General features: G+C 38.4%; 4 protein-coding genes across 5 annotated transcripts in view; 2 read left to right on the forward strand and 2 right to left on the reverse strand.

Moving 5' to 3' along the window:
• drg1 (developmentally regulated GTP binding protein 1) overlaps positions 1–2,272 on the reverse strand; it is a 7,096-nt gene extending 4,824 nt beyond the window's left edge. The window contains exons 1-4 of the mRNA XM_042509213.1: positions 2,102–2,272; positions 833–956; positions 340–515; positions 173–242 (exon numbers count right to left, since the gene is read on the reverse strand). Coding sequence (XP_042365147.1) covers positions 173–242; positions 340–515; positions 833–956; positions 2,102–2,140 — 409 coding nt within the window. The 5' untranslated portion in view covers positions 2,141–2,272. The remainder of the gene's footprint in view (positions 1–172; positions 243–339; positions 516–832; positions 957–2,101) is intronic.
• A 2,612-nt stretch (positions 2,273–4,884) lies between these two features.
• Positions 4,885–34,340, reverse strand: kcnn2 (potassium calcium-activated channel subfamily N member 2). The gene is made up of 9 exons (XM_042509554.1): positions 33,473–34,340; positions 33,023–33,118; positions 17,757–18,175; positions 17,316–17,457; positions 15,446–15,556; positions 15,224–15,351; positions 13,269–13,277; positions 8,486–8,555; positions 4,885–5,160 (listed from the first exon to the last, which is right to left on the reverse strand). The coding sequence occupies exons 1-9, from the start codon at positions 34,241–34,243 to the stop codon at positions 4,885–4,887; spliced, it is 2,022 nt and encodes a 673-aa protein (XP_042365488.1). The 5' UTR covers positions 34,244–34,340.
• An 18,669-nt stretch (positions 34,341–53,009) lies between these two features.
• slc2a11l (solute carrier family 2 member 11, like) lies at positions 53,010–57,052 on the forward strand. The gene is given in 5 exon segments (XM_042509686.1): positions 53,010–53,025; positions 54,456–54,640; positions 56,268–56,367; positions 56,623–56,738; positions 56,861–57,052. Coding segments are annotated over 5 exon segments (609 nt in total).
• Positions 57,053–59,172: 2,120 nt separating this feature from the next.
• On the forward strand, positions 59,173–70,518 carry nt5c2l1 (5'-nucleotidase, cytosolic II, like 1). 2 transcript variants are annotated; one of them, XM_042509151.1, is made up of 18 exons: positions 59,173–59,333; positions 61,716–61,789; positions 61,960–62,077; positions 63,058–63,153; positions 64,899–64,990; positions 65,128–65,185; positions 65,291–65,384; positions 65,823–65,876; positions 66,911–66,994; positions 67,105–67,140; positions 67,223–67,330; positions 67,419–67,485; positions 68,148–68,318; positions 68,401–68,452; positions 68,941–69,001; positions 69,988–70,164; positions 70,258–70,335; positions 70,427–70,518. In XM_042509151.1, exons 1-18 carry the CDS (start codon positions 59,260–59,262, stop codon positions 70,430–70,432), a joined length of 1,500 nt encoding a protein of 499 aa, XP_042365085.1. In that variant the 5' UTR covers positions 59,173–59,259; the 3' UTR covers positions 70,433–70,518. The 2 variants fall into 2 exon arrangements, with proteins under 2 accessions (XP_042365085.1, XP_042365086.1); XM_042509152.1 differs by lacking the exon at positions 59,173–59,333 and having other exon boundaries at positions 61,734–61,810.
• Positions 70,519–72,089: the final 1,571 nt, after the last annotated feature.

Genomic DNA, 72,089 nt, shown 5'->3' on the forward strand with positions numbered 1-72,089 from the left:
ACATAACAGCACACGGTAATGAAAAAAGTTAAAAGCGTCTCATTGAATGGAACATTAATGCATAATATTGTTAGGGAAGGAACTAAATGTACCAGAAATCATCCTCTGTTTTTTATTTGTAAATCAAAACTTCTCTCAGTCACAGCAGAAACCTCACTGATCATGTAATTACCTGCGATGACCTGTCTGCCTCTGCCCTTGCCATCCTTGGCTCCCTCAATGATTCCTGGGAGATCCAAGAGCTGAGGGAGAAGAAGAAAGTAAAATTAGCACCCCACTGACAACATACCAAACTGAAAACACCTTTGCAGGTACTGTACAAATAACACATTTTTGTACCTGAATTTTGGCTCCTTTGTAGCGAATAACCCCAGGTACTGTTGTAAGAGTGGTGAACTCGTAGGCTGCAACCTCAGAGTACACACCTGCAAGGTTACTTAGCAGCGTTGACTTTCCCACTGAGGGAAAACCAACAAAGCCGATACGAGCATCTCCGGTTTTGGCAACATCAAAACCTACAAGACAAAGAAGAATCAGAAACTTGAATAAAAAAACATCCACTGTGATGCTTTAGATGACGGAGAGTAGTATTGCACACTGGTACTTTTAAGGGAACCAACTGAGTACATATTGACGTTTCATCAGTCTGCATTTTTACAACAAGACCATAGACAAGAGGTTGATGCCCGATAAAAAGGATACATTTGTCAACATTTTGCAACCTAGGAGGAGCAGAGTGTTCCCACAGACTCTCCCTTCACCTCTGCCCAGTGAAAAATACCAACAAAAGGAAAAACAAACTGTGCTAAGTATTTGAAAAACATCCTCTTACCTTCTCCTGTTGCACCACCACTGCCTCCTTTCGGTGTGATGAGTTCCCTCCTCAGTTTGGCAAGACGGGCTTTGAGCAGACCCAAGTGGTGAGCTGTGGCCTTGTTCCTCTGCGTCCTGGCCATCTACAATAATCAGCACCAACACAAAACTTTGTTCAAATGCCTTTAGAAAATCAACTGAAACTTTCAACATCATATACTGCAAGTTCCCAGCAACTTTTTTTTAAATAAGGTCAAGTAAAAATTTAAATAAAAAATGAATAAAAATAGCACGCTGAGGTTTGACAAAGTAAAAGTCGATCCCCACATCATTAATAGTGGCACTTGACTTGGTCTAAAACAAGATTTAAAAAAGAGTAAACCTATCCCATCCTTTAAGCACCTAGCTGGTAGGATATAATTCAAAGATGACTATGAAACATGAGGATCTTAACTGGCTTTTGTTAAAACATTTAATGGGATGTTTTCCTAAACCATTCCTATCTGTATCACCTCCTACTTAATCCAATATTGCACCAGTCTAAAGTTATCTTGTGAGTGGTTATCACTCAACCTACAGAGTTATAGTTAAGTTTACGTTTCTTCTTCTACTTTTTATACACGTCAAACAAGTGAGCTAAACTTCTAGCACTTGTTTACCTGGCCCCATCTCAACCTGAGCCCTGACAGTGCATTTACACTTCCTAAAAGTTTATAGACAGGACTACTTTTATACCGTTTGATTTTTAAATTGCTTAAAGCGGCTTCCTTTGGACACTGTGTTTTTCAGTCAGGCACTGTTACACGCAATTTTAGTTGACCAAGTTATTAAAAGGAAACACACACACTGACACGTCGAAAACAATGTCTGCCAAAAAACGGCTACCAAGATAATTTAGGATGTTTCGTGTGATACGGGAAACACACTTTAATCTGTATGCTAGATGTCTTAATACCAAACCGGTAAAGTTAGCGGTTGGTCACCCGTTAGCCAAACCGCATCTGGAGCCAGCTCTAAGCGGCGTTATGCTAATGTCACTAGCATGTGGGTTATCAACCTCCTCTGATTCTGATTAATGAAGCATTTACGAGGCCAATGAGCACTTAAAGCAACTTTCAATACACGTAACCTGTCAAGAAACTGAGGGCCGAAAATATTTAGAGTAAAACGTAGCCCAGCTGTGGGAGCTAGGCTAACGGTTGCTAGCGTTTACAGCTAGCTAGTGGTTAGCCTGTAGCTATAACGTGACTGATTCATCGGGTTTGACAGCCGGCTACTAATACCTTACCTCATTTTCAATCTCTGCTATTTTGGCGAGTATACTCATGGTGACGGAGATTCCTGAGTACAACCGACGATACCGACAGAAGTTGGGAAGATTTTACATGAAGTTGGCAAAGTTAGGTGTTGTTTAGCATGCACACGGGTCGGGTCCACACCACACAAGTCCCGCTGTCGCTGCTTCGCGGGAAATCTCGCGAGAACAATATGTGAAGCAATATGCCCAGTATGCTGACTAACAGGACATAACACTAAAGAAGAGGAGATGTAGATAACAGAAGTGGATAAAAAATAAAGATAACTAAAGTTAGAGGTAATAGGCAAAAGTCAGACATAATAGTTTCCCACTCTTTTTATATAGATAAGGGACAGAGATGGAAAGTTACAAGGATTCTCTTCTATTCTCTCTACACTACATTTCACTGGCAGGTATTTACTCTGCATGGTTAAGATTTTACATTTAGAAAATAAAACCTGATATACGTTAGGCTGTATAATAATAATAATCAATAATAATCTGATAACGTCATATTTAATGATAATCATAATAATAATGATAATGTGTCATGTGGAACATTTTTTTCTTCAGACTGAGAATTTTTACTAATTTTACTGATTTATTTATTGCTGGTAACACTTATACTAAAGCAGATTTAGATTTTTTTTTACATTGTGTTGTTGGTACTTTATAAGCAAAAGGGTACTTGTAACACTGATGGTCATTCTACTGTTTGCTTTAGAGTGCCAACAAGTTACTGTCTATGGCCAAAACCTACCCTGAATACACATCCACCTCCCTAATTTGTCTTCACTTATTGCTTGCTCAGCAAGAAATCAAGAGAGGCTGTCAAAAAAATCTGATTAAATTCAATGAAAAAGTAATTTTGACCACAACTCACAGTATACAGATATATGCCAATGTAATTATTTTACTTGCAGATGCACACACAAATACACACTTAACATGTTCTATTTAATACAAATTCTCACGCATAATAATAAAAGAACACAGGCCAGTCAAATTGTATATTTTTATTGTTTAATTGTTTATTGTTTAAGTCGCATACAGTATAATCTCTCATTGGTTTCTATGTTGCTGAAGTTTGTGGACTGAACACCGTTCATGTTGTTGACCATCTGATAGACTTATTGGTTAGTGGGAGGGCTGGTTGAACAAGATCAGTGCTGCTGATTTGATGATCTCCTCTGACCCATGCTATGCTCTGTGAACCTCTACAGGTTGCATTAACAACTATGTTCATACAGTGGATATTAATGTCTAGAGGGTATATTGGCCGTATCAGGGCTTTTCACACAGTGGAGATACCCTGTGTGAAAGGCCAAGGAGGATATTTCAATCAAATTCAAAATATCGTAATTAGATTTTTGACAATAAAACTTAATAAATGCCAGCCACTGTTGGTAAATTTACCAGCTCTATTCTTAAATATTGCTCTTCCAGCTCAGCCAACAGCGTCATCTAAAGCCTGTGCTGTAAAACATAAATGCAATCTGAAGAATAATGCAATTTTTAAATAGTCTACAATCAAGTTCAGAAAAGAACCTAATAGACAACTTTGTGTATGTATCTTAGCTCCAGTCCAAGAAATATGAAACCATGTGCTACATATGCTGAATCTGTCGATTCATATGTCCCCGTTGTTGTTTGTTTAGTCATAAGAGGTGTGCTTGTCCTCATCAAAATATATAAAAATAGGCATTTTATTTTTAAAAGGTAGATCTGGTTTCAATGAGTTGCTGTTCAGCATCTGTTTTGCCCAGCTGGGGTGACAGCAAGCATAAATAGCACAGGAAGGAAGGACAAGAGGTGAGACACAGCATGATGAGGCGTAATTACTGAGTTTGTGATCACTCAATGCATTTCTGTAAACCTCTACGAGTCTACATTTATGCTCTTTAGTGAAAAAAAAGGGCTTTGACTTGATTCAACACTAGCCACAACATGAGAATTGACAATAATAAACCCATGCCCAAACATCTCAAATGTTCTTCTTTTAATGAGCAACGCATCTTTATATCATACGTCCGTCAGCATTGAAGTGCATTGATTAAAAAGTAAGTGCAAGTACAGATTTTGATGCATTCATTTTGACTAGAGGAGTAAATTATTTGCAACGTCGCCCCAAAAATAGTCATTCTACAGGGGCACTCTGCAAAAGAAAACCACTATAGTTGATGCTGTTTCTAACCTAAAAGATATATGCTTTTTTCCTCATTTCAAGCTTTTTAAGTTATCTCTGAGTGACAGTGTGCAGGAGCGATTTTCATCTGCCGTCTGCTCTCAGTTCACTCCAGTCCATCAAACACAGCACTTTTTTCCAATATCACTGTCATGCTCCCTGACTGATTTCTCAGTGGTTTCTCAGTTTGCTTTGAGGAACACAGCAACTGAATCAAGCCGGTGGAAGCACAAAGTCTGTGAGAAGCACTATTTTAGTGCAATAGTCTCACACATGGTAACCTTGCCACCTAAAACTGGCTATCTCTGCATAGAGATGGAGTAGAGTTCGTATCATACCCCCATCGATAGGCCTTTTTACTGAGGGAAGCGCCATTATTTGTGTCACCAGAGCAAGGATAACATCATCTTTTGAGGTAATAAAAAACAAATAACAGCATGAAGTTATCCATTAAAATGCATTGTCCCCAGTATCTTGGATTCTGTCATCAGAATTTGGATAATACTTATTGAAACCATAAGGCTTTACGATAAATGCAACTTGGCCATATGATGGCAAAAGTCTTCAGTGGAGGCATTCCCCTTGGACTCTAGCTGCTCTCGGAGGAGGTGGGCGGTGCTGTGGAGGACGACCTCCGTCGGGACACTGACTGTGAGCGCTCAGGGCTGTGTTTGTCATAAGGCTGGAGCTGCACCTCCAGGAAGTCCCTGTGCTGCTGGCTGATGACCTGGCTGATGAGTCCCGGCAGAGCCTGCAAGTTACTCAGTAGAGTCTCCAGCTTTGTCTCCAGCAGGGCAATCCTCTTCTCCATGTCCTCTCCTCTCTCATTCAAGTCCGATATCATGTCATACATGATGTTCTGAGTCTGGAACAGGGGAGAGGAAATACTTTTAACAGGATCATTTTACAAATTGATGTTTATTTTGATGGACATCCTGGAAAAAAATGTATACATTCATTATTAACAAGAAGGATAAAATATAAATAAACACACAGGCATCTTAAAAATACAGCTGAAAGATTCATTCTGAGAAGGAGAGGAAAGGAAATAAAAGTGGCTGTGAGCTTCACATTCACTACATTCTCAACCCACTGTTCAGATTTAAGGTAGGCTTTAAATAAAAAGGGAACAAACATTTGTGGATTCTGACACAAAAACAATTAAAGGACAGGTTCACATTTTTAAAGTCTGTCTAAAAACAATACTTGCATACTTATATGTGCACTGAAACCATTAATTGTCACAGCAATCATTCACTCTTTTAAATGGTGTAAAAGAAGCGATTTAAGTCTAAGCGATGGGGGACAAAATTAACTGTGCTCATATTGTGTAAAAATGCATGTCAAAGTTTGGCTTATACCACAGAGTGCTACAAGAATGAGTCCTAAAGCATAGAAATCAGTTGGCATGTTTGGACTTCTAGTTTCCTTTTCTCAAAGTTAATGTGTTTTGAGGGTGTTTAACAGTTTTTTTGGTTAGATGTCTGAAATAAGGTCTGTGGTTAACACATTTCTTTTCTAGCTATTCTGACAAACAATCCTCTGTGCAGTGATACATAAAATTCACCAAGCCCCAGACACATGACAGTTTGCTGACAGCTGACAGAAGCTGCAATAATGGATGACAGCACATTCAGGTGTAAGTACTACATATTTTTTTGCACATAAATTAATGTATTATTGCTGCATGTGGCTGAGTGGACTTCAAATGATATATGAGCAAGAGTGTCAAAGTTCAAGACACATTACTATGACCAAGTAGTACATCCCAGTTGTGTGCATACTCCATGCAGGTTATACTTTGTGAGGGCAGCTGCATTAAGTACTTAAACATAAAAAAAAGTGCGATTCTGAATGCAACAAGAGCAACTCTGACTGCTGAAGCCTTATATTAAAAAGAAACAATAAAGCAAACATGTATCTATCAGTGTGCATACTGTATGAGAATGTGTGTGTTTTTAGTCAAAGTTGAAAAATGTGAACCAATCCTGTAATCTCAGCATCTAACACAAAATGCCAAATAAGATAGCAGACATGATATCAGTCATCAACAACCAAATAACCAATCAACTTTTACAAGTTAAAGTAAATGCTTTGATTATGGTACAGTCATGGAGTCTAATGCATTTGGTTGGCTACAATTCACCAGCGACTGTCCCATTGATCTGCCGTTTTGGGGGACCAGAGGTCCCACATAAAAAAAATCATCAGGTTATGTTACAACCTTGAAAACCATTTCCTGTTAAGACTGGCTGAGAAGGGCAGATTTAATATGACCAGTTTACAAGACTTCATGTTTCCATGCAGACCAGAGTACATTAGCCTGTGACCTTGGGGAGACAGGAAAGGTGCCTGCTGAGTTTGCATGATGCCTTCTGCTCTTTTGACGCATCACACATCTGTCCACAGACTTTTTAAATAATATATAAACTTAAGCTGCTGCTTTTTAACTCCCAAGGTTCACTCTTCAAAAAACAGTCAACAAAGCACTAAAGAAATCCATGTCACATTCCAGATGAGGTGTGGGGGTGATGCTGCTGGAGGGCGGTTTCTGAGGCATTATTCAGCAGAGGACTAATAATCTCTGGCAGCCTAGAGGCGATGCCATCCATCACTTACCTTGTCCTCTTCTGATTTGAGGCGGGTTTAATGGGATAGGTTGTTTATTTGAATCAGTGAGAGCTAAAGTAGCACTGACACCGCTCAGTGTGGCGACTAGCAGAGACAAGGGTTTCAATGTGTAGTATTACTTACATAAACACTGATCTAATCGTGATTTCTTTGCATGCCTAGATTTCTCAGTGGCTTGCGAATGCAAATAACCGAATACTTAAATGTATGGGTATCTTATCTTATGTAAGCCATCCTTTTAAATAACTGATTGCACGTGGAGCTGAAGTGACTCAAGTCTAGGCCTCATCTGTAAATCATGAAATGTAACAGGAACACATTAAAAAAAGATGCTGGAGACCAAGAAAGGAGGCCCAGTAAACCATGAGGGAACAAATATCACAAATAGAGGATGAAACTGATGGAGCAAGAATATATGCCATTATTATGGATCCACTTCAATTGCATAATAAAACCACAAATTGACACCATCAGCCTATTTCTGAACGAGAGAATGAGAGAGGGAGAGGGAGAAGAGTGGCAGAGATTGTTTTAAAAGCAGCTTGAGTGAGCAATTTTGCAATTTCGAGGACATGTAATTTAGCCTGAATGGCAAAGTTAAGAAAATGCTGCGAAGAGAGACAACAGTGCATCGGTTAAGTGGCATAGAAGGAAGAAACACGCTCTCTATTAGACTGTGGAGGAGATAATGAGTTAAGGGGATACATTGTGATCTGAGGAATTTCACATTGCACTGCAGTGGCGGTGCAGCTGCCAATGATATGTTCAGCTCTATTTAGCTCCATCTTTCTTCTGAGAGCACGAAGAGACTAAGGCGACTCTGCCCTCTTATGGCAACACACTCATATAACAGAGACTACAGCTGAGTGGCGCTGGCTCTAAGCCACCTGATATCCAATGTCATATCCCAGCTCTCACTGCCGTTTTACAGCACGAGGTGATTGGGGAATATGAACTAATACCTTTCATGACACGCTGGCCTGAATCCAGTTTGACTGTGCTGTACGTTTGAATGTCAAAGCTCTTTCTGCCTCTCCCTGCTCTCTTTCTCTGCCTTTACTTCTGGCTGAATCATCAGATCACAGTGTGTCTCCCTTCCCAGGTTACTGTTTCTGCTGTGTCAGGCTGGCGCGCTGCCTGGTCTTTCCCTAAGGTTTGTCAACTTCTGTTTAGTGCATCTGGAGACAAACATCAGAGAGTACATAAGGTGAAGAAAAAACCCAGCACAGACACAAAGGGGGTTTCTCATTACTCTCATTCAGTAATTTTCCGGAGAACAAGTCCTGGGGATTTACACTGTGAAATAAAATGAAGTTATTATTCCAAACCCACAAAATCTCAGGTGAGTGCAGACAACCAGAAGTACACACAGATTTATTTTTAATCACCCTGCGAGCAGCCTGTCTGTTTATTTGACACCTGTAGACTTTGATTACATCAGAAAACAAAACTAATTCAGCGAGTGAACTAGCATGCATTGAAGTCAATCACACACAGGAAATCAGGAGAGTTGTGTGTCCCAATGTGCAATGCAGCAGTAGACTGTTGGTCTAGCTTACCTTAGCAAGGTCCACTAGTGAGTTTGCTTGGTCATTCAGCTTGCGTTGCTCCATTTTAACACTTCTCAATCTGAACACAAGACCATTCAGAACCCAATAAATTAACGCTATCAGAATTTTGTCATTAAATTTGTGCACACACAAGGCATACACACGGAGAGCACTCCTAGGACATGCACAGGATGTGTGTATAGAATGCAGGGGTCAGTCTGTTTTTGGTTGAGCTGCATGCAAGTGGAAAGGAGACCACAGAGGGTGGGAGAGCTGCCACTGAGGAGAATGAGACCAGCTCTACGTCCTACTCAACCAACAAAACCATACTAAGAGAAGGAGGAGGAGGACTCACACCACTCAATAGCTACTTGTCATACAAACTGTTGTATCATTAATGTTCTCCTGGTCAACTTTTTCTGTTTATGTTTATTAATTATTGAGTCACTCAAAAGCCACAGGTATCAAACACTGTTTTATATTAACACAGACTAGAGTTTTATCTTTTGATAGCAGGAATCTGCACACATGTGGACCGTCTTCCATTTGAAACTTTTCAATACAAACATTAAAAAAAAGGCATCAGAATTGAGGAAAATTAAAAAAGTTCTTCACAATTTACTGCTTAAAGGAGCAGTGTGTAGGATTTGGTCACATCTAGTGGCCAGCTGCAACTTTTCCTGTGTGGTAGGCATGCACTCTGGGTTAGAATTCCTTCAGTGTTAATTGTTCAGGAGGCTTTTACTGAGAGACGAATTATCCGCAGAAGTCTCTTTTTCTCAAAAACAAATGGACCATGTGTTAAAAATGGGTAGAGACACTAAAAAAAATTGTTTCACATTAAAAATCAGATTTTTTCTGGTGCTGTTTGGTTTGTCGCAGGCCAGCTGCTAACCCAGCACCTGCTGATGTGTGCTTACATTAGAGATTCAGATGTTCAAGTGTTGTTGTTTTTTTTACAGGAGCCAAATTATCTGCAGAGGTATCTTCCTATCCGAAACAAATGGACCAGGTGATTTAAACTGGTAAAAAAATACTGAATAAAGCAGTTCTACATTAAAAATAAATGTTTTTGGATGCTGTTTGGCTCGTCGCAGACCAGCCACTAAACACTTGCTAATATGTGCTCATGTTATTTCTTTCTTTCTTATTTCTGATAATTTAAGATCCAGATGTTCAGAGGGATTTTAACAGGAGCTAACTTATCTGCAGAGGTCTCAGACCCAGGGATTTAAACTGGTAACAATACCAAAAAAAGCTGTTTCACATTACAAATCAATGCTTCTCCAGTGCTGTTCAGCTAGTTGTTGAGGGGCTGCTAACTACGGTGGCCAATGTGAAACTGTGAATGGCTCTATCTACTAAAGCCAGTGTTTGGTTTGTCTTTTCTAGGCTGCTGTAGAGACATTGTGGTGCAAAATGGTGGATTATGCAGCTGAGGAACTGCTCACTCAGTAAATATAAATGGCTGATTTTAAGGCAACACAAACACGACAATTTTTATTTTCAGGCGACTTTACACAAGAGAAAACATACTAATCTTATTATACTCCGTTTCTGCCAATATTTTCCTAAATCCTTCACACTGCTCCTCTAAAGGAATCCTGTTATTCTTGCATCACAGATTGAAAATGACAATTACATTGCTTTTTCCAGTGACAGTTAACTTGTGGTCCACCTTTTTAATCAACCAAGAAATCCTGCTTGTAAAGTCTGCAAAAACTATCTTTTCTACTTCATACAACATGTTTAAATAATTCACATCTCCTGTTTAATTAGGCTTCTAAAGCCCGTTTTAACTCCTCCTCTCAGGGGGCTCAAAAACAGCAACTGTGCAGTATTGTAGAGTGTCGACCACACGTGGTTTCAAGATATTAAAGAGGGATTTTTTTTTTCCAGAATCACCCACGCATGCTAAATTAAACTGAGCACAATACACACAGAAGCGTCCTGATGCCAGCGTTTCAGATTCTTATAAAAAACCTATAAACTAATGGAGACATGAAGGCTGTTTGAGGTGATTATTAGGTTGTGTGTGAATCGAAGGCAAACAGTAATGAAGATTGAGAGAGGATTAAGGGGGCCCTTAGGGAGGGAGCGGGGTCGGCTAATTAGCTGAGATGCACCCATTCTCATGCAATGCGGGATCATTTCTTTGTTTCCTGAGGACAGGCAGATGTGGAGCGAAGATGACGGGTTAGACCAACAGAGGGTGCCACAGGAGTCACTAAAGGAAACTACAGGCAGGGGAAGGTGTCCTGACAACTAAGGTCCGAAATGCTTCATACAGAGCAGACTCTAAAGACAGAACACTATTGCACTTTATTATTCATGTATTTAAATGAAAAGGAAAAACGAAGGTATCTAAAAATGATAAAAGATAATAGGTATTTAATGTTAAATGACTTTGCAGTTGATGTAAGACCTGTTAAAATTATACATTTCACAGTTGGATGACCATTAGCTGTTAGATGGGGTCACAGGGCAACTCGAGGTCAGGACGGGGAAGCCCACTTGCCCCGTCTTTATATTCTATGTGTCTCTTTCCCTCAGTCAATCACTCCTCATGGGCAGTTCTCCTTTTCAATGGGCACTCTAAATCTGCTTGCTATTCATCAGGGGAAAACGGCTACGCTAAGCTTTTCAATACCCCACTAAATCAGTTAAGGCAATCTCAGTTAGTGCTGCGCCATATTTTTTAGCCTCTCGACTTGCTTTCTTTGTCATGACCTCCCTTTGCCTCATTGTGGAAAGAAATGCTAATTTCTCTCCGGTGTAATGGACAGGGTGACCATTCTGCAGCCCGTCCCTGCTGACAGCTTCATGCCGTCGGTCACAGTCACAGCCTCTTGGGCTCAAACGGGATTGCTCGGAGGCTTTACCCTGACCTTCCTCTTAGGTCACTTTCCTGTTTCTCCGATCCACTGATCTCTGAGCTAACAACCACTCAGTGCCCTGTGGCCCGCTATGATTCCCTCCTCAACCTTGTAGACTGAAAAGGACAGCGTTCCCAAAGGGTATGGTGTGACAGTACTGAGACATTTGACTTGACGGCTGTAATAATGTAAATCATTTGGTTGCATGTCCAAACAGTGGCACCCCCAGAATTTTTTCATAGGGGTGGCCAGATGGGGCCACTGAAAATCTTAGAGTGGCACACCAAAGTGCACATCAGTGAACTTAGGGCAGGAGAAAATAAATAGAGGTGAGGAAAGTAAAGAAAATGGGCTAGCTAAAGTCAGGAGGGAGTGAAAACAAACTAGTTATATAAGGTAAGATTGTTTTTCAGTAGCTGTTGAGCTCTTTTGCAGAAGCGTTTCCTGATGGTTTGTGTTGTTGTTCACTGCCGCATGGTAAATATGCTTTGTTTTGTCAACATGGTATTCTGTTGTTAATGTGCTAACTGGATATCTAGCAGCAAGACTGTTTTGCAGTCTCCCTTTTTGAATGACGATTACAGACTACCGTCATCTGTTGGTATGGAGAGATATTTACTCTAACAAAGCTGCAAAACATACATGCTGGTTGGCCGTCGGTTGCAGTCTTTGCAGTCTGAGACATAGGCGACGTAAGACAATGCAAGAGTCAGCTTTTGTAAATGATTTCTAGGTTTGGTGTGTCTCCTTAGGGGAGACTTGTGGGTACAGGCAGCACCCATTTTCATTCAGATATCTAGAGGTGAGAGTTCAAGTTTTAAAATGGCCATGCCAAATTCTAGGCTAAATTTGGAGCATTATTTACCCCCCTTCTCTATAAACTATGCCAACACTGTTGGTAAAAATAGATTCCTTATGTTGACTAGTTTTACAAGATACCAGTGTGTTTGCACTAGCTTAAAAATGTCCATGGGGTGGGCAAGCAATTGTGTGGGAGCACCACTGCATGCAAATTCATGTGATAAAACTGCACCATCCAAATAACCTCAGGAGTGTTTAAAATCTGTCTGCTGCTAACTCTGCTAATTCCTCTTACTGCAGAAAATGCATGACAGCTGTATGTCTGTTATTATGCTGTTTCCCCGCCATGATAACTCCAGATCAGCATTATTTTTTCCTACTGTGTCATCCAACAGAGAAATGGGAGGAAATGTGGCTGCAAATGTAGCAACAGGCGTTAACAATGGTTCCACACGCCGAAAGATGACCCCAAGCCCTGATCTGTATGAGCATGACTGCTGAGTTGTATAACATGACTTGAGGGAGATTATAAATCATATACTTGTGCTACTGCAGGTCCTGTAGAGCTCTAGTCGTCATCCTTCGGTAAGTGAAAGCACAGTTGATTGGAGTTTAATCAGTGGCTTTCTGATTAAAGATCAAATTCTCATCACATCCATGCAGAAATGGAAAGAAAAACACCCTCCATCACTGATAATTGAAATTCACTCAATATGCATCTGTGGGTGTGTTTACAAAGTGCAGCAAAGATCTACTCAATAATAAGACATAAAAAGAAGGTGTTTGTGCTGGTTATTTAAAGTTGTTTGCAAAATGTTGAACTCGGAATAAAAAATGTGAGGCTAATGTGCATTTTATCAAATTGACATGCTATTCAGTTGAACAGACATCTAATAAAATCCTTCGTAGCAGCTTAAATGAAATAATCTGGCGGCGTTATGATTGTGTCATGTGAGACGATTCAATCAGTGCAAAGTGCAACATTTTTTCGTGACATGAATTTCACTTATCAAATGAGGGAGTGTAATTTTTTAGTCACATTATTGGGTTGAAGGACAAGCTCTCGTTAGCATGCACACAACAGGTCTGTATCTACATGTGAGGCGAAGACTTACTTTCGAGCTCTATTGCATTGTGTCGACACAAACAGGAAAAAAAGGAAACATGAAGTAGACAAATGAATTATTACAACATCAGATAAACATATTCAGATGGCAAAATCTGTTTGCTCAAGTCTGGCTGCTGGAACCCTCATCGCTACACCTCACCTGTGACCAACAATGTTTCTGTTTGTCTCTGCAACCAGCGTGTTATCTCTCCGTGTTTGGACCAGTAGTTGCAGCTCTGCTTGCTCTCTAAGTCTAATCCCCCTTTTTTTCCCACACTAGTCCTGGTTATCAGAAAATACAGTATATCAAAACAAACTTCCTGTAAACATTCACCAACACAACAGTGCCTCAAAGCATCTATGGCCCAGTTTAACAGCTGTTTACACCTCACATCATTTACACTGATTGATGACGACTTCTTTGAAAGTTTTGTCTTGCAGCTCTGAACAGAGGAAACGGGCACAATGATATCTGATGTGATGTTTGCTATTGCCTCATGACAGGTCTAGGATGGCTGCAGGCCTTTTCTGATCCTCCACTTGAGCGATCTGCTCGCTGTCAGGACACTTCCTGTCCGATATTCATCTCACCTAAGAGCAATACTTAAAGCTGTCCAAGATAAGACATTTTGACTACCTCGTGAACAAAACAGATAGAGGATAAAGGTGTGACGGGAGGATGTTGACACCATGCTGAGCAGTTGTCCTTGCAAACAGAGCTGGACGTGACTTTTTCTCACCGAATCTGGTTCTCTATAGATCTAGCTTTACCTCCGAGGGATTTCCATTATTAGGCTGTCCTAGAGAACAGGAGGTGGACATGAGACGCTGTCATCAACACTGCGAATCGCCTGCTTAGGACAGCGGGGACATAATGACTCGACAAAGCAACCATGACAAAATGCTATTAAACGGCACAAATCTGGATGCGGGTTGCAGCAGCAGCAGACACTCTGTGTTTCTCTACCTCTCTGCTTTTGTAATCAAACATCCTAATGTCTCTGAAACATAAACGTATGTTCAAAAGATTCATGAGCAAATCAAAGTTGCACACCACAAAGACCCATATACATACAGAAAACCACAGAAAGCAAACAAACATACAAACAGGGGACATTTCACTTCAGCATAAAGCTACAGAACAACAAAATCATTGCACAGCTCATTACTTATTTTAATAAAGCACTGACTTGATTGCCAGTTATCAAAAGAAGCCACAGACTGGATGTGCTTGTAAGCACTGTAGGTTGGAGAAAAACAAGAGCGAGGTGAGGCTAAAATCGATACTGCTTTGGAGTTAGGTAGCACTTTTGGGGCCCTCGGGGAACCGCTAAAAGACTAGCTGACAGGTAAGTGTCTGACCGGCCGCTGGAAAAGTAGAAACCCACATGTGTCAGCCCTGAGGTCATTTGATTTCCAGTGAAGGAAACACACAAGAGTCAATCTTACAGCAAAAGGTGAGGGAGGGAGAGAGATCAATATACTGCTGTGGATTCTGTTACTCGAGAATCTTTCAAGGTGATTTTTTTTCCCAGGAATACTTGTGCAAAACTGACTATTTCCACTATATACCTACAAATTTAAGGGATTTCTTTTCTGAAATCATTTCTGAATCTCACTTGGCGAAAATGCCATTTTACACCTAAAATATGTAGCTTTTACACTGACTGGATTCTTTTTCATAAAAGGATTCCATGAACCTCTCAACGAATTGCATAAAATGCATTTTTTTTTTACCACTCAGAATCAACAGGCCAACTCATTTTCACATCTGCAAATTTAAAGTCAGGTTAAACAAGCACAAGATCTGTCAAGAAATTGAGCACATATTTTTGCTACAGGTGTCAAACAAGTCAGATTTCAGGTTGGTGTTGCATCAGTTAAAATCAACACTGCGGGATAAAAAAGGCATTAGACCATTGTAAGTGGAGTGAGGTCAGGGGTTCGGAGCGGGGTACCTACTGATGAATGGCTTGGAGGAATTTCCTCTGGTGCTTCCTGACTCTGGCATGGTCCATCTTTCTCACCAGTTTGGTGTTCTTGTAGATGAGCCACGTCTCCCTGAGAACATTCGCAGCTGTGTTTTTCACCTAAAGTGCAAAAAAGAAGAAAAGGAAACATTTGAGTCAACAACGCAGACGGATGAAATATCTGCGATGTCAAAATAACCAAGCTTTCACTTACTCTTTTTGTTAGCTGGGTGTCCATCATAAAATTGTGGACGTGTTTTTCAGCTTTGGTTAACTCCAGTTTCTTTGCCACCACAGCCACCACCAAGGCAGTGCAGCCAGCACCCTGTGAAATACCAAGACAGGACAGGCACAAACATACAACATGCATTTTTACTTATTTTCATTTGATTTTTTTTTTTTCAATTCATGAAATAGTTAATAATAAAGCTTTCTTCTTTCAATATCAGAAATATTGGCTGGGTGTGCACAATGTTTCACCAGAGTTGCTACAGTGGGAGACATGGGATGAGAATCTTGAAGCTCATTGGAAAATATCTACAGCTCAGTTATGGGATTGGTTACATGACAAGACAAATATTTATCTGGGATAAACAAATTTGTCGGTCTAAAATGATATATGCACATTGTTTTGCAAATCTGGGTTTAGTAAGGCTTTTTTAAATGATGAAAAAATATTGGATAAAATAAACAAAGATCTCTAAGTGCTTAGCTAATACTTGATATTTGACTGTTGAGACTGGATGGTATGTTATCTCGAGGAAGAAAAGTGGATCTGTCCAGTCTGCTGTTTATATCATACAGAAAATGAGTTTTATTTTGTTTTCTACTGTCCTTTTTGTTGTGAACTGTGCAATGCTTCATTTAGTAAAATTTATATAGATATTGATTTGGTAAATATAGAAGATGCCCAAAAACATATATGTTATCATGTTATCTGGAGACATTTTAGGAGAAGAGAAAAAAAACTCTTCATTGAGATAATCTGTAAATAGTTGGTTGTTCCTTATGCGAACAGATTATTTGGGATTTTTTTGTTTGGTGGCATCTTATGTCTTTTCCTTTTTCACATGTTTTGTATAGTTATGATTGGAATAGGTATGGTGATCTTGTAATCCCATGTGGAAAATCTTACAAAAAAGCATAGAAGTCACACACATCTGGGCTACTCACTGTAACTGATTTTGGGATCCTTATTTATCTATGAATTTATTACTATTCATTATGATTTGTGTATTCGGTTGACTTCAGATGTATACAGTGTGTTTTCTCCTCCTCTATGAATATTGTTGGACTGAATATGTAAACTCCTGTTTTGTGTTTAATTCTTAGGGATATGTTATTTTAACCCTTTGAAACCTGGAGCAACATCACTTTTCTTGTGCTGTTTTCAGACACCTTTCACAAATATTTAAACCAGTGAAACCTGAGCAAAGAGGTGTGATTTCTTTCAAAAACATCAGAAAAAGGAAACAAAAAAGAAATTAATAGTAAAAAAAAATCATTTCATTATATTATTTTTTGGTTTTGCGTACTTTCCTATTCTTTTTAAATTTTATTAAAACTAATTTTCAGGTAATTTTTGTTGTTCATTTTACTAATTTCTTGCTATTTTCAAGTCATTTTTTCTTTGCCGTCTTCTCATCTGGAGGCACCTCTATTTAGATCTGGCCATATAGATGGTATGACAGCCTCTGGACTGATGTTTTTCTGTGCTTTGTCTTGTCTATATTGTTATGAAGCACAATGTTGTGTATTATATGTATATATGCTTTTCTTTACATGCATTTAGATATCATACATTTGTATGTAATGTAATTTGTAATTTGTGGCGGTTTTATATTTCACCTGGATCATATGATGACTGCCATGTGTATTTAAAGATGGCAACTTTATATATACAGCTCTGTATGTCTGACGAAGTATGTGCTAATTAATTGCACTTATGGGAGCTACAGTGTGCAGACCTTTCTCCATGTTTTTTTTTTTCCAAGTGAAAATCTTGACATGACACAAAAATAAAAAATAAACAAAATTTATGACTGGCAAAACAACAACTGGAGCACCCAGTCCAATTTTCTCACCATAATGCCAGTCAGGAGGCAGACTCCTTTCCCACAGTATGTGTTTGGGACCATATCCCCATATCCAATGGTAAGAAACGTGATTGAGATCAACCACATGGCTCCTAGAAAGTTGCTGGTTATGTCCTGGTTGTCATGGTACCTGTAATAAATAATAAATGCAAAAGGTTGGCCAACCTTCATGCACCCAATGCACTCCAGCTTCACCTTGTGACTAATTCTCACTTTTTAAAAAAGAAGAAGAAAAAAATCCAATGTACTGCATATAAGATTAAATGTGTTGTCAGAATACTGCAGGGCTATAATCTTTTCTTGTAAATCTCTCTATCTTGATGCTCAGACACACAGCTAGCTAAGACGTGTGTACATTATCTATTTTTATGCCTTATCTATGTTTCATGCTGAGCACTGCTGCATAGCGTGAGAAACTGATCCAGGCACCTCTCGCAAGCTCTCACAGTCCATGCAGCGATGATCCACAGCGAGATGGTGAAGACCAGCAGCACAGTGCCGGGACAGATGGTCATGAGGGTCTTCATCACAAAGCGTGTGTTGAAGTTAATCTTGTTGAGTGCACCGATGCTGCGGGATGAGGCGTCCGTGAAGAGCTTGCTGTGCAGCAGCATGACACGAGCGATGAGGTACAGCCGCAGGAACATGGGGATGGACAGGATGATGTCCACGTCCGCATCCGTCTTGGATGGCACATAGGTATAAGCCAAGCGTGCCGTCCAGGTAAATGTGTAGTTCCCTGGGATGGGGTGGATGGCGCACACAAGGATCTCCAGGCAGATGAAGAAGATGCGCTCATATGTCATGGCTATCCTCCAGTCATCAGCTGCGTTGTCCACCATAAATAACTGCAAGGAAAGGGCACGGTGAGGCTGACGGAGGGTAACATTTTCATCATGGTGACACAGGAAGCTACAGGAAATCATTAAACCCCATTAAATACTAAGTCACAAACAGCCTTGAGTCATTAAATCACATTTCTTAGTCACAATTTGGAAAGACTTTGGCTTTTTTTCCCCAGACTGTTGCCCCTTTGAGACAAATGATATATATACACATAACATTATTTCTGACCATATTCAAGAGAACAAAATTGATCCAAATCACTGTGAAGAGCTCACAACATCTGGAGGAGGAATGAAAATAAGGAATAACTGATAAGATTAGGGGAGGATGCAACACACTTTCAAAGCCAAATACGCCCCTCAGATACTGTACGTACAATAGTATTTAATAAAGGTTGCAAAACTGAAATATCATGCCTTTGTTTTTTGGCCTATAGATGTTTTTGTGTGCTTTTCATGTCCTGTAGAGAGAAGTAATGAGTGGACCAAATGTTTTCGAAATTTTAAACTTTTCAAGCATTGAAACTCTTTGAAAACTTGTCCCAGTTACCTCCACAACCTTGTGCTGCATTCATGTGGTATTGAAATAATTTGAAAAGTGAATTCTCTATCATATTTCATGGCTTACCCAAACATGTATTATCATAACTACATACTGGATTTTAATGGCAAGATGTCACCTGTTCAGTTCAAAGGAGCTGCTTGAGGCACATACCCCAAACCATCTCCCTGCAGGGGATTTTTTTTTTCTACCACAAAGGTGTGTTTTCCCGTTTCCTCTTGCCTCGATTGTGGGACAGTTAAAAGGAAGTGATGTGGTAATTACAGCTCAGTGCATTTAAAAAGATACATACTAGTGTCTTTGTACAAAAAACTATGCTGAACAATAGTACGCAGATATGTAGTGCATCGTATGATGAGATTCTCTGGTTTCAGCTTTTTAAATAAGAAGATTTGTTGCTTTTCCTTTTCATATATATCACTGTAAAGTGAATATCTTGTATTTAACTACTGTTTGAACAAAACAAGACATATGAGGACATTACCTTGGGTTCTGGGATCTAAAATTATACAATAAATGACAAGAATTAAAAAAAAATGTGTGGTTTGTAGTAGGTACCCAAAAAGCCATGCCCCAAAAGTTAAGTCGCTTTCACTAGCCTGGTGTGGCTACATATTTTGACAAATAAATGGCAGTGTTGTGCCAAAAACTGTTTCCCTGTCTATATGTGTTTTCCCCTACCTGAACTTGACCTAAAACCCAATCCCCCGAGCCCTAACCATCCAGGGGGGCACTATGCATTAACAGGAGGGAAACACTACACAATAGGGGAATAAATTTAGATTCAACACCTGGCTATTAATTAAAGTTTTACAGTAATTACCATGCGTGTGTCTCCACAACGCCTTTCAAAAAGGCCAGATTAGACCATTTAGTTTAGTAGTTTTTTCAACTACACATCTAAATTCTGCCACAGATTACTACAAATTATTTGTCTCTGCTTTCAGACTTGAATAAAAGGCAGAAGTGTTACATTTAGCAGCATGCAGTTTGCATTTTTAACTTTCAAGTGTTATACTGATAAGAACATCTGCCGCCTCCACATTAGCATTAGCTTCTGATCGCCTGGCCACCCCAACCAGAAGGTAGGCCGTTCCACTAGGGACTTCAGCGTGGGTGGATTTCAGCACCCCTCATCACTCATCTCCACCCTGTCCTCTGCCATCTACAGCAGCTTTCCTCACGTGGTCACCTCCGTTGCTGCTGCTCCCTCCTGTTGTTCACCCCCTCCCTTCTCCTCATCATTTTCAATCCAATCTACAGTTATCTTCTGCCAGAAGATTCACTACTCAGTGTATTCACCCTGAACTAATGTCAGAGCCCATCACTTCCACCGCCGGCTCACTCACAGTCAGCCCTGGTCATGCCTACAGGCCAAGAGCCACTCTCTCAATCCCGCTCCTCTGTCTGAGTTTTACATTTGCTGGACCAGGTTGCAGATTAAATACTATCAGACTGCATTAGCTTCCCCTACATTTATCAAATAATTCCTCTTTTTGACACACCATACTGATATTCCTGCACAGCTGCTCCTGCTCTCTCCACTCAATCACATCAAGGTCCTCTGCCTGCGAACAGGCCGTCACAACTGGCAGTGGATATTTCACAAAACGTTGCTGTCAGCAAATACAAGCGAGGTTTCCTGGCGGCTGTTTTTGCCATGAGAGCAGAAGTCTATCTAAAGGATAAAAAAAGAAAAACTGCACATGATTATATTTTATTGTGCACCATCTTAATATGCTTAGGAATGAATTTTACGATGTCCGGTGACTTCTCAGGATTGAAAATGAAAACATGCACAGACAGGACAGTGTTTGTGCTTACAGTTTAGCGTCTCTGAGAACAGGACTGTGCACGCAGTCAGCTCATCTTTAATATTCAAAGAGTGCAGTTTGGATTTTCTGTGAATTTTTTCACAACTCCACAGATACCTGCTGGCACTACCCATGAGGGAATGAAGAAGATGGGTATATATATTTTTTAAGTTTAGGGATTGTACAGAAATTATTATGGGAAAAGTGGGGTCAGGTAAGGACAAGGGGCATCTGTTTTTTTGTTTCTGCTGAGAGGAGGGTCTCCAAACATTTTTATTCTTTCATAGACAAGATTTATATTTAATTCCATCCTTTTCAAACATGCTGTTTGCTTGAGCCATGGCTCATGAAGGCACATTTTGCCATACACAGCAGACAAAAATCATGTCCCTGTTTCTTTATTTTTTAGTATCTTTGGGGTCAATATACCAGTTTTCAGAAACAGCAGATATATTGTAGATCTCTGTAGTTATAAGGGACTGAACATTATCTCTCTAAAGAGCATGTCGCCTTGGTTGTGTTCTGCATTATGACAAAAGTATGCTAAAGTTATATGTGTCCTATAGAGTGAAACTATGCCAAGATTGTGCATTTTTATCACAAAGGCTACTTGAAACACAGTGACAACGCTAAAAAAACACCCATAATTATGGGCAGAAACACTACTCAAAACACAGTGACGACTCCAAAAAACATCCATGTTTCGTGTCATAATTGCTGCTGCAAACACATCAATGACTCACTAAAAAAACACCCACTTTAGGCTGCACAAACATTGCCTAAAATGTAGAGATGCCTTTAAAAAGTACCTTGTCTGGGGTCACAAATGCCACTGGAACAACTTGTTAAAAAACAGACCCAAGTTTGGTGGCGCAAACACTGCTGGAAATGCCAAAACGGCTCACTAATGAACAACCGGTGTTATTTCTTGGTCTCAAACAACGGTCTGCAGCTTGGCAGCTGTCTCACCCAGATGTCACACCATCCCCTCCACCTACCAATGACAATGAAGTAGGCTCATTTGCTTGTCGCTGGGTAAGAAGAAGTTTCATAGCTGATAACGATATTCTAAACATACTAGTTGGTGTAGCAGGATCTTACCTATATGTATAACCCAGAAAACTGCTATTAATGCCTGTTTAACAGAGAGAAAATGTTACAAATGGGTGAAAAATTATTGAATCACTGAAATCAGTGACTTTTTTTTGTGTTAAAGGGGTGGGGGTCCATACCAAATATCAAAAACCCTGATACAGGTCTCACATTTTAAAAAAGTCAAAGCTTCAATAATCATCATACAGCCCTTAGCCGTAAATTCAAACAGTATTTATTGATTTTGTTCATCAAAACAGCAGTTTTAATTCCATAAGATATAAAATGATATTAATATCTAACACACACTGGAGACACACATCACGACTCGGCATCTCGCCAACTACTCTCCATTTAGTTTAATTTGGAATTTCTCATTATAGAAGTAAAAAACTGTCCCAATCCTGGAGGGCTAATGGGATCAGTGACCTAGATTGTAAATTTAGCAGTGATATGTTACGTAAAAATTGAATTGCTGAAGTAGTCATATTTCTCACATTGAAATGAAAGGGGCTATTCAACACGTTCAAGGACAAAGAAAGCGCCAATAACATGGTGCTCGGCCACTTTTCTCACAGACACACATGAATGCTCCACATGCTGCAGCTTGACAGCTTCGGAGACACTCTGACACTACAGCCGCCCGCTTTGCTTTAACTTCACTGAACCCACAACAACAAACAGGCTTATTATAGCTGCTGAGCCAATTATATGTTCAACAACCACTGTACAAGAAATATCAACTGTCAACAAGCTGGCGCAGAACGAGCTACAGCGAACACATGTCCCCAAACAAACAGTACAACTGACCCACAAAGTCTCTGCAGCTCATTTATATTTATTTAAAGGCCACAATCAAAGTTTCCCCCAAACACAGAAAACACATGAATTAAATTTTCAGAGGCAGTTGTTCATCTCAAATGAGCGACACCGAACTCCTTTAACAAACTGACATCTGTCAGAGAAGTGTGTAACTCTAACCACAGCTCGTCTTGTTCAGCTTTCCAAGTGAGTGTAATGTAGACACGGAAACACAAGCTGTGGCTCCACTCCGCCACGGTTTCTTACTTACAGAATTAAGGCTCTGAAAGCAGCTAAATCTATTGTTTGCACACAGCACAAGCAGCGTTTTCTTTTACATTTTAAACAACAAACCCGCCCTGTCAAAAGCAGTTACAAAGTTTGTTACCTCAAAACAATGTAATTAAACATTTACACGCAGGTTGCATAAGGAAAGCCTACTTGGTGGGTAAAAGCAATTATGGTAATGGATGACCTGAAATACAATACTCAAGGGCCCTTTACCTCAGAGCATCAAATATTCCATGCTAGCAGCAGAAGCAACAGTTATGACGGAGAGGTGGAGGACACACATCTGTAATGGAAAAACCTTAAAGTGTGTGTTTTAAATGTCAAAATACGACACAGAAGAAGGTACTGAGAGTCAGGCCTAAAAACAGACAGCTGACGAGACAGGACACTATTAAATAAGTTACAGGAGTCTTACAAATAATTTAGACACAGCAAGAAAAAGGATTTTAAATCTGAACTAACTTAAGAACATGTCGGCAAATGTTGTAGAATTCTGGCGGTTTGAACTAAAGCAAGATGAAACAACTTATAGAGGTTTAAATCATCCCTCTGTGTGTGTGTGTGTGTGTGTGTGTGTGTGTGTGTGTGTGTGTGTGTGTGTATGTTGGTCAATTTAATATCTGGTGACCAATGGTTTTATCATGTTTTAATATATGTCCAAACATACAGTGCAAAATAACCAATTGCATCTGAAGATGCAGCAAAAATAAGACCATATTCTCATAAGGAGGTGAACTAAACGAACCTCATGACCCCTTGAAAACTAAAATACTGCTTAAGACTTCAGCAAGGAGGGAAAAACTTTAAAGAGAAATAAAATTCTTTGAAGGGGGACTGGTCTTAAAAAGTCACGATTGTATCCAAATCATACAAACAGCATTAACAAAAAGGAAAACCAATTTCAAGCTGAAACTTACAATCTAACTAAGTACTTTACAGTATGACAGGAAAATCTGGGAGCTCATTCAGTTACTTAAAGGTCAGTTTACCCAAATTGATTGAAAAAAAACCTTAACACGTTTATTCATTACAATAGATCTTGATAAAGCAGGTACAATATTTACAGTGCTAAAATTTGTCAGCTGTGGCTGATTGCTGCACCAAATTAAAAGTGAAGGGATCATTAAAGTTATCTTAATCATCCTGAAGGGACCATGAATGTCTGCACCAAATTTCATGGCAATTCATTCAATAGCTGCTAAGAAATTTTGCTCAAACCCACAAATGTGAACCTCATGGTAGTGCTGGCAGAAAAGCAGCCCAAATGCCAGGAAATGTTGACAGTGGCCCTTTCTGAAAACCACAGATATTTTACATTTGTATGTTTCATATGTCTAAAGTGGTGTAACAAACAAACTGACTTTAACACAGGGAGGTGGAGGTGACGGTGGTTGTGTTTTTGCGGCCTGTTACTGTTTTACAAGCAGATATTTAGGCACCAAATGTAGGTGTTTTTCGTGACCTGTAGCGTCTTTTCCCCCTGGGGGTAATGTTACTTTTGTTTGTTTTTCTTTGTTCTTTGCTTTTGTTTTTACAGAGTCAATGCTCCATTTCCAACCAGGATAGTTACATGGAAAGCAGGTATTTCTGGCAAAATCATGATCATTTCCTTAACATAACCAGGTGTTTTTGGGCCTAAACCTAACCACACTTAAGCACAGTGTTGTTGAAATTTAAAGTTGTAATGTATCCACTACATAAAATGGAACGTATCTGTGGTTTGCAGAAACATACAATGCAAACATTTTTTCTGGCGACCGGGCTGAATAAAAGTCTGAGAATCGCCAAAGCCAGCGGGTTACATCCTCTGGAGACGATGAATGTCTGCACAAAGTTTCATGGAAATCCATCAACTGTTGTTGAGAAATTTTGGTTTGGACCAAAATGGTGGACCAGTTGACTGACATTGCCCTCCAAACTATCTGCATGGCCAGATGCATTTATACAAAAATATACACAGTATGTTTTTTTGTTGTTGTTGTTGTTGTTTTTAGTTTTGTTTTTGATGTAGTCATTTTTTGAGTAATTGTTCAAGTTCTTAAATGTGGCCCCTATATTATTATATATGGATACGCATTTGTGTCTCTCTGTACATTTGCATATGTGTGTATCTAAACCTGAATCTAAACCTAATTCTAACCTTAGCCAAAATGTCCTCACTTTCTGAAATTTGTTTTCTTTGCAGTGACAGTAGGTCTAAGAGCACACACCAAGACAAATCCAGACGTCTCTCAGCATTTCTTTTAGCTTGTTTTTATTTCATATTTTCTTGCTAATTAATGACTGTTTTAATTGCAATTAAATATCCCTTTCTAATGTGTTTCTTTTCCATTCTGCCTTGATGTTTTTGATGGTTTTTTTTTTGTTTTGCAGAGCACTTTGAATTGCCTAGTTGCAGAAATGTGCTATAAATAAGCCTGCCTTGCTTTTTTCTGATGGACACAAAATCCAGTCTAATCACTATGAGTGCATGCCCCTCGCTCATCATCGGGAAGTTTTCACTCATGTCCTGAGATCATTCTCCGCCTGCCGCTGTCCTGCGTCTACACTGTGCGGTCTCTGAAGAGCTCACCTGTGATGCTAAGCTGGGTTGGTTACTGGTTTCACGACGCTCAATATAACTAATGGAGTCCAGCTCAATATTTAATCTGTGTAATGTGGAGATGGGAACATATATCTTGTCACTGAGAATGAAATCGCTCAATCTCATTAGTGAATTAGGTTGAGAGGTTCTGCCCGATTAGACATTAATGCAATGCTTTATTTATGATATCAAAGTGAGCCACTAAGAGGCCACTTTGCTGAGTAAATCTGAAGCCGTTGCTGATTCAGTTTGCTTTTGTTTCTGAAATTAAGTCTCACATTTGCATACACATTCTTCTATTCAAGCAAAGTAAAGCCCCTCTGAGCCAAAGTAAAAGCTTGTATAAATCTTTCTTTCTTTAAAGTGTTGCTGCTGCAGCCAACAAATTAAAACCCTAAAATCATCTGCATGTTTAAAGTCACATGCAGAGCCCAGTTTAGTAAATGTGTTCAATAAATTTTTAGTATTCTCAACTCTTTGGGAGGCTGAGTGTCCTTGAAAGCCTGTATGTTCAGTGAAAACATTGAGGTCACCAGCCAGTGGTGGTTATCTGACTCCTGTCTGGAGTCTCAGGTAGAGGACAGATTTCACTGTGAGAAATGCAGAGCGTCTCCTGCAGTTACACCATATCTCTGACACATACACACGCTCACCCAGGGGCGGTCTGACAAGCACAGCCAAGTTTGGCTTTGGCAGGATTCGCTGGCACAGTTTGGGCGATGTGTTGTTATTTTATCTTTTCTGCAGATTGTAAAAAAAATTATAATACCGCGCAACTGTGAAACATCAGCGCTGACTTTTATCACAAAAGTACACATCAAAGACAGAGCAGGCCCCAAAGCATTTTGCATTAGTTTAAGAAAACTCAGCAGAACTGTCATCACAAGGTACAGCGACACAGCAATGGCCTTAACACAAATGCCCCTCGGCAAAGAGCCTTTGATGTGGGAGGAAGAGGAAACTTTCAAAATGTCAGTTTCTGTCTGTTTGGGAATAAGGTGAACTCATCAACCATCTTAGCAGCCAGAACAGGAAGATGCTTCCAGCTCATAGCTCATATCAGACTTTTACAATGACAAATCAAAGTCATGAAGCAGTTACAGACTGTAACCCCTCCATTTTAACTCGTTTTCTAAAGTAAGTCACTGCCTGCCAACGCAGCAAACTCAGCTTGAAAGTCTAAAAATTCCTCTTACTGATCACCAGCTGTTCACAAAAGATATCACTGGGGCTGAATTACACTGATAACATTTGAAGAAGTATAAAAAGATACCGAACAACGACAAAAAACAAGATTAAAGGTCGCATATTTTAATAAGTCAGATTTCATTGTCTTATTTATTTTAAAACAGCTTTAGAAGCTTTATAAATGCTGTTAAGAGAATAAAATAGCTCAATTCACAGAGAAATGCAATCTGTCCGTATTCAGAATCTCAGCATTTATATGAGCCGTCAGGACTTCAGTGAAGTTGTGATGTCATAACTATACTACATAAAGGTAACTGCCGTTACATTCATTTCCCAGCTGCAACAATGATGCAGAGACGCCCAGTGTGCAGATGTGGAAGGCCACTAAACACTGACCAATCAGAGCAGACTGGGCTGTTTTGGGAGGATGCCTCTCAAACACAAGTGTCTCAAACACAAGCAGCAACAGACCCAAACCTTTCCATGTGAACTTGTTTTATAAAGTTAGTTGCTGCCTGCTAACCCAGCAAACTCAACTTAAAAGTCTAAAAATTTCTCTTACTGATTGCCAGCTGTGAACAAAAAAAACACTATTTGTGCTGAATTCGACTGATAACATTTGACAAAGTATAAAAAGATACCAAAACAATATCTATATGTACAAAGAAGCATTAAACATTAAAGGTCCCATACTGTTAAAAGTCAGATTTCATTCATCATAATCATTTTCACGTTATTATACAGCAGGTTTAGGTGCTATATAAATACTGTGAAAAGCATCAAATTGCTTAATCCCACAGAGAAAGGCACAAGTCTGAAATCTAAAACTGTGCCTTTAAGCAAACCATCAGGACTTCTGTGAAACTGTGATGTCACAACTATACTTTATAAAGACAGAAACTGCCACTACAATGCTGTTACGGTCAGTCTCCTGCCTGCAAAAACGGTGCAGAGACACCAAGAGTGCAGATGTGGGAGCACCGGTAAAGGGAGACAGGCACTAAAACCATGTGCTCCAGAGAGTGAATACAGGTATACGCAGGCAGACGGTGCGGGAAAATGTGTCTTTTTTAAACTTTCAATCATGTAAAATGTTTTAGTAGAAACCCCCAATACAAGTCTGAACCTAAATACGATCAGTAGTTATATGGGACCTTTAATATATAAGGACATTTAGCAGAACATGGACACACTGTTTCTCTCTGTTAATGCACTTGGCTCAGTAGGTCACCCGTCACTGCAATTGCAGCACAACAGATGTATCCCTAAACAATTCAAATGACAGCTGGTGTCGAACATCTACCCTGTCTGACCCGACCTTTTGAGTTCTCAGTCACTCGACTGAGGAGAAGTTTTCTGTTGTTATACCCTACAAAAATGAGAGGGCAAAGTCTTTACTGAGTCTGACAAGTGAATCAGTTTTAAGGGGCTAGAAGTAGTGGGGAAATATTTCATCAGCCTGACTTATGCTTCTACATCTGACAGGCATCTGTGAGTACACATGGATGTGCATGCATAATCTATTTCACTGCAGGAGTGAAATTTCTCACATGGAAAAGTGCACTTTAGAAAGAGCACTCTACTAATACCAGAGAGTCATAACAGAAATGAAGTTGGGGGTCACAAACCAGGGACGCCACATCATATTGAATAACACAACAGTAGCGCGTGATGGTTATATACCACATGTTGAGTCACTTAGTCAGTAGGTTTGTGTTTGTTGAGTGAAATTCTATGTCAGAAATCAATTATTTAAAATGACACTCCACAGATTTCTACATGTCAAAATCAATCTAATGGTCACTGGGAGTAAGCACAGCATATGAAAACAGTTGTGTCATGTCTGTGACTCCGGATACGGTTTGAAAAGTCTGTGTATTATCAGCTTGGGTTTAAAGACTGCAGATTTTAAAAGGGGAACTCCAGCAATTTTACGCTTCAGACTTTGTTAAAAGTAGCTTTATGCAACATTCAGAGTGTAACTATGACTCAGTCTGAGCTGGGATTGTTTGCACATGGCTCTCAACATGGAGGTGGCAGACTTGAGAGCTGGCAACTAACAGTGCCAACAACAGCAAAAGTGCTGACAGAGCTAACGGTGTTAACGTGGAGGTTACCTGAGGGTAGATGATATACTTCTGCAATGACGACATTCTGCCACTTTGGGTCATGGCCAGCATTTTCAGCGGTAACTGCCATGTAGGCCTAAGCGCAGTGCAGAGTGGCAGTGATTAACTAGGCAGTAGGATACAGGGAGTCAATGCACTATCATCCATGAACAAGGAAATTTGGATATCAATGCACACAGAGGGATGGTGACTTCATTCTCTGCTAAGGATACCATAACACCACAATGTCTACAGCAAATAGTTGTTTGCCACTATATTAAATCTTGCACGCAACTCCTTGAAATGTCCTAGGGGAGTACTGCTACTGCTTTTTGTGTCTCCAGAGGGAGCTGTGCAAAGCACTGATGTATTAAGAGAACTGGATACAGTGTTGGAGGCAGGACCTCGTTTATTCCTGTGAAAGTTGCTCAGTGATGCATGAGGCCAAAAAAGTTCATCTGCCGCGCATAAAATTACCCGATTCTCTACTCTGCTTTTGCATCCCTGCATCCATACAGCAGGCACACTAGAGACTTTCATTGGCCAAGCAGCTAACTTCCAGTTTAACCCTCCACTAACATGAACAGGCATAAGATGATTTCTCTTGAAGCAATTCTAGACTTTCTAAATATTACTGGACCGAATGGGTCAAATCCCAGTCCTGAAACGATTCATCTTGCAGGGATTTGTGATGCTAAAAAAAAACAATCCACTGATTTATAGATGTCTCTTTCCCAATGTACGTCACCAGGAAAAAGGTTTTTTGGGCACAACAGCATCAAGTGGCGGACACGGAAGGTATAAGGTGCTTAGGACTTGACGTAAAGTCTAATAATTCGCCTTTGATAGTGCAGCGTCGGCTGGATCTGAAGACTACAAGTTTTAAAATTAAACAAATCTGAAAGTATGGCAGTATAGAGAAGTGAGCTTACTAGACCTCTGTAGGTTACTCCAAGTGAACTGAGGCTACATTAGCTGCTGCTAGCATACAGCACTTAAATATATGACTGAACTGTTGGCAGTGAAGTTACATTGTGGGTAATGTAGGCGCCAGGTTTTCACAAAAAAAGGGAATGTGTAACTAAAAACTAACACCAAGAGTCTGAAAAATTGGTGGAGAGCTCTTTCCCTGCAAATGTCTGTTAAAAAATGAAGGCAGAGGGATGTTTGAAAGACATGGCTTTTAAGCAGGCAGCGAGGGTCTAATAAATAATAGACCTGAAACAATTAAACTGAACATACGTGAAGTCAAATCACATTTTAATCAGATGCAAATGAAGGAAGCAGAGAGAAAATGACGGGAAGCACACACATCCGGAGCGACTGTGTGTGCATGTGTGTGTCATTAGCAAGATAGATTTAGAATTAATTTGTCTGTGTGTGTGTGTGTGTGTGTGTGTGTGTGTGTGTGTGTGTGTGTGTGTGTTCGTGTGTGTGTGTTAGCACATATGTCAGTCTGCAGGAACCAAGTAATGACAGACTACCAACAACAGGCACAAAAGCCCCTCAGGCAGGGAAGCAAAGAAGCAGCTGGCATGGTGGAAGTTGAAGCACAAACACTACGAACTGGATTTAAATAGTGAGACACAGTCAGTTTCCAGGAACTGCCTGATAATTTGCTCTAAAGGGGACTTGATGAATTAGAAGATGAACCTTATAATCAACTTGTACATTTAGAGAGAAGCATGAGTAGAACAATAAGTAAAACCACAGTGATGTGATGACATTTTCTGATTTAGTTAAGTGTTTGAGCTTTTACATTTGAATAAATTGTGTATAAATCAGTGTGGAGAAAAACTATGTGTTGAAAAGTGCATCGCAGCAATCAACATGGGACAAACAATTGCCTTAATAAAGTTTTCTAGGTCAGCAAAAGCGGAAACGTCTTTATTTTGGGGAGAGAGAGAGCTATCTAGGGTGAAAAATGTTTTGGATATCGACGTGACTGTCAGAGGAGTCAGGATCAAAGAGGTTTGAAACAGCCTTCCTGTGGGGTAAATATGCAGCTCCTGACAATTAAAGGAGTGGAAAGAAAAACTCGTTTGAGAGCTCAAATGAAAATTTAAGCGTGCCTGTAGTGAAGGAAACAATATTGCTTCACAGCCATTTTTAATGTGTTAAAATAGAGGCTTCAAGTCTTTTAAAACTGCAATCACCGTCATACTTATCAATACATTGTTTCTGCATTACAAGAATATATGAGAAACAGTGACGGAAAGTATGTAGCACAATCCAGTGCATTTAACTGCTTTACTGTGCACAGGGACCATAAATGTATGGCTGAGGCACGACTACCAATTTAACACAATCTGTTATAAAAAACTCACTAAATGGAAACCTGCTGTGATGAGAAATGCAGCTTTGCAGGATATTTGTCACAATTAAACTACATTATTTAACATCTAGAAAAGTTTTCACAAGCAAGAGGTTAAAAAACTCTGAATCATTTACACAGGGTTGAGTAAAAGGTGTGGAGGCCGAAGGGAGGGGAGATTAAATATGATACTGTCATGCAAAAATACAGTATGCTTTCTAATTTATAAACAGCCACTTGGGACCGTCTGCTGGGGAAATGAAAACACTTCTCTCATGCATTGAAATATGGTAATGATGTCTGTGCATTTCTATCATCCCTCATAAAGAAAGGTTTACAATGAGACATCTGAAGGGGGCGACGCATTTTACTGTTGGGCTATTTCAGTGACTGATACTCCCCTGGGACCTGTAAGCACTAAATATACCAACAAGGCTGATGAATATACTGTGGCAAATGCAACTTTTGATGCAAAATATAAGACTCTCATGTTTGGGCCAAATGTATTTTTTTCCACTCTACTCAAACATATTATATCTTGAATATGAGCAGAAGAAAACAGCTGGATCAGCTCCTACAATTCAGCTAAAGGCATCTTAAAAAACTCTCTTGTCCATTAACATGATTAAACACTGTGTGATTCAAGATTTGAGAAAATGCTTGAGTTGTGTTTCTTTTCAAGTGGAGTTTCCCTAAAAGTTGCCCTGGCTCTTCATGAATCAGGGTCATGGATCATAAGGACCTTTTAGGATGTTAAAAAACAATCATGGACATAAAGGAACCACAGTCCTTGATATTGCAATATAACCTTTAAAAAAAGAGTATGAAAAGGAAAATGTCTGGTACAGTGGCATCGTTAGGCCTGGGCGTCTAAGGCTTCGGCCCCAAATATCTTATTAATACATATCATTTAAAAAAAAGAAAACAATATATATATATATATATATATATATATATATATATATATATATATATATATATTCTTTTTTTATTCTTTTCTATATATATACATATATATATATATATATGTGTGTGTGTGTGTGTGTGTGTGTGTGTGTGTGTGTGTGTGTGTGTGTATGTAAAAAAGGACCCGGATCTAATAATCTGTCATGCCAGTCATACTTGTATTTGAATAAATGTACTTATTAACATTTCACCCCTGTTAACATAACATTTAAGTTTTTTTCCATCTCTAATTAATACATGTTTAATAATAGCATTTGTAAAGTGTTCTGTACTCAATGCTAATTAATTAATCATATTTTTCTCGTAATAATGTATAATTAATCCTGAAAGTTTTTTTTAACTGTTTTTAAAGGTTAATCAGGTGCCAGAGTTCATAAAAAGCATGAAAATAATCAGAACAATTTTTTAAAAAAAATCCCTGGGAAGGATCCCCCCGGACCCCAATTACCAAGGTTAGGCTAAGCCCCCAGTGTCCTTAAATCCTAGAAACACCCTTGGTCTGACTCATGAAAGCTTTCTGGCAACATACGTCCCCCCTGCAGAAAGTGGCACCATTAATCGTGTGACTGTTCAACAAAGACACAAGTGCTGAAGCGCAGGAAGGGAGAACTGTAAGTAATGCAACAATGCTCTGAGGCAAGGTCATAAAACTGTCCAAGTGTTGGAACATTTTAAGGGAGGTTGACAATCTAAATTCACCCACTGAGCTACGTGAGGACTTCCTAAATCTTATCAAATTGTAGAAATGACTGGTAATGTGGCTTCAAAAGAGGATGATCAGTCGCAAAGCCTCTATTGCCATTTATGCAATCACAGGTCTGTGCAGGTGTTTTTGTAAAACATCCAGTGTCATGCACTTTAGAATAAAGAAAATAAAAACAATGCATATTTATCATTTAACTGAATTGTCCCACACTGCTTTTACAATAAGTTATTTGCAGATTTTAGCAGGTCATTAAAAAACCTCTAGCAAATACTCATTTTCTCCAAAATACCAATGCTATTTGTGACATCCAATAAAGTTGCAATGGTGAGCTCATTTCACAATAAATCGAGCATTCACTGTCATAGCAAACTGCTGACCCTTTAACACCCACAGTTAGAGAATGAGAAAAGTGTTACAACATTACCTGTATCTCTCTTGCATGGTATATGATAATCAGCCCCAGGAGAATGATTGTAGAAAGGCTTATCAGGCATTTTAGAGCTAATGAATACAGGGACTCCTGGAAAAGAGCAACAACACTAAAGCCAAACAACACACAACAGCATGACATACAATCACATTCTCATGGTGGTAAAACAGCATTAGTGAGAAAAATATAAAAACATGAGTAATAAATCAGCCTCTTACTGCAACAAACATGATATCTTTTGTACTATTGTGGCTCATGGTTGGACAGCAGTGGGCCTTTTGGCCTGCATGTGACAGTGTGACTACATGGGACACTTTGCAGAGAGCCAAGACTTCTTATTTAAACTGACTGCTTTTCTATAACACTTTTGGCTTAAGTTTTTTTTCTTGCTCAGTCAGTCACATGCTGCTAAATTAACTCTGCACGGCATGTGTAAATACGCACCTTTCCATAGGCTCCCCATGAGAGTTCAGTCTCTATAACCATAACAACGATCCCAAACATCCCAAAGATTAAAGCATAGTCGCTGAGCCGCTTCCTCTTCTCAAACAAGGCCCTCCTGTGCCCGAGCTTTTCCCCAATGTTCTGGTTTTTCTTTTTCCCCGATTTGCCGCCGCTGTGGCTGCAGCCTCCCCCTCCGTCCCCCGATGCGTAAGGCATCAGTGTGGTGGAATTATTCTCCGGCTTGGATACTAAAGTGTCCGACGCATCTGCGGCTGAGATGGGCTGCAAAGGCTGGGACTCGGAATCAAACTCGTGTATGTTTCTGCGGGACGAGCTCAAGTTGCTCAGCGGCCGCATTACGCCGCCGTTGTATCTGCAGCTGCTCATGGCTATTTCATTGTAGGAGTTACTGTCTTTGTGGCTGCTGCCCAGGCTGCCCCGCTGCCGATCGCGGCAATGCTGCTGCTGATGGTGAGGATGATGATGCCTGGATGAACTACCATGACTAGAGGGTGTGAACTCGCAGACGCTGTACTGGCAACCTTGCCTCGAAGACGTTTCCGAAGGTGTCCTTAAAGTTCCCACAGTGGTCGGCGACGTCCCGCGAAAGACGAGGCTTTTTCTCGCATCACAGGTGCAGTTATTGCAGGTGCAGCATTGGTCGTGCTGCTTGCCGAGTCGATCCTCCCGCCCGCAGTAGTGCTGGTACTTACAGTGCTGGAGCTGCTGCTCTGGAAAGAAATCGTTCTGCAGCTGCAATGGGGTTTCCATGTCAGTGCTGCCGTTTAAAGCAGCAGTCGGGTACCACAGAGCACCCGACGAAGGGCGTTATGGTACTTACGGGAGGACAGAGCCGCTGCATGAATAGACCCATTTCGGCTCCGGTAGGCTAGAGTGTGAGCGGAGGCTCCGATTGGGCAGGGGGGACCAAAACAACTGTCTCGACGTCATGAAAAAGGTTGCAACCATGAGATGTGAAGCCCAGCCTCAAGAAAAGAAGACAAAGCATTTTTTATAATGAATTTGGTAATCATTTTTACAGAGTACTTCATACACAAATGTAAGTTTAGCCATGAAAAAAACTATTATTCTCGGTGTTCTTGTTTTTTTTTATCGTATAAAAACACTTACTGATTGGACATACAAAAAAAGGCTATCAAGACACTTCACATTTGTCTTATAATATTTGTATTAAACGTCATGTCCCACTGGCTTTTTGTTATTGTTTTGTTTGTACACTTTAAATAGTATACTGGATTTTTGTCCTGCAAATGAATAATGGGGGAAAAAATGAAGGACAGCCTTATTTCATCAGGATCAACAGAAACTACACAAAATTATTGTTGTTTTTTGAGAGCTACTTGCACTTTTAACTATTTATAGCCTAAAGATCTGAACTTAAATAAACAACACAAATGAAGCACCTTTCAGAAACTGCAGCCAAAAATAGTGTAAAAGACGAATTTTCTTAAAAAGTGTAAATTAAAACATGTAGAAGGTGCGTTCCCTCATTTTTACTGTTGTTAAATGTTACTGCATAAGCACACCTCTTCCATTCAAACAGATATAATTTATGCTGTTGCACACAACACCCACTAGCCAGGCCTATTCATAAATCCATGACTGATTTTCCCATTTATTGACTTCATAGGAAACACACGTAGCTCTCTGTCACCCCTGATTTACACGGTGCTGCTTCCATTCAGCCCATTGGCCGCCGACCACGTGACCGTGCACACAGGCCTGTAGCACCTACATGGCAAGACTCGTGTCTGCAGCCACAGATTGATGTGACCGCTGGTGGCTGCGTTATTAATGGAGTAGAAGAGTTATATCACCCCGAGGAAATACAGCCAACTGCCCGAGATTGAGCAGCTGTGGAGGCATAAACCAAAGGCTGAAACCCAATCATCCACACGTCCCGGCGTGTGCAGCGGCAACAAATTTAGTCTTAGGGCTGTTAGAGTATATTGGAGTTATGTTTTTGTAGTTGTGGTGGGATTATACTCGGAGCTGCGCAGTTTGCTCACAAGGCTTTCCTCGCTTCAGTTGCATTGGAGTCGTAAACTTCTCTCTCTATATATCATCCAGCAAACAACAACAAAGAATCTAAACATCTGCAAAGTTGGAGAGGATGAGTTTGAAATGTGTGCATGTGGTATCATATTATACAGTACAGTTTTTTAAAATACGAGTTATAAAAGTGTAGCTGTCCGCGGTGCTGAAAGTCAGTCCATCACGAACTAACTTTCAGCACCGTGGACAGCTCCACTCGCTCATTGATCACTACCAACCCTTTAATAAAACAAGCCCTCTGCACAGGATCGCAATGCGCACTTACCCCCGATTGGCTGGGTCTACACACCACGTGACACCTCCCACCTCCATAGCTTTTTCTGCTCTGTGTGTGTGGAGTCCAGTGAATGAAGACAGTCGGCATAAATTCAAGCCACATGTCGGCAACAGGACGGTATCCTATCCAAGCAACATGTTAGTATTCTGTGGGACACAGAGAGAGGAGAGAGCGCTCGAGATTTGTTCATTTTAGCTGAATGGTGTTTTTTCTATATGGTGTTACAATATGTGGAAGCATACACCACACTTATGCCATTATTATCCATTCATCTTGGTAAAGTAGTCTGTGTTTACCCCCATTTATCTATATTTAAGCACATTTAAAAGGTGATCTGTCTGTCTGTCCATCTATCTATCTATCTATCTATCTATCTATCTATCTATCATAATTTAATTTTAAATCACAGATTAAAATCATCTTAAATCCCACATTATAATCTCATTTTCAAGGGATATCTGATTACATGTTTTTGAAAAAACAGGGTATTCAAGAACAATCATATACAATAGAAAAACAGCAACGATGTATAAAAACACCCAATAAAAAGCAGAATATAAAATAAGATAATATCAGAATCCAAAAATGATTTATTGACAAGTATGTTCTTCCAAACGACAATTTGTTTTAGTTCTCGGTGCATACATTAAACATGAAAGAAACATATTAAGCAGAGAAGAAAACAAGGCAAAGTACTGCAGCTCTTAAGAAGTTAAATATAGAATAGAAAATAATGTGCCCTAAAAATAGCAAAGGTACTATAGCACCACAAATATGTACAATGTAGATGTTTCTAAATGAAATGGACAGATTTGTGCAGAATATGCAAAAATATTAAGCAGGGGATGTGCATAATAAAAATCTATGTAATTATTAATATATATGCTGTATGTATACACACACACACATACATATATTATGGATCTGAGATGAGTCCTATGAGAGTCCTACAGGCCGGTTATTCATTCAGTCAGAGATTTATGATCAATGCACTATAATTAGTTGAAGTGCATTTATATTAGTCATGCACATATTATTCATTCATGCTCTGTGTTAGTGTATGTGGAACTGGTTGTTGCTCCCCCTAGTGTTGAAAGTGACTGAAATGTCTCACAAGAGGTGTGGAAAAAAAGAGAGTTGCTCGCTCACAAAAGGAGGAAATTTTTAGTAATTTATCTACAAACTGACTTTTTGGTTTCTTTTTTTTTTTAGGGCAGAAGCACACTTAATCCAGATAACACATACAGTATAGTGAAGTGAAGAAAGACCTCCAACAATCACACATTGGCTATTTTAGGAAGTAGGAATCAACAATGCAGACTGACAGCGTAAAAATAAGAAGGTAGAGACAGTGGTGGAATATAACTAAATACTTTTACTCAAGTACGGTACTTAGGTACAATTTAAGGTATTTGTACTGTACTTGAGTATTTCCTTTTACGTTAATTTATACTTCTACTCCACAACATTCCAGTGGGAAATATTGTACATTTTACTCCAGTACATTTGTCTGATAACTGTTGTTAATAGATACTTTATGTTTTCTGATTATTAACACAACAAAATAAATTACATATATTATAGATTAAGCTACCATTAAGTCATCAAAATTAGTCCCATCCACATCAACTGCAGCATTTAAGTGATATGTAGATTAAATCTTTTAATTAGTATAATCTAGTAATATATTATAGATTATCTTTAAAAAGGCCACTGCACAGTAAGTACTTTTACATTCTTTACTTTAGGACATTTTGATGCAAATACTTTTGTACTTTTACTTAAGTGACATTTTAAATGCAGTACCTGTAGAGTTTTTCTACAATGTGGAATGGACACATGCATTTAAATATACTGTAGTGTGCACCATCACGAGAGTAAAAGTAGGCAAATGTTTGCCCCACCCCACCCCCACACTGCAACACCCTCTCATCCGCAGTCCTCACATATTGCCACTTCGCAGCGGACTTAGGCATCTACATATTACACTCCAAGTATCCTTCTACATCTGCTATTTATTTTCTGGGATGCTGCTACAGTGATGTCAACAAAAGCATATGGTGAATGACACTGCTCGTGGTTATGTTTAGTAAACTAAAAGCACATGGCAACCAATGCCGGGCAGTTCACAGCGCACTGTCACTGCCCCCAAAACCCTCTAAGTGGTGTTTCTTCTAGCTACAGTATTATAGCCTGATACCTGTAATTGTCATACATACAACATTAGGTGCAACTGTCAATGCAATGAAATGAGGCCCCGATGAGCCTCTTCGCCTGGCACCCTCCAAGAGTCCAAGATTGCCACTGTATAATGTATAAATATAAAATAAATATAAATAAAGGGGAATTTAATAATGTATCCCAATTAAGGTTACAAAGTCAAATCCCACATACTATATTTAGGTGTGAATGTTTAAATGTAAAGGTGTTGTAAAGAGAATCGCTGCCATTAAAATGGAAAAACATTTTAATACACATATATACATAGATTTATTTTATTCTGGTGGGTGACTCCAATTGAATATCTGATGTAGACAAACAGATATTAGCTGCCTATCTTGAATATTAATGCCATCTTTTCTTTCCTTTAGACTATAAATGTCATTCAGATCAAGTGTGGTTTTAATCCTCAAGATAAAAACGATTGTTAGGCTCATGAATAAGAAGTTTGCTTTCAGAGCTGTGCGGCTCTGTCCTGCTTTCTGCAGCTCTCTCCTCCACCCTTCTGATGTACCTTGAAAGGGAAACATAACGCTGTCTAACACAATTACAGAGTCAGCATCACTTTACTCCCCACCTCCATGTGTTTACCTACTGGACTGTGTTTTGATCAGTCTGACAAGTAGGGAGAAAAATGTGGAGTGAGGCAAGTAGCAGAGTGAGCTGCCTGCTTAGGTTGACAGAAACAGCCTTTCAGATGCTCAACAGTCATTTCCCAGTTTCCTTCTGAAGAAGATACTGGTCCATTAGAAACAAGAATATCAAGAATATCCTTGACCGCGATAGCTCCTTTATGAGAGTTGTGACAATTTTTTACCAGCCTTTTTCCTGGGAGTCTCCTCTGTACAAAAAAAGTATTTTTCAGATGGTGTTTCACTTTGGAGACAGTGTACATTATTTGTGTTACCAGAGCTGGTCCTACCTATTCAGCAATATAATCAGTTGTTTAGGGCCCTCAGGTCTCCGTGGGCTCCCTAGAAAAGATTTTTTTTTCAATGAACAAGAGACAATAATGAATAAGAATTGAACTGCCTAAGCATAAACTAACATTAATGCAATTCTTTTGCCAAAACAGCAAGCTCAGAGACAGTTGAAACCATAGACTGTATAAATAATGGATGTAGTTACCGTGACGTCACACGCTGGTTTGTTCGGCATTCGCCCCCATTGGGATCTTGTTTGTTTTTTTGGTTTTTTTTGAGCCAGAAGTGATCATATTTGGACGACAGGCTGGAGCTGTGGATGAGTGAGAGGTGGATCTGACTCATCTGACTCGCCATTTAAGCAGCCCTGCCCTTAAATTTTCGTAACTTTGGGCCTAATAACATGGAAACAGGTGAATTTTAAAAAAAACTCACCACCCATACAGTTGTCACAAATGTTGAAATATCTATAGAGAGAAACAGTTTTTGTACCAGGCTGTAAACATGTTTATTTCTGCTGCAAAGTTAGGCATTTTAACATGGGGGATTTACTCTGTTTTGGAGTCAGCCTCAAGTGGCCAGTCACTGAATCACAGTTTTTGGTACTTTGGCATTGGCAGCATTTTTCAGTCGCAAAGGTTGCCGCCTGGGGGAAATTGAAAAACACATTCTCACTCCTAACTCATCATTTAGCAGTTTTTTGTAGTTTATGCTTGTGACTTGACTTGTGTCCTTTAAAATAAACTTAGAACGAAAGCAAAAACTTGTTTTTAGGTTTACTTTCTGAGGTTTAGACAACAAAGTGTCAAGTCAATGTCAAGTCAATTTTTTTTATAAAGCCCATTATCACAAAACACTGTTTGCCTCAGAGGGCTTTACAGCATACAACATCCCTCTGCCCTTAGACCCTCACATTGTCTAAAGAAAAAAAACATCCACTTTAGTGCAACTGTTACAATTACAGGCCTCTGTTCTTGCAAAGTAATACATTTTACATCATATTGTTTTAAAATGTGATATGTTTTTAAACATTATATGGCCCTGTCCCAGTCCACGGGACTGTAGCACCTCAGCTTTACTGTTATCACTGTGTGCTTTGAAAGTCACCAATATGTCTTTATACCAATGTCACCATGACAAATTCCTCTACATTTATTATTAGGAGAAACTTTGGCTGTTCGAGGATCATTGATCGCTTTTAAATTCCCAGGATTATAAGGCAAGAGATTGCTTTTGTTTTGTTATTGTTATGCGCAGGTTTCATCTTGTTTCAGGACTTCTTTTTAATAACTTGATGGCCTCAGGTGACTTGGACTCGACAGATAAGAAAGATCAGAGCAGTGACTGACATCAAGAATCTAAATGACGCTTTTGTGTGAGACAGAAGACAACGAACTGTGTGGTTTGAAAGGTTTGTAAACTGGATGCCACTTGTCCATTTGTGTATTTGGCAGCTTTGTATAATTACAACATTTGTTGTAATGGTTTAACTTTGCTCAAAAGAAGTTTTTGCCTTTTTTGCACTTCATGTGATTTATGTAAAACAAATGGTTTATCTCTGCCAATAGAGTTGCTACATTTTTATTTTTATTTTCTATCAGTTGTAGTGAGTGTGGTAATGCATGTGTCCTCTTTAAAAACACAAAACTGAATGACTTTGTGTGCTAATCAATAAATGTGAGAGGAACTCTGACGAGATACGAGCTGATTATCAGGAAAAAAGCATAAATTAGTTTTGTTGTGTATTGTTTTAAAATAAACATCTGTTGGCTGAGCCATATGATATATATCTTTATTTTGGTCTAAGCCTTTCTATCCTTTTGACCTCACAGCCTAAAAATCTAATTAAGACAACATCATGATTGCTGTTTTCAGACAACACTGCAGTCGACTTTCAAGGTTTTATAACGAGGCCAAATAGGGCATTGCCTATAAATAGCTAAACTCCAGTCCTTGAGCAAAATAAAATAGCTTCTGTAGTTGCTATTTTTGAGTTTTAATTGTCCTTTTACCTAATAGGACTTTTCACAGAACTTTTTTATATAGGGGTCCTAAAAGCTAACAAATGTCTTTGCTTGCAGATATGGATCTTGTTAAGTTCAGTCATAGAAAATTTGAATGGTCACATGGGTGTCTGACAGTTTAAAAGTCATATGGAAAAATATTCCCACTGTGTATCTGCACAATTCATTATTAAAATACAGAGAAAGCACCAGAAAATGCTGATATTTTGTTTGACCAATAGAAAGTGAAAAGGCTTTTGCTCTGCATATTGTTTATGCCAAAGTGGAAAATAATGATTATTTTACTATTATGTATTCTTAGTGTTGATGCGGTTCATTATACTGATATAATTTTATTACTGTTTATCATTATGTTTTTCTAACAGCCGTGACTGTTAAAAGCTTATTTACATATATATAGCTGTTTCATCCATTTTCTGCTGCTTATCTGTTGCAGTGGCAGAAGGCTGAGTAAGATAGTCCCAAGCAATTGCCACAATACATGTTGGCATTGTACCTTTCTGCAAACCACAGATGTGTAGACATTTGCACTTTTCAAATATATGTTGAAATTTTTATGTCTCAAATTTAAATTTTAAGTTGTGAAGATCCTGTTATTAACATGGTAGTTTAGGCACAAAATAACCTTGGTAAGGGTTGGGAAAACATCATGTGTTGGTTTAAAATACCTTTTTTGGTAGCTACATACACAGCTGGAAATGTCTCAAACTCTCATCAAAAAATAACCACTTTTCTTGCATCTGGAATGTCAAGCAACAGTTTCCAGCTAATCCTGAGGAACCTGAGGTGTTCCCAAACACATAATCCCTCCAGTGTGACCTGAGTGTACTCTGGGGTCTCCTATCATTTGGACGAACCCAGAACACCTTCAAAGTAAGACACCCAGGAGGAATCTCAATCAGATGCCTGAACCACCTCAATTGGCCCCTTTCAACATGAAGAGTAGTGGCTGTTCTTTGAGCTCCTATCTCTACCCTATCTCAAAAGGTGAGTCCAGCCACCCAACGCAGGCAACTTCTTATGAGAACGACCTTAATGAAAATGGCAAAGTCTGTCATTTGCATTTTTAAAAAATCATAACATGTATATAACATTGTGAGAATGATCTGCCAAAACATGCCAGGCCAGCAGTTCATGGGTTAACTTTGTAAAGACACACCACAGAAGAACACCAAACACATGCGCAAGGTGATGTCACTGCTCTCACAGGATCTGCGCATTGCCAGTTTATGTGGCGACAGAAGGGGTTGTGTTTCAAAAGATTACACCCTGGAACCTGGTTTCAAAAGTTTGTATTTTCAGGCCCCCAAAAATGTCGTTGTAGTGTGAGAAGAAGCCCAAACCACAACAAAAGTTAAGCATTTCATGTAAGAACCGTTACTGTGTATATGGCCCCTTATTTTGGCACCTTGTATCCATGATCTAATTTTCTCAATCACCACTCAAAGCCCCTGGCCATAGGTGAGGATTAGAATGTAGATATGATAAATCAAAAGCTTTGTCTTTTGGCTCAGCGCCCTCTTCAAAACAATGGTTTGGTACAACGCCCCTGTTACTGACACCGCACCAATCCACCCTTCGATCTCATGCTCCATTTAACTTTCACTTGTGAACAAAACCTCGAGACACGTGAACTACTTCACTTGGTGCAGAAAGTAATTCTGAACCTGGAGTGAGCAATCCAGCATTTTTCGCAGCAAACAATAGCCTTCGAGATGCCGTATCTCAACCCGACCTGATGAAACCGACAGAAACACATCATCTGCAAACAGCAGAGAGGCAACTTTGTCCCTGGACTGGAGCCTGGAGATGCTATCCTGTTTTGTCATACCCAGACCTCTCTTTGAGACCGTTTAATCCTTAGAAATCTGAGCGATTTGGCTTTATTTCATTAAAAAAAGAGAACAAAAAAGGAAAGAAGTCAATGACTGCAATGAGAAAATAAACAAGAAAATTACCTAAATTTCTTTGACAGAAAGAAAGAAGAGTAAAACAAAAATAGAATTTATATACGTACGAACACCCGAGATCGGAAGAGCGTCGAGTAGTAGTTCACTTGGTGCAGAAAGTATATATTATATATTATATATAATATATCATCTCAATGCCGTTTTTAACTTTAAATTATAGATTTTGGGGGTATTTTTCCCTAGTTATTTGATTACTTTTTTAAAAGTTGATTTTTAAGTCATTTTTTGTTACCTTTTACTGATTTTTTTTCCTCTGCAATTTGCGTGACATTTCATGCCAAGTTGCTCATTACCTTTTTTCTTCATGTTTTTGAAAGACTTTCAGAAAACTAATTGGGTTTAAAGATTTAAATACTTGTGAAAGGTGTCTCAACAAAGCACAAGAAATAGGATGTCGATCCAGGTTTCAAGGGGTTAATTCTGCATTCAGATTTCTGTGAAGCCTCATTATTTGAGTAGAGACATACGAAGTCCTTCAAACTGTAAGTTAGCTGAGGGCATACCAATTATTTTATAGACGTTCCTGTAGCTCAGTTGCTTAAAATACTTTAACCTTGGCTAAACTCAATAAAAATCAAGATAATGATTTTTAAAAAATCACAGCCATACTTTGGACAAGCTATTCACATTGTAACACACTATTTCCTTTTTCAGATGCAACCTCATAAAGTATAAAAGTGCAGTATTGTGTTTTCTCACCCCTCTGGCTTGTAAGAGTGGTTTTAGGTTCAGTGTCCTGACTGATAACAATGAGAAGAGCCAGAATTTATTGCTGCCAACACTGGCATGGGGAGCTGATTCATTATTAAACCTGAATCAGTCTATTTTTTGCACCCACATGGGAGAGCAGCTCACCAATCATGCACACAACATCACTCATGTTCTAACCTCACTTACTCTTACTGACTAATTAGATCACAATGGAAATCTGTAAAACAGTAAAAACACTGCAAAACACAAATAGTAATGTTCACTCTGTTGCCCCAGTACATGCTGTTAGTTTTGGGTTTTTTTTCCCTCCAGGGCTACTATGCAATGCCACAATATAATCTCATATAAACTACTAATTTTAGTTTGACCATTGGGGACCAATCAGTGATGCTCAAGGAAACCAGCCATTCAAAAGCAAAACTAGTAGAATCAACAAAATACCAAATCACTGAACGATTTCCTGCTGTCTTAGTAGCCTATAAGAAGCCATTTTAACATTTTTGGCCAAAGGGAGACTTAACATGAATTATTTCAAGTAAATATAAGATAATGACCAAATAAATGACAGAATATTAACAATTAACTAGCTAACAAATGGTCAGAACGCTGTCTAATATGCTTTTATGTTAACTGTAAAAAATGATGAAAAACTATAAACACTGTTTCGTGTCGACCGTTACAGACTCCCAGACAGTCAGCTTTTTCTGAGAAGGAACTGAAACAAAAGTGAAACTTATCTGTGCACTCTTAAAAGTCAGAGTAATAGACAAAAACAGTAATTTTACCTCACTGAACACAGGAGCTGCTCACTGCCTGAATCAGCAGTTTGTTCGTGTTATTGTGTGACTTTCGAAGCAAAGCCACAATCGGCTTCAATATAAAGATATAAAAAGACAAATGTAGGACAGGATACGAAAACAGAAACTTCACAGAGATGAAATAAACTGTTGCAGTTTCTGTCACAAAACTCAGCATAACATAGGCAAAACAAGTTTACTGCATTACACAACACCTTCCTCCATAGAATCCCGAATATTTTCTGACCTAACATGACTTCAAATGAAAACCTGTATGAGGTCACACAGCCTCCGTTGGCTTGGACATGAACTGAAGATGCCAGCATGCTGTAACCCCCAAATCGCCCTCAGATGGACACCAACAGGGAGGCCAAATAGAGACAGACCAAAGCAGAGTGGGGAAGAACCGTTGAGGCTGAGCTGAAGGAGATGGGTCTCTCATGTGTCTGGACCCAAGCTGTGGCCAAAGACAGTCGCCAGTGGCAGAAGAAGATTGCTGCAGCCTTGTATCCCACCTCGGACTAAGAGGATTAACTAAGTAAAATAAATTCACCCAGAAAATATGTGAAGGAATAAATAATAGACAAGGCAGCAAAGACAGCAAACAAAACACACACAAAAGGGTTAAATAAATAAGAAATGAACTGTTTAAAAGCTGGAAAAATACCTTCCGGAGGTTAATAATTGTGAAATTGCATTTTAAGTTCAATCTTTTCCTTCACGTTTCACCAAAAACCCAATGTCACCCGCCTCCATTGTGCTGGAAATTAATTAACCATGATTTATTTAGCTTTGAGTCATATGGACACTGGATACATGACTTGAATAAGAAACTAACCTGCAGCACTCTGCACCTGTTTTCACTCCAATTCCTCCTTTAATGTCCCTGATACCTGAATCCAGAGGGCTTTAGGGCGCGTCACACCTGACAGAAGAGCCGTTTGTGTTGAGCTGGAGATTTACTGTCAATCTGATTTAAGTGCCACACTCAAGGGCAAGGGATGGCACGGTATGCAACATGGGATTTTGACTCTCAGGTTTCCAGTTTATTTTCCATGAGCAGAGTGATATTGCAGCTGTGCTGGTTCTTTTGTAAATTTGGAGAATGGGCAGAAAGCCTGCGTGCATGGGTAGGAATTCACAGCCTAATTGTTTTGTCTGTCTCGTTACTTTGTGCACAAGTGCATTTATAGCCAGATGACCCTGGACGACTGAGGATAAATGCAGTGGTGTATAGTTTACATAGGGGGGTAAACTGCGATGGCCCCTCTCTCTCTCTCTTTCTCTTGCTGGACCACACACTTGCTATGCACACAATACATACGGAGTTGGGAAAAGACTCTGCCTTATCTGCAGCGTTTGTTCAGTCTGCTATCACATCTCCTGAGACTGTATTCGCAAAAACAGATATCTGAATTAAAAGTTTTGTCACAAAATTAGATTATTGCGTATCCTCATGTATTTTTAAGTGGGTATATGGAAAACCAAGAGCTTTCTTAGTGGGTGTACATTGTAAACCTGCATATCACATAGACTGGACTAAGGTAAGATTCAAAGTGAGAATGTGTGTTTACTGACAGTCACACTGATAACTGTGCAAAGACAAGAAGATTGCCTGCTTACTTCACAAAAACACATTTGACATATCCAAACATTATTATTAACATCAGCACCTGTTAAATTCTTTTGTTAAACCTGCTTTGTCTTCAGCTGTACCAGTCTGTTTTCTGCCACTGGAGATTAGAAAATTGATCCGTCGTGACTGGCACTTTGAGGACAAATTTGACAAGCTTGGCACGTTTTATCTTTGAATTTCCGGTGTGTACATTTGTGTGCACGTCAAAAAAAGTTAACCTAAATGTACAAATAAGAGTCACCGGCAGCATTGCTCAGGTGTTGTTTCTTGATTTACTGCTTTGATCACAGCTACACTGATGAGGGTTTGTCCCAACGTCTGACATCAATACATGGATTTTACTCCTTCATCTCTTCTGGTCTGTAACCCATCAACCCATCCCATAATGATAAGAATATGTGTCTTACATCTGTCACAAATCAAATAAAATACAGAAAGTGACAAAGTTTTTCCAGGAAAGTCCTCTGAAGTGGCTATGCTGAGTTTTTAGCCTTACACTAAGACAACTTGATGACAGCCAACAGCCATCGACATTGTCAGCAGGCAGATAGCTCAGCTCAGCATTGCTTTTTTTTTGCAGGACAATATCTTTTTTATATTTTTTAATCATATACGTAACTCCAGTAATATTTGCCTGGGTCAAGACCTATGAATCCATCTGATTTTGAGATGACTGATTGAAGATGGAAAGGGAGTGTAACAAGATGGCAGTTATGTCTGATATTAGGCAATATTGAGATGTTTGATCAGTGGATTGGCTGATTTTTTAAGTTTTGGACGATGCCAAGCTTGGTATTTATACGTTGAAACAACGTGATTTCTCTCAAACTCTTAACGCAGCATTATGTGGTGGTAGTACATAATGTGTCAACCCTTTAACACCTGGATCGTCATCAGTTTTCTTGTGGTGTGTTTAGACACATTTCACAAGTGTCTGAGAAAATTGGTTTAAATTATTTTGAATAATTTTGAAAAAAAAGGCAATGAGCAACTTGGAAAGAAATGTCCTGTAAAGCTCGAGCTACATGGACAAACATGACATCAATCCTCCCATCTAACTTATCTATTTCCCAAAATGTCAAATTATTCATTTAGGACATACATTTATTCAAATCCAGATAGATTCAAAAGCAGAGAGCTAATTAGTTTTTAGTCTGTCTCATTATAGATATGCTTCACTTGTGTGTGTTCTTCATACTTCACGTGTTAATCAGATAGATAGTGAGTTCTCCTTGTGGAAAACTGCTTCCCTAAGAGTTTTTTTTTAAAGAGCTTTTTATGACAAGTTGCTTTAAGTCTGATTGCTCTGCCTATCATAAATGAAACAGTAGAGTTAATGAAGTCACAATTTTCTGCATTTACGTGGTTTTTATTACAGCTTAAACTACTTAAGGTCTTGATTCCTGTTATGAAGGGCACATTTTGTAAAAGCATCAGTTGGTATGAGTCACCCAGCCCGGACTGCAGTTCACACTCAGATAATGAGAATATAGCGAGTGTGTGTCTGAACCTGAAAAGCTCCTTGTAAAGTGAACCTGTGAGCCATTCATTATTCATCGTGATCAAGCGTTGCCATGACTCTCTGTCTACTTGGGAGGACCTTACGAGTTTGGCACGACTCCTTGTGAGTGTCTGTTTCTGCTGCCAAGTGTTTGTGTGCTGGCCTGAAAAAAGAGGCCTGACTCAGAGAAGCATACAGTGTTTGTTAAGAGACACATGCTGAGAACATCAACTGTGCTGCTGCCACCTCATGGCACATTTAAAGTCAATGCAAGAGACTCACAGTGACAGAGGAATCCTATTTTTGGCAAGCTTTGATAATGTGCGTCACAAATTAGTCACTCAAAGAATTTTGGGGTTTGTTTATGAAGAACTTTGTTATACTTGACCAAATACTTTAAAAACAAAAGTAATTTCATCAAAAGGTTGAGATATCAAATATAGCTTTGACCAGTAGTCACTCCATTGTTACAAAACAGAAAATGACACTTTTCCAAGGTGTTAACTTTTACCAAATATTATCAGACTGTGTTGGATATCAATATAATCGCTGCCGTTAATAAAATGTTGGCAGACACTGTGTATAAGACAAAAAAAAGATGCTTGGATATCAGTAAATGCCATTTTGATAATTATAATAGAAAATTCAGTTCCTGAGAAAATGCTGAGGTGACATTTAGTTTTTGTCTAAACCAAGAATACGTTTATTAAAGAGTTTAGCAGGCTGACTTCAATGAAGGCGCACTCCGGTGATTGTTTCATTTCCTTCAGGGGGCTCATAACAGATAGATTAAAACAAGACTACGAGTCCACAACTACATGAGCTGCTAAGTGAGGCTGTACTGAGGTACAGTGCTCTTAGAAAAAGGTTAACAGTATTAGCAGGCTGTCATTAATATCATTGTCATGCTTTGAGCTAATTTATAACATTAAAATGCTTATTTTTGGATAGAAACAAATATGTGTAATAACAGAACAAAAGTTTGCAGGTAATTAATGCAATTCACCAACTTGCTACTATTGTGTATTTCTGTTGTACATTGTACGTATTGTGAATACAATGGCTGTTTCACAAGATAAACAGAAACGATTCAAGAACTAGTGAACTAGAGCTAATTTGATGGAAAAGGGGTCCAGAGCAATGATGGAGTGCCTCAGGTGCTCTGAATAAATAAATCCTGTGGTACCTTCCAACTCACATAAGGAAAACAGTCACTGGCAAACCACAGGCATGTCAGTACGATAGGCTGTATAAATAATGGATGCGACTGTGACATCACCCGTTGGTTTCTGAACTGCCATTCTACAGCCTCGAGTTTGGCATTTCAGCCATTGCCATCTTAGTTTTTTGAATCCAGAGGTGACCGTATTTGGATGAGAGGTTGGAGCACTGGAGGAGCGAGGGAAAAATTACTGAGAGGCCAAGGACACTATAGGTAGACAGCCTGTCACTCGAAGTGGAACACACTTAATTATGCTTAACTTTAAGCTTTAATCAAAAGTAAATGTCGGAGTTATATAAAAGTTAACCGCCTGTACAGTTGTCATTAAGGGGGAAATTTGTAAATTGTGAAGTTGAGCATTTTAACGGGGGTTTCTCTGGGGATGGACTAGCTACTGGAGCCTCAAATGGCTGTTTAAAGAACTGCAGTTTTAGGCACGTGTTGGCTTCATTTTTCAGCACAGGAGGTTAACGCTTGACAAATGGAAATAATACATGACTTTCATCCTGAACACTTTCCCACACCCATCAACAGCAACCCTGTTACTTGGGAAGCCCATTAAGAAAACAAGCACAGGAGGAGAGATGAACACAATAGTTCAACATTTACAGCAATATTACACTAAACTTGACTATCACATCAGTGACTAATCAATGCAGTCGAGTGCATGATAATGTATCAGCAATAATGTTATGTTTTCTTTATGTCTGATGTCGAGGGTGGAAGCCTGAGTAAACAAGAACCACCTCATGTGTTACAGCAGCATAAGTAGAGTCATAAAGTAAAAACAGTGAGTGACTCAGTAATGTCAGTTGCGCTACATTATCTATCATTTGCTAACCCACATTAACCTTCATAAAGCTAATGATCATATCACATCAAGTAATGCTGTAGGAGTGATGTGTTACTTCTGTTTTTTAATTAAACTTTTCATTTGAAGATTAAGAAAATGTTATTTTTCTTTCATAAGTTACATTACATTTATACAAAAACAGTGATCTTCACGGCTTTTAGACCACTGTATCCTTCACACACTGGAGCTGCAGTCACTGGTTCATAGGGAGCTTAAAAGAGAAGAGCACACACACATCTCTGTGTTTTACTCACAGTATGTGGCCTGACAAATAGTCTCCCAGCTGCTCAAAATAACTTCTATAAAACAATAAAGTTGGCCGTGTTCAGCTGATATGCAGTTGAACAGCTGGTCTTTGTGTACATTGTTGTTATTGAGGAGATCCGGAGCTTTGTAAAATGTGCAGTGTAAGGAGTTTGAAACCAGTCTTATTTTTTCCAGTATTACATGCAGCTAAGAAACATAGTCTTCCTCATCCAGGAACTGTTTTGTCTTTCAAAAATAGGACAGTGTAAGTTGTGGTGGTTGAGGTTTTTAATATGATGTTACAGTTTCACAACCGAGGATTTAGGTTGGCTCTTTTGTGATCCAATTTCAGGCTTTTCCATTTCCTCTCTGTTTTCAGTGGCTATAAAACCAGTCATCCTTCTCCCCTGCCTTTGGCAGGTGCAGCATTTTCCCCCAGTTCCCATTTATAATCAGTGTCTGGTCTCACTTTTCCCTCCTCAAACACAATGAAGCGCATCTCTATATTTCTCACTCTGATCTCAGTGGCCTAATTTCTCCTCCTCTGTCTCTGTTGTTTCTCTCTAAATCTGAAGGTGCGGGGTGGCACTTTGTAGCTCGTTCGCCAGGATGTCTTTCATGTGCCTTACACTGTGAGAGGCCTTCAGGATTTCAACCAAGCCAGCACTTTTAGCACTTTTACACAGGAACAAGTCAGTCTAGAGCTTTGGCTAATTGACTGAACATATTTGTGAGTTTCCAAAGTTAAAGATGATACACAATGGTCCTGTGATTCTCAATAATGTTGACCCATTAAGAAAAATCCTTTACTGTATTAAATCTTTTTGTATCTTTTTTTTAAAAATAGACCATTTTATAACCTACAGCGTGTTGTAGACAGAATTGAAAGAAAGTGGAAGGATTTTTTTGTCATTTGACCTGTACAAAGATAATTTTGTTTCTAACCGTGCTAGCATTGTGGTCTGTCAGTTTGTCACTTGAACCAGCCTGAAATATCTCGACAGCTATTGGATGGATTGCCATGAAATCTGGGTTAGACATTTATGGCGCCCACAGGATGAATCCTGATGACTGGTGACGAGGCTGAAATTTGTAACTTTTAAATTTGGTACTATTTTAATTGTATGTCAAGACTAGGTGATTGCATGGATGGAATACTAACACAAAGGCTAATGATCAGGAAGAGAATCAAAATGACAACAAAGAGACACATAAAGGCGCAAAGAATACAAATGTCTCAGTGTGGTTGTTTTACAAATGACCATAAAGCAACACAAATCACCTCAAAAATACCCCAAATGACCTCAAAAAGACGTAAATGACTACAAAGTGACCACAAAAAGACACTTAACCACCACAGACTGTGTGTCTTGCTTGTATGTAGAAGTTGCATATCTATGCCAGGGGCCCACTGTCTCAATCCACCCATGGGTGCTTTTATTTACTTTTATTATTGACAAATCATAATGTTTAAATAATTAATGTCCCTTAATGATTCTGTATGTTTTTAATTGTAGTCAAGAAGGGTAAATAATTATACATCATCAGTGATGACTCATTTGTCCAATGTTATTGTGCTGTGGAGTAGCATTTTGCAGCATCAGCCAATTTATTTTTGAGTACAGGTTACTTTTGTTTATAAATTCATACAGATGGCATGTAAAAATTGCTCACAATGCTTCTGTTTTCACGCAGTGTCAGCCACTTCTGCTTGAGTCAAGCTGTAAATAGAGCCTCTCTGGCAGCTGCGAGGGCTTTCATCTCCTCCAGGAAACAGTCCTCATGACAGGTTTTTAGAAGTTTCCGTCTCTCAGAGGTCTGTCATCCGAAGCCACCACCTCCCACAGACAATGCAGGACAGCCATCACCAGCTCTTTCCTGGAGGTCAGCTGTGTGACATCTGGCTTGATAGTCTGCCTGACACAGAGCGTTACCAAGGAGGTTTCTTTATTTTAGTTCGATGTCGGCCTCAGTAGAATCGGGCTTGTGTATTTAGCTATCACAAATGCAAGGATGTGCCTGATTGCATCACTTGGGTACAAGGACAAGAAATCAGGTATCTTAAAGGAATTGTTCAATATTTGAGAATTGCATCATCAAATTCATCATAAGCTTCTGATCATATGAGACCATATAGGCTCAGGTTGTAGCAGCAGACACTTTTTTATGCTTTTGAATTCAAATGTTTCATTTGAAGAGGAAGAAGTGTTGCTTCTTCTTTCAAAGTCACATAGTGTTGCATTGAAGTCAGTGATCTTCACAGCTCTTAGACCAGTGTGCTTCACACACTGGAGCTGCAGTCACTGGTTGATAGGAAGCTTTAAAGACAAGAGCGCACACACATATCTGTGTTTTATTCACAGTGTGTGGCCTGACAAATAGTCTCCCAGCTGCCCAAAATAACTTCTATCCAACAATAAAGTCGGCCATGTTCAGCTGATATGCAGTTGAACAGCTGGTCTTTGTGTACATTGTTGTTACTGAGGAGATTCAGAGCTTTGCGAAATTTGCAGTGTAAGGAGTTTGATATCAGACACATATGTATTATTATTATTATTATTATTATTATTATTATTATTATTATTATTATTATTATTATTTTGTAAGCTAAAAAACATAATCTACCTCATCATGGGACTATTTTGTATAAAAAATAGGATAGTGTAACATGTGGTGGTTGAGGTTTTTAAGATAGTTAATAATGTGATCTTAAATTAATTTTTAATAATTTAAGAATACATTTATTCACCTTCTTGCAGAGTTAGATGAGAAGCTCAATACCACTAACTGCCAGCAGTCAGTTAGCTTAAGGGATAAATATTTTTTACATTTTCTGTCCTTTCCAGGTAATCCTGGGGAATTCTCTTGTTTTTAAATGGATAGTTAGGATCTTTTCAAGTTAGACTCGATAAAATACTTATCTGTAGTCAGTGTTACATACAGTAGATGGAGGTTAGTGCGCCCCAGGCTTAGCCTCATTTTAGCCACTTTAAAAAAAAGCCTTCCTAAAAAATGTCAGACTACTCTCTACTTTGGTTCTACATTTTCTGAACTGTTCTGTATTCCTACACAAAAGCCCGAATGTATTACGCCACAGGTCAGCTGTTGGGGAAAGTGTTGCACGTCCTCTGACACAAAACGTCACTTTTCTGATAGTTTCTACGACGGTGTGTGCTTGTGTTTTTTTTTTTCCTGGCTGTTCAAAGACGTGAAACCTTCTGCGGTTAGTTTCACCAAATATAGACATCAACACTCCACCTGCAAGACTGAGACAGTTTGGTATTTGCTCTTAAGTAAGATTATATAAACCCACCGCCAAATAGGCCAGAGAGACACTTGCTGAAGAGCACTGCTGTACACAACCGTTAACGAAACGACTCACCAAAACAACCAGATAAGTGTGAGAGATGACATCTTCTGATGCAGAGAGACTTGAGGTTGTGTTGTAATCAGGTCAGACTCATGGCAGCAGTAGCTCTCCGGGTTTGTGAGCGTGCATTTACAGTTTACACGGTTAGCTTTCTTGGCATCCAGTTTCCCCTTTCTATTCTTCAGTGTCCCTGTTCTTTTGTATACTCTGGTTTACAACATTATCCTATTGTCCTTCATTGTGTCCATTTACTGCATCGGAGGGGTTACAGGGTTTGGTGGTGTCTAGTCAGAGTATCTCAAAATTCAGCTGGTCAGTGTACACAAACAAAAAAACTTAAATTAATGCAGCACCATGAAAGCTGAGTCACATTAAACTTTTAGCTTTTGTTCTCTTTTTGTTTTTTAAATGATGTCTCCGGGCTTTAACACAGTCTCTGTCTCACTGTCTCACAGAAAGCAAACACTTTTAACAACTTTGTGGGTGTAAATAGAGCTGTGTTAGCTTTTGAGCCACACAACCATTTTTCCAAGTTTCATGTTTCTCTAAGGCAGTGATACTTAACTTAATGGCCAGCAGGATACATATGGTTTGAGAGTGCATCGAAATAGAGCTTATTTATTTCTAAAAATGTGCCAGTGGAAGTTCCCTTGCACCTCCCCAACAAGTCCTAGCTAATGTTCTCAAATCCTAAAAACGTGCTAAAATCCTAGAAATGTTCAGAAATCCTACAAACATCCTAAAATCCAAACAACATCCTAAAATCCTAGAAATGTCCCATAATCCTAGCAATGTCCTAACATCTAAGAAATGTCCTAACATTCAAGATACGTCCTAAAATCCTTGAAATGTCTAAAAATCCCAGAAACATCCTAAAATCCTAGGAATGTCCTGAAATTCTAGAAATGTGCTAAATTTTTTAAAAATGTCTTAAAAGCCTAGAAATATGCATGAGGCTGCCGTGTTTCCCTGGTATAAAACATCCATTAACATAAACCTGAGGAAACCCATTTCTCCATAGATGGCTGCTCTATCACTCCTAGCTCCTAATTTAACCCTACAGACAATCAATTCCTATTTATACTTGTCACTATTACATTACTAAGTTCCTTTGGTCATTTTTCACCCAGTTATTGATCATTATTGACTCTTCTCAGAATGTATGATTCCCTTGTGTGTGCCTCTCGGAGTAGCCATTGCAGCTCACACCGTGTACCTTGTTGAATGCGCCCTGAGGAGGCTGCGAAGGGTGGTGGGTGCGACCCTCCCTACCTTCTTGTCCTTGGGGAAGTCAGTGGTCAGCTGCTGGGGATCAGGTGAGGTGGCTGGCGTCATGGATACTGTGAGTCAAGCAGGTGGTGGCAGGTTCAAATAACAGCTCACAGGTGCACTGAACTCTCCTGAAGACTCATGGTGTCCTTTCTGTAGGAGGCAAAATGGATGAGATCCTGATCAATGTATATGAAATTTATACCAGGGTGTATTATATACCATTTATACAGAATGTTTTTGGAGCCTCTATTAAGAAACCAGATGTCTGTTTTTGACTAATCCAGTTAAAATAAATTATACTGATATTGTAAATTGCAATCTGTGAGGTGACCTGCTCACAGATTTGCAACATTACTTGCTTTTACAGTCACTTTCGAATGAACAGTGTGACAAAATATCTGATGATTGATCCGTTTCTGTTTTTTCACAAAGACCATAAACTGGGGAAAAAAAAGTCTGTCTGGCTTTAACTTTACATAAAAATCCACCTACTAGCACATAAAGCTCATTTAACAAAAACTTAAATGCAAAAAGGGGCAATTTGCTATTTTACTGAGGGTTAATCTGCTTTACTATTTCAACCAGCTGAGACTCCAGAATGGAAAATGGCAAATTTGCCTTTCTACAAGTTTATGTACAGATAAAACAAACAATTACACTGTGTACAGAGCTCAAGAGCCACTTAAGCTAACCTGCTGTAGCTGTAGCTTAATATTTACTGCACAGACACCTCATGGTCTCAATCTTCTCACCTATACCAGAAAGCCAAAAAAGCCCATTTCCCCAAATTTCAAATTATTCCTTTGAGAGAATATTCTAAAATCTCTAAGGAAAAGGCGTTAAAATCTTCAAACGTAAAAGGAAAGCCAACCTCAGTCACTCATGCACACAGCAGCAGCAGGAGCAATGTGAATGTTATCTTACTGAGCCTCAACCCAGTCACCAGAAAAAATGCTGGCACTGTACATTTCTGCAAACCACAGACATGTTACAGTATGTTATTATGTAGCAGACAAGTTGAATGTAAAATATTCTCAGGGCTATATGGGTTGTATAAGTGATTTTCTGGTTGTCAAGAGCTCGGATGAACACTATGGCTATGTTCAAGCACAGTGAGACACCCAGGAATCCACTTCAGTTTGGTTTATTGCAGTATTGCATTAAGATGTCAGCACAAAGTAATGCTGATAGTATACAAAGGGAGCCAAAATCAAGACCTCTAATAAGAATTAACCCAATGTAAATCACTGTAACTCAAAATTACAAAACTCCAACATTTAGTTACTTCAAATGAAGAAACTCACATTTACACTCAGGCAAACAATGCTGCAGTGAGCCCACGGTTGTGCTGCAGGCAGTGCAGAAAAGAGCAAACACCTGACCTCAATCCACTATATATGGGCTCTCAATCAAGCCAGGCTCTTCCTCCTTCCCGCTCCTTCTCCAGACAGCTCCCCCTCCATTAAATAACCTATTTCCATCAGTGAAGTTTTACTGTAATATCCCTTTGACATCCTGACATAAACGTTAGTCCTTCTATTATTTCTTTGTAGGATTTAGGGAAACAGCTATGGAAAAACCCATTCCTCTAACCTCACAGTTGTCTCCACCTGAGACACCTGTCCTAATGTTAGAGCTCCCCCCTGTGGTTTGCTGCTGTAAACATGCTGTGATGTTGCAGTTCATGATTATTGCAAAAAGTCCTGCATTTCAGAGGGTACATGAAAATGTCGGCTGCACTGACCCTCCTCACCATTACTCTGTGTCTGTATGTGAGTCAACAAAACACCAGACACTGTTTGCGGCATATTTCTGCATATTTTGCTTAAAACATGACAGGTGATGCCTGAGAGCAACTCAAAATACTAATAAACTCAAAAGCAATATGGCAGATCTTTTGAGTCTCCGCAGAGTCCTGGATGCTTTTCTGCAGCATGGTCCTCAAATTCATCTTCATTTTTCATTTCATTTAAGATCTTAGTTATTTATCAAGGATTTCTGTTTCAGTATTTAGCATTATAATTGCTGCAGTGTATCCCTCTTGAGCATCAGGTCCTCTACCATCTGAAACATGAAGTCAATCATTCAAATCAGCTGGAAACACTATCACCCTCACTCTCAGCTGGATAGGCATGCTTCTGTAGAGGATGCTCTTGTCTTTTATAATGGTAAGCTCATTATTATCTTGGTGAAATTTGGCATATTTGTAACTACAGGCCAGTGCACATGTGAGAGAGATTATTCAGGTGAAATAAGATTAAATTCATCACTCAAAATTATATTTGTAAAGGAGAAACAGAGTTACTTTTGTTTTCTCATATTCCTGTTTGTCTGTGCCACCTGTGGGCTGAATGTAAAGTTCAATGTCCCTGAGACCGAGAATCTGACAGCGCAGGAGACAGAGTTTCAGGATGCACTACAAATTTGGATTATCATAGAGAACAAAAATCAGTTGAACAGAAACCCAGCTGAAATAAAATAGATGAGACCATACTGTAATTTGTATATGTAAGTTTAAAATGCAGCAGAAATAAAAGATTAATTCAATTAGTCATACAGTTTAATTATATTATTATACCTGACACCTGTCAATTTGAATCAGTTAATAATAAAAGTAATAAAAATAATAAAAGCAGCTTTAGCGTCTTTCAAGACTTGTCTAACAGTTTGTTTTCATTGTGAGTTTATTTTGTGTGTTTGTGTTGTGTGTTTGTTGTAGTGTCTCTCTTGCTAGTTGACTTAAACTCATCTTGTCTTGGTTATCAGTGTGTTCAGCATGTTTGACCCCTGGCTAAACAGATAGAGATCAGAGCATCCAGCGTGTCCAGTTACAAAAACATCAGCAATACAAGTTCCAGCCCACAAGAGCTTACAGTACAGGACACCAAATACTCTGTTGCAGTGGTGAAACAACAACAATTGTCAGAAAACACTTTAACTTCCTACGCAATTAACACATATTATGAACAAAGGACTTTGTCTTCTCTATAAAGCTTCACAAATAAAATCTGTCATAAGGCAGTTTCCCTTCGTAAAAGTTTTTAACATCACCCAACAGAAGAACCCATAAAGATATAAAAATGCAAACATTTAAATGATTAAATAATGAACAATAAAGCGTTAAATAATCTTTAATCTCCCCTGAATCACATTACAGATAGTTATAAAACCTGCATGTTTCCACTGTGCAAACCAGTCTTTGACTTTTGGTTTAGCTCTACTCCACATATGCTAGGCAGTAATTAAAATACAATATATTGACAAAAAAATAAATAAATAAATGTTATGCTATGAAAGGCAACCACGCACCGCCGTCCAAAATAATCATTAGCAAATGTAATTAAAATCATAAATAAACAGAACATATTGCCATTATTAGGACTGCCAGTTCTCAGATTGCAGTGTGCTGCAGTATGGTTTGAGCGACCAGTATTGCCATTCCCCAGCAGAAACTGATGCTCAACTGCTGTGAGTACACTCAATGTCAAACACTGACCTTTCACAGGTTTATTCATTTTAAATGTATTAAGAAGTGAAAAACTATAACAAAATAAGCATGTTAGGCCTACCTAGTCTATAGCACCGTGGATTGTTGTGGATAGTGTTAATAAGATTCATAAGAATCAGAAGAATAATCATAAGAAGTCATAGTATAATATGTCATTTAAAGAAAATCATAAGCATATTGCTGCCACGCCAGAAAACAAAAATCAGTATCAAGAAACTTCTGATAACAATATATTTTAATGCTCTAACAAGAGACTTTTCAGGTTATAACATGATGTCCCATATTATAATGAGAAACTTTTTCTGTTCTTACAAGAAACTTTTCTTATTTAAACATGCAAAGTTTCTTGTTCTAATAACTTTCTTGATAGAACATGAAAATACCTTTTTCTAAAAAGAAACCTTTCTTGTTAGAACAAGATAAGCTACTGATTTTTTTTTCTCTGGCAGCAATATTCTTCAATAAAAATAAAAATGCCATAGTATCATGTCATTAAAAAAGGTAGAAAAAAGTACAACCCTCAATTTTTGCATCAAAACGCAATTAAATGTTCTGTTTAGCCATTAAGTTTTGGGTTTTTTTAAAAAAAAAAAAAAAAAAAAAAAGATTTGAGTTACATTTTTAGATTTTGAGTATTTTGAGTTTTTACTTTTACTTTTGATACCTTAAGAACGTGCTGCTGACACTCATTATGTACTTGCGAAGTGTATATTTTGGGAAAACTAAAGACAAATAAATACTTCAAATATCTGGGATGTTTTTGCTTTAATGAACACAGTTTGGCTGTCCGGGTCACAGCGGGACTGACTGGCAGTCATCGGGGGAAACTCCTATCAATTACGCAGAGGTGCAGCCCCGTAACATGTGCACGCCTCTGATAACACAATCTATACGCTTAAAGCTTCATGTCGTGCAGGGCGAGTGCGTGTCAAATGCCGATGTCGACAGTCTGGACGCGTGTGTCATGCAGCCGCTTACTTAAGCAACAAGCGAAAAAGTCACAGGGAGGAGTCCCAGCCTGCGTACAAACACGGGATAACACGTATGTCAGCGCCTACATTTGAGTACATTTGGTAATTAGAATGACTCCAGTGACTGGCTGCAAAAAGTGCTGAGTATAACTTGTTGGATGTGTGTGTAGTTCATAAAGTTGAACAGCAGCTCGCGTCGATTCAATCCTGATGGACACAGAGGACACACACACCAACATCTTAAAGGCTGAGGAGCCCAGAGTGAAGCGAAGCTATGACCAAATGTGAGTGCATTTGATTTAGTGTGATTTAAGCTGCATACACAAATATACTCTGAGGTTAATAACAGCAATTAATTATTCTTCAATAGTTGTTTTTTGTTGTGTTTTGTTTGGGTTGTTTGTTTTGCTAACATCTGGGGTGTCACATGTTAAGTATGGGTTTGGTGTTCCTTTCCCAAGAAAACCTGAGCATCAAGCACTTAATTTCCTGTCTTCTGGGGATATTTTTGCACCAATTTATGGTGATAATGTCATGGTAATTTATAATTCAAGTAAGTTTACTGTTTTAATAAAATGCCAGTAAATAGTGATTCATGCCTTGTGTAATCTCCAAGAGCCAAGTGACTTTATCCAGTCAAAAAAAAACAATGCTTTTCAGTTTATTATATTATTGTTGTTGTTGTTGTTATTGTTATATTAATAATAATAATACATTTTAATCTAGAGCCCTTTTCAAGGTACTCAAAGACAAAAAAATCATTAAATAGAATACACTAAAATATGCAATAAAATAAACGCATTTAAGTTCACACATTATTTACACATTATAAGTCGTTTTCAATAGGTAGGTTTTGATAAATGTCATTATAAATGTTATCATGAATGACAAACAAAAGCATGACATTTTCACATTTAAGAATCACAAAACTAGCAAATGTGTCTCTTTTGCTTTAAAAAATGACAAAGGATTATGTGATGATTCTTGTTGATCGATTTATTGATTAATCAACTTATTCTTTCAGCTCTAGTTGCATACTGCCACAAACTACTTTACCAGAGGCATCTTTGTGTTTACGAGTCGCAATTCCTCGAAATAGAAGTAATCAAAAGGGGGTCAAATGTTTTCTAAATACTGAGGGAGGACTGTCCCCTGCATCCCCAAAATCTACACCCACGATGAGCTATTTACCAGTATAATACTAACATATATACTAACAATTTCTGAAGTTTTTGTCATTATTTTCTTACAAAAAAAGGTTTCACATTTCTGTGCCTCATTGATCACGACACCAGGTCAGAAGGACGTCTTGTATTTATTTCTACATTATTACATTTGAGTTATTACAGCTTAAAATAACTGGTGTTTTCTCACAAATCCCAAATGCTTTCTGACCCCCCTCACCTGCTTCTATCCTCTAAAGGTTTGCACCCCATCACAACATATTTTAATCCACAGTCACTGAACCCAGCAGCCAGCCCTCTACACTAAGTGCTCCCGCATCAGAAATACTCGCTCCCTGTTGGCTTTTACATGCTGAACTCATCTAAGGGGAAAAATCCTCAACGGCAATACACTTACAAACAAGAGCTTGCAGGTAAATTATTCACAGCAACTCTATATGTACAAACTGTCGGGGAGGGTGACACTGTGCCATCCAGACTGGAGGTGCTGCAGATAGGCTTCTCTCTCTGTGTAAGTCACTGATAAAGACGAGCATCTGGGAGCAACAGTCACACCAGTCAACCCAAAAGTCTGTTAAAATATATAATGGATCATTTTATTTGTAATTTGCAGCCATTTGAAATAGTGCTGGAGATGGTTTAGGGCTAAAATAACACTTCTTACCTCCACTGTCGCTGTACTCTAGGAGCAGGAAATACAAAACTATAACAAGGTCACTACGCTCAAAATTAGGGGTCGACCAATATTGTTTTTTTAGGGTCTATACCGATACTGATTAGTAGTTAATGATACCAATAACGGATATTTGGAAGCAATATGTATTTACAATAAAAATAAAAATCTTTCTATCAATATTTAGAATTTGGAATATAATAAACTCCAACACAAAGCTTTGTTTAAACGCCTTAAGCAAATGTTTAAACTGAAACATTCAACGTCATGTACTCTAAGTTCCCAGCAACTTTTCTTTATAATAAAGGGGAAATTTAATTAAAAATTAATAGCTCTCTGAGGTTTTACACATTAAAAGTTTCTCCCATGTTGACACTTTCTAGCACTTTTTAATAATTAATTTGATCAGCAATCATTAAGCTAAAACGCCAATACAGATAATTGGCAAAATTCCAGATATCAGCCCCAATAATCAGTCAGGCCAATAATTTGTAACCCCCTAGTAAAATGATGATGGAGTTTTTTAATTTTAAAAAAGTTCATGTGATAGAAAAGAGTTGTTAGAGCAACAACAAGGAAACCCAATAATGTCACAGAAAAGCAGCAAATCTTGACTTTCAAACAACAATAACAGACGTTTTCCCTTCAGGCCCACATGACCTGAAACAACTGCAACACAGTCACCTTAGAAAACCTCAACAGTCAACCCACAGACGTGGATTGTTCAACGAACACCTCTTAAATCTTGTGCTCAAACATGTTCTCTCTGTCATGCTGACTTCAGCTTATGTTGTTGTGTTTGATCACAGGGTGTTCGTCAACAGAAGTCTGACCCTGGAAAACATCAAATGCTATGGATTCGACATGGACTACACGATGGCGAGTATGTAACAGAAAGACTTTTGTGAGTGTAAACCATTGCGTCACCATGAGTGGGTTATAAATCTGATTTTTTTTAGATTGAATTCTATATTCTTGCTTCAGGGTTTGCTCTTGAAGTGGTAGCACAAGATTTACCGGCTTTATGTTAATGATGTTTCTGTTTGTTCGCAGTGTATAAGTCTCCTGACTACGAGTGTCTGGGCTTTGAGCTGATAAGAGACAGAATGGTGTCTATTGGATACCCTCATGAGCTCCTACGTTACACGTATGACCCCAGCTTCCCCACACGGTTAGTTAAAAGTCTACATCTGCGCATGAGAAGTCATGTAACAAAAAGATATCATTTTATCTGATGTGCTATGGAAACAGAAGGTAAACCTACAAAAGAAAAATTACAAGCAATTTTATGCTTTTTCACCCAATGCCTGGGGAACACAATTTATTAAAGACATAAATTGTTACGAAAGTGTATGGATAAGGTAATTATGTATTTTCTCAAAGGACAACTATTTATGTCAGTTCAACATGTAAGGATAAACCCCTTGAAATGGAGTGTCATGTTGCATGTTCATTAACAAACAATTTAATTAAAATTAAAAGTTTTTGTAGAATTTTTTCAAAAATTAAATCAACCATTTTAAACCTGAATCGACATCAGTTTCTTGTGTTACGTTCAGATGCCTTTCACAAGCGTTAAACCTTTCAGACCCTCGCCAATTGGTTTGATTACTTTTGAAAACATAGTTAACAAGGCAATGAGTAACTTAGCAAAAGGTGTCTCAAAAACTGCAAGAGGTCAGAAAAGGCTGACAAGAAAATGAACTGAAAATTAGTGAAAAAAAACAGAGACAGAGAGAGAATTTAGAGAACTGCATCAATTTATGGTGGAAATGTCTTTAATTCTGTCAAAATAAAAGTCTTCTAGTAATTTCATGTTTTCACTGGGGGGCACAAATGTATATATTCTAAATATTTTGTATTAATTGATTTGTAAATTGACAGAAAAATAATAAGCAACTATTTTGATAATAGATAAATTTTTAAGTAATTTTCCACGCAAAAAAGCTATCACCTTCGGCTTTAGGAAGTTGTGAATTTTAACAGTTTCTGACATGTCATACATAAAACAACTTTTGAACAAAATAACTTGTGGATTAATTGATATTCTGCTATGTGCAGTCCTGAAATAAACCCAGGTGCTGCTTCAACTGTCAGATCATGTCATGACTTGATCTCGTTCATACCTTCTTTTTGTTTTTCTCCCCTCAGCGGTTTAGTTATCGACACCACATATGGAAACCTCCTGAAGGTGGATTCAAATGGAAATATTTTAGTCTGCAGCCATGGCTTTTTCTTCCTCAAAGGGTAAAGTCAAACTCTTTCTAGAGAATACAGGACCGAAATCTTTCCACATACTTTGATGAATTGTTGTTTAATGATCCCTACTTGTGAACTCAGACAGAGACAGATGCACATATAAAGTTGACTATACAACATAATTAATTAAGAGAAATAAAAGTTCTAAGAAAAATATATATTAGAAGTGAGTTGACATCACATTAAGGACGTGCAGGGCGTCCCCCTCTTGCCCGAGGCTACAGTCTCTGTAAGCCTGAACATGATGAGATGTGTATTTATGGGCTGATAGAGAAGCAGTAATACTAAACATAGAGAATACACAATTAAAAGGCCTTCACTATTTGGCTCTCCTTGTGTATTTTTTTTGGCTTATGATGCTGATGCAAACAGATGTCTAAACAATATTTGGTACCACTTTACTTTAATATGCCCCTCACAGAAATATTGTTCTTTGCTTCACATAAAAACTATGATGTATTTTTGTACAGTTAATTAAATCAGCCATCAATATATAAAGTGGTTAAAGGGACAGATCACCCCCAAATCAAACTGTTTTTCCTCTGACCTGTAGCACTATTTATCAATCCAGATTGTTTTGGTGTGAGTTGCCGAGCGTTGGAGATATCGACCAGATGTCCGCCTTCTCTCCAATATAGTGGAACTAGATGGCACTTGGTTTGTGGTGCTCAAAGTGCCAAAAAACCACAATTGAAAAACTCAACAGCAGTCTCTTTCCAAAAATCATGACCCGGTTACTCAAGATAATCCACAGACCTTGTTATGAGCAATTTCATGTGGGACCTATTTTGTCACTACTGAAGTGGGGCCAACCTGCCAACCGAATCACCGCACAAAAGGAAGTGTGTAAATTTAGCCAGCTGAGTGGTGCTAGGTGAGCTAGCAGTAGATGGACACTTCCTGCTGCGCAGTGATACAGTTGGCAGATGTAGTTCGGTATGAACAAAATAGCTCCTACCGAAAACTGCTCAAAACAAGGTCTGTGGATTATCTTGAGTTACCGATTTGTGATTTCTGAGAAAGACATTGCTGTTGAGTTTTTCAAAAGTTTTTTTTTTTTTTTGGCCATCTAGTGCCATTACTACACTCAGCAACTCACACCAAAACTAACTAGACTGATAAACAGCACTACAGGTGCCTGCAAAGTGAGTATCACTTTTACTTGTAATGAAGCACTTGTGTAGTGATTCTGCTTTTAAATTAATAAATGATCTAAATTTTTCCCACCAATGTTTATATATTTATATAAAAAAAATATAATATTTTATCAAATTATATCTTCTAAAGTTTAATATATTGAGGGGAATACCATAAGATTAAAAAAAAAAGTTTAGATTAGTTTGATTACGACTTTTAACAGACAGGCGAAACTGTTTTACATTGAGGCCATTTTGCTGACATTTTACAGTATTGTGTTGTGAAAATACAAACAGCTACAGTTTAATTAAAGCTTGTATGTCACGGTTGTTTGTATTCTACTCATTGTTATTTGTAGAAAAGGGAAACACAAACTAATATTGACTGAAGCATGACAGTCAGCTGAGGTGAGCTGACTCAGTGTGGTTTTACTGGTTTTCCGGTTCGCAGGAGACACACGAGTGCATCTAATTTGTTTTGTAGATTATCACAAGATTTCACACATTTTTTTATAATCCTGAATCATAAAATCATGCATGGTGTCCTTTTAGTCATTTAGCCTGTGTTTGTAATATTGATCCATTTATCTTCCACAGGGAAGACATCCACAAATATTACCCCAACAAGTTCATTCAAAGAGGCGACACAGACCGTTTCTACATCCTCAACACTCTCTTCAATCTTTCAGGTATAAAATGTAAAATGTGTTTTCTGTGCAATCCTGTAATGTTTACCACCCTCAAACTCTCATTTGTCTGCATTCGAAACTCATTTAAAAAAGGAAGTCTTTGCTAACTGACTTTTGTGTTTGCATGCACCCTGCAGAGACTTATCTCTACACCTGCCTTGTAGACTTCTTCACCAGAAACACCAGATACACAAAGTAAGTTGTTTTGTTTTAATTCCCTCATATGTACGTTTGACCATTCCTCTCAGCTGTAAAATATTATAAATTAACCTGTGAACTATTTGTCAAACTTCTGCCCAGCCTCCTGAAAGGTTGGCAGCACGGTGACTTGTTTATGTCCTACAGAAGCATGTTCCAGGATGTTCGGGACGCAATGGACTTCATTCATGATACGGTGAATTGAATCAAAGCTCTAAAGTGTGTAGGATTTCGTTGCATCCAGTTGCAGATGTTGTGAGGTTGCAAAACTGAAACTTTTTCCAACTGCAAATGGCCCCATCTAGAGTCACAGTTTGTTTTGTCCATTCTGGGCTACTGTAGAAAAAATATGGTGGGCTCCATAGAAGAGGATCTGCTCTGTATAGAGATATAAACAGCTCATTCTGAGGCAACTAAACCATGATTCTTGTTTTTAGGTAATCATAAATTAATGGAAAACATAAAAGTAAACATACAAATACATGACATACAATTTCTGCCTATTGATGCCTGTAAATCCTACACACTTGACCTTTAACCGATGTCTTTTAATAGATGCAGACATGTGCCCGTTGTTGGCTTGGTAAATAATAATTTGCCTCTAAAGGTTAAACTCTATCCGTGTGCTTTATAGGGAGCCCTTAAGGAACGCACTATCAAGAATTTGGAGAAATACGTCATCAAAGATGTGAGTGAACTGAAAAACATGGTTTAAATATTCAATGAATAAATAAATAATAATAATAACCTGACTTTTATGTAACACATTTTATGCAAATATGCAGCCCAGAGTGCTTTTAATGTGAAAAGATCAAATGAAAATAAACAAGAAAAAAAAGCAATAATAGCTACAGGACTTTTTTGACTTGAAAAAAATCAAGACAGACTTCCAACTCCACTTGGACTTTAACATAACTGATTTGTGGTGCACCCATTAGCTCACCTGATAGAGCGGGCACCTCAAGTACAGAGGCTGTATCAGCAGGTTCGACTCCAACCTGTGGCTTTTTTGGCTTTATTATGAAAGGACAACTTAAGTGTAAAAGGGGGAAAGAGAGGGGATGACATGCAGCAAAGGGCCACAGGTTGGAGTTGAACCTGCGGTTGCTGCAACAAGGACACAGCGTCAGTACATGGGGCGCCCGCTCTACCAGGTAAACTAACGCGCGTGCCCCACCTAACAAATTTAACAGTTAAGTTCAAATTTTAAAAAGCATTCATGATTTTTGTAAATTTAATATATTCTTGTATTGTTATAACATTGTTAAACTGGCATTAATTTTGTTGAAGAGTGTATTATGCCTTTTTAGAAGTCGAAACTTAAAAATTTGGGACTTGCCTGTTTTGACTTGAGTGCAAAGATTTGCGATTCCCTTGTGACTTGCAAAGTAATGACTTGTTCCAACGTCTGGCAATAAGAGAGAGAAAAACAAACACACAAAAAAACAAATTAAAATTCAAATGAAAAAGTCGAGTCCTTAATTTCTTTTTCAGGAGTTATTAATAATGTTAATATCTGAGTGAAGGGAGAGCTGCAATTTAGAACAATAAAAACAGGAAGCAGCCTCACCAGATTTCTAGAAACTCATTAAAAAAAAAGCAGCTGAAGATGTAAAAGTTGTTGTTGGGACATGACATATATAGTTAGTTGCTACTAAATGAAGGTGTTAGATTAAACAAGGCTTTGTAGATTAATGAATAAGTGAAGTGTGCTTTTTACAGCCAAATCTCCCCGTCCTCTTGAACCGGATTAAAACAGTGGCCAAAGTTTTCCTCGCCACCAACAGTGACTACAGCTACACTGAGGTGAGCTTCTAAACACAGAATAATATATCTCACTGAAGCCCCAAATTATATGAAAATTAACTGGAGACATTCAAAAAAAAATCTGTTTCCTTCTCTTCTTCCTCATCAAGGTCATTATGAAATACTTGCTTGAAAGTAGCAGTAAGGTAAGAAAATTTAAACTTTGCTTTGAAAATTCAGAAAATGTCCATTTCATTGAATCATGTGAATTTAACTCTTTATTTCTAGTCTGGAAATCCCAAAGACTCCTGGCGCTCCTTCTTCGACCTCATCGTGGTGGACACCAGAAAACCGTTGTTTTTTGCAGAGGGGACGGTGCTGAGACAAGTGGACACGGTATGAAAAAGTCTCAACCACTGAAGATTGACACGTTCATGTTTGAGCCGCAGCAGGTTTCAGTGACATGTTGTATTTTGGGACACAGGACACGGGAAAGCTTCGGATTGGGACGTACACAGGCGCCCTCCAACATGGAACTGTTTACTCCGGAGGTGAGATTGTGTGTTTCTATTCATTAATTTTTAATAAAATAATAAATAAGAAGATAACAAGGATATTAGGAGGAGAAGAAGCGAGACATGTCTGGTTATTTAACTAGGATTAAGCCAAGTAGAGCAGGATTCCTCTTTTTGCTGACGTTCAGTGTAAACTGTAGAGATGTGTGTGAAAATACCTAATCTACTACAGTTTTTACACATTATGTGATTATTAATATGTCCAGTGTCTGCCAATTTTGAATTAACCAATACATTTAATCGTATTAAATTATTAATATAAATTTTCTTCTAGCCTGATGAGAAAATCTTGTTCCAAAAACGACAAATTTAATCTGATATATATATATATATATATATATATATATATATATATATATATATATATATATATATATATATATATATATGTATATATATATATATATAGTGAAATCCAAATAGATGTGTTTTAGAGTAAAAATTTTAAATGCTATTCCTTCAGTGGTTGAATTTCACAGTTAAGTATTCAGTTTCTTATCAAAATATAATTATGACGTCACTTCTTTGCTTCCATACATGTGTATTTTTTATGTGTGCTTGTGATGTGGAGGCATTGTGATAATTTAATCCCCCTTCCATGTACTCTTATGCAATATAAACAAACCTTATGTTTGTAGGATCTTCAGACATCATCAGTGATTTGCTGGATGTTAAAGATAAAGACATCCTCTACGTTGGCGACCACATCTTTGGTGACATCCTCAAATCAAAAAAACATCAGGGCTGGAAGACTTTTCTGGTCGTACCGGAGCTCAACAAGGAGCTGCAAGTATGGGAGCAGAAGAAAAGTAAGAACACGTAGACATCGTTGTTGTATTGTTTGTGCAATGTGATCATTTCAAAGTCTTGATGACTTTCTTGATTTGGCAGATATGTTCGAGGAGCTGAAACGTCTCGACATCTTCTTAGCTGAACGTTACAAGTGAGTTCTTCTTACATGAATAACACTTGTTATGTTTTTTTGAACAGCTAATAGACAATGAATTAATCATGAATTCATGCAGAAGTGATAAATTCATTATAATCTATAATTATTTATACCCAGAGAATTTGATTCTAATAATTTATAACATTAATAAATCATTACAAAAGGCATTCTTTATTTATTTATACTTATACAACTATACTTTAGTTGTCCATAATTTGTAAATCAGTATCTGTTGAACTGCATATAAAAATGCAACAAATAAGTTGTGTAAATCATCCAACAAATAAGCTTAACTCATTTATTCTGAAAAACCTGTGGATGTTTTCAGTCTGTTTTAAGCTGCAAAGCCTGATATTTATCAGACATTTATTGTGACACTGTTGCCCAGATGTTAGCAAATGTTGACGTTCTACGAGAAGTACAGCACAGATACATGATGCAGTGAAAGCTTCTTAACTGTTTCCTGTGTTGGTTGTCTGAAGGCATCTGGACGCCGACAGTAAAAAGTGTCCTGAAATCAGTACCATCCAGGCGAGAATGAAGGTGAGCTTCACACATTTAAAAAATGTTTTTCAATTTTCAATTTCTCATTCTTGAAGTTTGTTTTAGTTTTTTTTTTTTTTTTAGGCAGTTACACCATTTTAGGAAATGTTGCTAAAGAAGTTGTTGTTTTAACTACTTTGGAAGTTTTTGTTGTTGTTGCTAGAACATTTTAAACACAGCTTTACTGTCATTTAAAATATTTAAGCACACAAACACTTCATCTGGTTGAAGGTGGTTTGGTCATCCATTCAAATTCTACTGACTGCCTCATTTAGTGCAATGAGAGCTTACAGCAATAAATTAGATCATTAACAACACATGAAGTAATGGGCATTTGTTACTAATGGGGAATTATGTAGCAACAAAAAAAAGAAAAAAGTCTGACACACTGTTCATCACCTAAATGCTTTGCACAACCAAATTGCAAAAAAAAAAAAAAAAATGTTTTGCCTTATATATTTCCGTAAACCAAGGACACTTCACGTTTGCACATCATTATTTAGAAGACACATTGAAACTTTAAGTTGCATTAAGTATAGGCATAAAAACTATTTGGTTATGGCTTGTAAAAGATGATGTTTTGGCTTAAAATCCACTTTTTGGTCGCTTTCACCCATGTTCAAAACTTCAAAAATGTTTACTGTTTTTTGCTCTAGAATAGTGGTCTGCAGCTTGGCAGCTGTCCCTAAAGGTGTCATGCCATTTATTATCCCCCTCACCTTCCAATGCCAAAGTCACATCGTATACCATGTCACCTTAGAAATACTGACATGACATGCATGAAATGTGCAAATGTCATATTTTTGAGGTTTGCAGAAATGTACAAATGTTTTTCAAGACCATGATTTAAAAAAAAAAACAACCTCTGAATATGAATTTTTGCAACAGAAAGCAAAAACAGGACGTCTGATATTACAAACTGTGTTTCAGAAGTTTTCTGGAACTCTGTCCAGGTTTTTCTGCTGATGTTGGTTGTTTGTTTGCAGGCGCTGACCTACAGAATGGACATGTCCTACGGCAAGATGGGCAGCCTCCTGCGCAGCGGCTCCAGACAGACGCTTTTTGCCAGCCAGCTGATGCGTTATGCAGATCTGTATTCCTCCACCTGCCTCAACCTGCTGCACTACCCCTTCAATTTCCTCTTCATGGCACCCCCCGTCCTGGTCAGCCCTCACCTACACACACACCTGCACAAAAATAAATCTGATCTTTCACAGTTTATGCTCATTCTTCGTCTCACTCATTAACTCTTTCAGATGCCTCACGAAGCAGTGTCTCAAGTCTCGTCTGACTTTGTTTCAACAGAGCTCACTGTTACCAACAACTATATGATGGTGAACAAATCTCAATATTATTATCATTAGGATCAAAACATTTCTCAGCTGAATTCTGCTCAGAGTTTATTAAACTTTCTCTCACTTACAGTGCTGAGGACAGCTGTTTCAGAAGAAAATGCTGCAGAGGAACTTTCTCGTGTGCTTCGGCTGTCAGGGACACTGATGAAGAGGATTGTTTGCACCTGTGCTTTCTCAAAGGGTTTGTTGCAGCCATGATGTGCCTCCTTTACAAAAAAAATAACTTACTGCTCCACCTAGTGGATATGTACTGCTATGCCACGCAGCTAGATTTAAAGATTTATATCAAAAGTAGACTTGGGGTAAGTGTACATAATGAGTGTTCATGTGTTGTTGCATGTAGTCGTACATTTGCACATTTAATCTGAGGTTTGTGTAATGGTTTTTAGGAAGTAATTTTATTCATTTGTTGTTTGTGCAATTTGTTTTGAATCATTTCAATAAATCATATTATTTGTTTTCACTGTTTTCATTGAAGTAGAACAACTTTAAATAAACATATACATATGTGGCATCTCGTATACATAAACATTTTACATTGGCTCCTAAAATTCTCACAGAAAGCTTTAATGGGGACTATTTATTTTGTAGATAACTGCTTACAACAAGGTCTGTGGATTACTGCGAGTAACTAGGACACGGTTTCAGGAAAGACACATTGCTGTTGAGTTTTTCAAATATAATTCATGTAAACACCAAAATCCAGACAGAAGTCCAATGGACAGATCATGTAAAATTTCTGCAATTAAAATCAGACTGGATGTGTAAGAAGTTACTACAAACAAGCTAGTTAATATGCTGTGGGTTTTCTTTTTTTTTTTGTTGGTTTGTTTTTTTGCTTGTTTATACAATACACATTTTCCTTTTACCTGTAGTGCTATTTATTGGTGTTGACTGCTTTAGTATAAATTGACAAGTGTTGGAGATGTTTGTCTTCTCTTCAATAATAATAAAAAATATCTCTGTAGCGCTTTAATTTTAACATATAATGGAACTAGTTGGCACTCAGCTTGTGATGCTAAAATCAACAAAAACATTACATTTGAAAAAACTTCATAGCAATGTCTCTTTCCAGAAATCATGAAACAATTACTCAAGATAATCAACAGACCTTGTTATGAGCAGTTTCATGTGGGAACTATTTTCTCTCTGAAATACACCTGCCAACTGTCTAACTGCGCAGAAGCAAGCGTACATCTACGTAGCACCACTGAGCAAGCCAATGTTAAAGCTCAGCTTTATCTCACACTGTCATGAGCCTCTTGACCATTAGTAGACGCAGAAAAAAAAGAAATTTTTTTTTACATTTAAATTTCCCCCCTTTTTTAAATAACTAAAATAAAATTCGGGTCTTTTTCTTGTCACCTTTTAATAAATTCTAGCAATTTGTGGGACATTTTTTGTCAAGTTACTCACTGCCTTTCCATTATGATTTTTAAAGAAATCAATCCAATTTGCTCAAAAAGAGTGAGGCAGATTGTAAAAGGCGTCTGAAAGCAGCACAAAAGAAAAACTGATGTCGAGCCAGGTTTAAAAGGGTGGAAGTTTTCATTTTGTACTTCATGTGTTGTCCACTGGATGGCAGTATATCTCCTCTGCAACAAACATGTCGATCGATCTGTGAGTGTGTGTCTGTGTGTGTGTGCGTGTATTTAAACTAACAAACTAAACGTTTTTAATCTGGCAAAACACTGATCCATCTCTATTTTTTCGATAACATGAATCACTTTGTC

Source organism: Plectropomus leopardus, chromosome 20 (assembly GCF_008729295.1).
Source record: "Plectropomus leopardus isolate mb chromosome 20, YSFRI_Pleo_2.0, whole genome shotgun sequence".
Lineage (NCBI taxonomy): Eukaryota > Metazoa > Chordata > Actinopteri > Perciformes > Serranidae > Plectropomus > Plectropomus leopardus.

Coding starts and splice junctions, on each gene's coding strand:
- kcnn2 (XM_042509554.1), bottom strand. CDS start 34,243: ATGGAAACCCCATTGCAGCTGCAGAACGATTTCTTTCCAGAGCAGCAG. Junction 17,458..17,756: donor ACTGTGAGAGCTTGCGAGAG/GTGCCTGGATCA, acceptor TATTTATTACAG/GTACCATGACAACCAGGACA. Junction 5,161..8,485: donor CACTAGTGGACCTTGCTAAG/GTAAGCTAGACC, acceptor CCCCTGTTCCAG/ACTCAGAACATCATGTATGA.
- nt5c2l1 (XM_042509151.1), top strand. CDS start 59,260: ATGGACACAGAGGACACACACACCAACATCTTAAAGGCTGAGGAGCCC. Junction 65,186..65,290: donor AGAAACACCAGATACACAAA/GTAAGTTGTTTT, acceptor ACTTCTGCCCAG/CCTCCTGAAAGGTTGGCAGC. Junction 67,141..67,222: donor TGCTTGAAAGTAGCAGTAAG/GTAAGAAAATTT, acceptor CTTTATTTCTAG/TCTGGAAATCCCAAAGACTC.